Source organism: Muscardinus avellanarius (assembly GCF_963383645.1).
Source record: "Muscardinus avellanarius genome assembly, chromosome: 8".
Lineage (NCBI taxonomy): Eukaryota > Metazoa > Chordata > Mammalia > Rodentia > Gliridae > Muscardinus > Muscardinus avellanarius.
In genome coordinates this window covers 7,883,493-7,955,581 of record NC_137794.1, presented here as the reverse complement: position 1 = coordinate 7,955,581, position 72,089 = coordinate 7,883,493, and the positions used below count along the sequence as shown (strand labels likewise).

At 37.9% G+C, this 72,089-nt stretch overlaps 3 protein-coding genes across 3 annotated transcripts; 1 reads left to right on the top strand and 2 right to left on the bottom strand.

The window, feature by feature from the left end:
* Positions 1–215: 215 nt before the first annotated feature.
* GLYATL3 (glycine-N-acyltransferase like 3) lies at positions 216–9,893 on the bottom strand (the record flags this gene model as incomplete). Its single annotated transcript, XM_080700057.1, has 5 exons — positions 9,796–9,893; positions 6,034–6,141; positions 4,547–4,673; positions 3,300–3,426; positions 216–627 (listed from the first exon to the last, which is right to left on the bottom strand). The coding sequence occupies exons 1-5, from the start codon at positions 9,871–9,873 to the stop codon at positions 216–218; spliced, it is 852 nt and encodes a 283-aa protein (XP_080556183.1). The 5' UTR covers positions 9,874–9,893.
* An 8,501-nt stretch (positions 9,894–18,394) lies between these two features.
* On the bottom strand, positions 18,395–29,534 carry CENPQ (centromere protein Q; the record flags this gene model as incomplete). The annotated part of the gene is made up of 8 exons (XM_080700056.1): positions 18,395–18,526; positions 19,435–19,512; positions 19,875–19,994; positions 23,724–23,853; positions 26,685–26,750; positions 27,553–27,673; positions 28,869–28,923; positions 29,433–29,534. 8 exons carry the CDS (start codon positions 29,532–29,534, stop codon positions 18,395–18,397), a joined length of 804 nt encoding a protein of 267 aa, XP_080556182.1.
* A 9,035-nt stretch (positions 29,535–38,569) lies between these two features.
* On the top strand, positions 38,570–65,502 carry MMUT (methylmalonyl-CoA mutase; the record flags this gene model as incomplete). The annotated part of the gene is made up of 12 exons (XM_080699723.1): positions 38,570–38,954; positions 40,149–40,516; positions 43,050–43,207; positions 43,998–44,169; positions 46,399–46,647; positions 48,835–48,946; positions 50,377–50,492; positions 55,238–55,353; positions 57,241–57,372; positions 59,473–59,620; positions 61,561–61,728; positions 65,374–65,502. The coding sequence occupies 12 exons, from the start codon at positions 38,570–38,572 to the stop codon at positions 65,500–65,502; spliced, it is 2,253 nt and encodes a 750-aa protein (XP_080555849.1).
* Between the last annotated feature and the right edge of the window lie 6,587 nt (positions 65,503–72,089).

Genomic DNA, 72,089 nt, shown 5'->3' with positions numbered 1-72,089 from the left:
CCTATAATCCCAGTACTTGGAGGCGGAGATAGGAGAATCACAGGTTTAAGACCAGCCTCGGCAGCTTAGTGAGGCCCTCAGCAACACAGCAAGACTTCGTTTCAAAATAAAAATAAAATAGGGCTGGGGATGTAGCTCAGAGGTACAATGCCCCTGGGTTCTAGCTCCAGTATCACAAAAAAAGAACAAAAGAGAAATCCTGGCATTTGACCAGGCTAAAGGAGAGCTGTAGGGGTTAGAATAAGCCTATGAAAACGACAAGGCAGGAACTCAGCCTGGATGCTCTTCAGGAGGCTGATGGATGCCGTGTTGTCATCCAGAACATTTCCCTGGGCCGGGAATCCGCGGCTCTGCAGCTTCCTGGCCAGCGTGAGGGCCACCAGCCGGCTGTAACCTTTCCTGCGGTGATCCGGCAGGGTGTAGCCATGGCACATGGTGGCGAACTGGTCAGTGATGCTCCAGGAAACGGGGTTTCCCTCCTCATCGCGGACACACACGCTGGGGAAGGAGGAGATGAGCTTGGCGATGTAACGCAAGCACCTGTCATTGCCACCCCTGGACCAGGTGCGGTTGAGGAGGTCGGCTTCGGCTACACTCAGGTAGGTAAGTCGCGGGGATGGCCCCGTGCTACAGGAAAATGAGACGGAAAAATCAACTCCAGATGGTGACTATAAATAACCACTCTTTTCATATTAACCCAAATGGAGAACCTGGCGCTCCCTGAGGCATGCCTCGCATGCTCAGGGAGTTAGAGCCCACTATCCCCTACTAAAAGGAACTTTTAGGGTTTTGTTTCTGATAAGACAAAATAAATTATACCAAGTTAGTGTACTTCCTGGCCAGGTGTGGTGGTATAAACCCGTAATCCCATTACTTAGGAAGCTGAGACGGGAGGATCATAGGTTTGAGGACAGTTTCAGCAACTTAGTGATACTCTCAGCAACCTAGAGAGACCCTGTTTCAAAACAAAACACTTTTTAAAAAAATGGGCTGGAGGTGTAGCTCAGAGGTAGAATGCCTCTGAATTTAATCCTCAGTCACACACACACACACACACACACACACACACACAGAGAGAGAGAGAGAGAGAGAGAGAGAGAGAGAGAGAGAGAGAGAGAGAGAGAGAGACTAGCTGTGTCTTGGAATTTAATTTTATGCTTGATTTTATCAGTATCATAAGACCATCCCTAGTGAATCCTAAGAGATTAATAATGTGGTTCTTGCTATGATCTTTTTGTGGGGGGGGGCACTGGGGATGGAACCCAGGAGCATTCTAACTCAGAGCTATACTCCAAGCCCTATTTTTATTCTTTATTTTAAAACAGGGTCTTACTGAGTTGCAAAGGGCCTCACTCAGTAGCGGAGGCTGGCTGCGAACCGTGATCCTCCTGTCTCAACCTCCTAAATGCTGGGATTAGAAGTGTGCACCACCACGCCTGGCCTTTCCTATGATCTTTATAAAGGACAATTTCATGCTTTTTTTACTTAGTGGTTGTGTAGTGTTAGCTCACATTTTAGGGGTACTGCTGGCCCTTGTACTGGGGCAATCATCTATTCATTAAGCAGACGGAAAAATGACTTAATAGAATTTCCCATTCCATTTAAAAGTGAAGGCATGCTGGGCCTTCTGGTGCATGCCTATAATCCTAGTATTTGGGAGGTGGAGACAGGAGGATCATAGATATGGGGATAGATAGGTTGTAGCTCAGAGGTTGAATGCCCCTGCATTCAACCACCAGTATCATCAAAATAAAAAAGGGCAAAGAGTCTTCATGCCAAAATATTGCTAAAAACAAAAGCCTCATGGAGCTGGCTGGCGAGGATAGTTATTTTGGGGATTCTGACCTAGTTTTGGGAGGGCAGGTTATTGAAGTGGAGCCCACAAAATTGGATAATGATTTTTGTTTATGGGACAAAACGTCACTATGAGAAGAAAATGCGGGGCATAAGAACCATGATACTGGAATGGGCAGGCCATTTTTGGATAAGGCCCTAAAAGCACAGACAACAAACATACAGGCAGAGTTGCATGAAACTAAAAAGCCTATGTTCAGCAAAGACGACAAGAATAAAAAGACAATCTGCAGCATGGATGAAAATAATGTCTAATACCCAAAATATATAGAACTAAAAAAAAAAAAACTCAATAGCAAACCCCCCAAATAATCCAATTTAAAAATGGGCAATAGCCAGGCGTGGTGGCACACGCTTGTAATGCCGGCATTTGGGAGGCTGAGACAGGAGGATTGCAGTTCGCAGACAAGCCTCAGCTATTTAGTGAGGCCCTCTGAAACTCAGCGAGACCCTGTTTCAAAATAAATAAAAAATGGAGCTGGGGAGTAGCTTGGAGGTCAAATGCTCCTGGGTTCCATCCCCATACTTAAAAAAAAAAAGGGCAATAGACCTAAATAAACCTAAGGTAAGACATGGAGACAGAAGCAATGGCTCATGTCTGTAATCCCAGTATTGGAAGGTCGACATAGGAGGATCGCAGGTTCAAGACTAGCCTCAGCAATTTAGTGAGAACTTGTTTTGAAATATAAAAAGATATAAAAAGATATAAAAATATAAAAAGATAAAATATAAAAAAAAAAGATCATAAGGTTTGGGGTATAGCTTAGTGGTAATATGCTTCTAGGTTCAACCCCTAGCACAAAAGAAAGAGATAAAAATGGTGAACAGGTGTATGAGAAAATAGTCAGCATCTCTAAGTATCAAAAATACAAATTAAAACCATAACAGGCTATCACCTCTCTGTAGTTAGAATGGCTTTTATCTAACAAGTACTGATGAGGGCAAGGAGAAAGCAAACCTTACACATGGTTGATGGGAATGTAAGTTAGTTACAGCCATTTTAGAAAAGAGTACGGAGGTTTATCGAAAAATTTAAGATGGAATTACCATATGGTCTAATACTCTCACTCCAGGGTATGCATCCAAAGGAAGAAAATTATTTTTAATAGACATCTATACTTCTACGTTGATTGCAGCACTATTGGTAAGAGCCAAGACACAGAATCAACCTGTATATTCTGATGAATGGATACAAAAAATGCAGTATGTATGTACAATGAAATACTCAGCAGGTACAGAAGGACAGATTAAGGAAATTCATCTCAAAGATAATGAAAGACAGTGGCTACAGAGGCAACAAGTAGAATGTCTCACACACAATTTTGACTCCCTGTCCCAAGTCCAAAACGCCTCAATATTCCTTAATGATAAAGAACTCCAGTTATTCCTTTCTGGACTTCTAAAGCAGTAAGTCCCACCCCAAAAGCAGAACTTGGTTTACATACAGGAAACTGGAGTCTGGTGAAGATCGAACAGGAGGAAAATAAACAGCCTTGAAGGAAGCTAGTTTTATATCCAACCGCTTTGAGCTGGCAGCAGCTTTAGAAACATCATATAAGTCACTCTGCAGCCCTGTATGAAGAAGACATTAGACTGAGCATTTTATCTGAAAAAGCAAAAGGAAATTTATTACAGTATTTTTATAACAAGTATCATCGATACCACCAGTGAAAACTGTCTTAAAAACTGTCTTTCCCTTTGCTGTCTTAGCTACTATATACTTACATAGGAATTACTATAACTATTCTCTCATTTTAAAATTTCCATGGGATTTTCAAATTCCTAAGACGTTGCTCCAGCATGATATTCCATGGAAATTTCGGTTGGAAATATCCCAGAAAGATTTAAAATTTCTCGTAGAAATTTTTATTTTTTGATTTTTTGATTCTTCAGAATGATCATAAGCTCCTTGTAGTAGGGGAGAACATACGATAGCTATAAGTCTATAAGGTCTATGATCAGCCATTTAGCTACAAGTCTCAGTTCATGTTTGTTTGTCAAGGCAATTTTAAAGTTCTTCCAGCATATTGCAAATATACCCATTACATTATTTTACAGTACTTTTTTTTTTGTACTGAGGGTTAAACCCAAGGACATTCTACCTTGAAGCTACATACCCAGCACTATTTTAGTTTTAAACAGTGTCTTACTAAGTTGCTGAAGGCCTAAGTTTTTCTTTCTTTCTCTCTCTCTTTCTCTCTCTCTCCTTCTCTCTCTCCTTCTCTCTCTCCTTCTCTCTCTCCTTCTCTCTCTCCTTCTCTCTCTCCTTCTCTCTCTCTTTTTCTCTCTCTTTTTCTCTCTCTTTTTCTCTCTCTCTCTCTTTCTTTCTTCCTTCCTTCCTTCCTTCCTTCCTTCCTTTCTTTCTGTGGTAATGGGGATGGAACCCAGGGGCATTTTACCTCTGAGCTATACCAGTAAGTTTCTGAGGCTGTCCTAGAACCTGTGATCCTCCTGTCTGATAGGATATCAGATTCAGTGCTATCATCCTATATAATAGCACTGATTGTATCTAGGCAATTTAAAGGCTTTTCTAGAAAAAAAATAGGTGGTACCAAAGGTGTTCTAACATATGGCAAATACATAAAATGTACATATGTTTGTGCATGTATATGTATATATCTACACATCTCATATACATATAAAGTTATCAATATCTGATACAGATTAATGTATGTCTTGAACTTGACCTCACCTTGTATTTGAAAAACTTGGTCCCAGTTAACAACATCATATTCTTCCAAGAGCCGCTGATACACCCTGACGTCCTTGTAAAACACAGCGTAGGCATTAGTATAGTGGTCCAGCTTATCCGACTCAGCCTAGGACAGAAGACATAGTCATAAAATCAAACAGTCTTAGGACAGCCTCAGTCCTAGGTAGCTTAGATAACATTAGTTGGGCATGGCTAGGACTTTCTACTACTCAAGTTAGCCAATTAAAGGCAATGAAGAGAGAAGGAGCTGAGACGCCATATTGGGAAGAGACATTTCGTGGCTCGTTTCCTCTGGGATTAGGAAGCCTTTGGGACATTTCACATTTTCAAGAATTTTATTTATGAAAGTAAAAAGAGGCTTGTGGCGGTGACATACAATTATAGTACCAAGTGAGGGAGGCTGAGGCAGGAGGATGGCTTGACCCCAGAGTTTGGGAGTAAGCCGGGTAATTAGCAACTATGTCTCAAGAACAAAAACAAAAATGGGGGTGTCGGGGTATAGCCCACTAGTCTAGCATGTGCTAGGCTCTGGGTTGGATCCCTAGCACTGCAAAGGTATTATATTGCATATAAACTAAAAATACGTCTATCTCTAAAAATCAGAACTCTCAATCTTCCTAATGTAGAAGACAGCATGCCTTTGACCATCTGAGCTCCTCTGTAGTCTCAGAGGCAGAATAGGCCAAGTGCGCTCTCTTACTTCCTCCTCTTCTGTATTTATGCACATATTTAAATTTTCAGTTATAAGACATCATATACCCGGTAGAGAAGCTAGTGTTACACAGTCATGTGCTTTAGGCTTCCACAGGCCTGAGACTCCAAAGCCAGTCACATTAAAAATTAATGGTAAAAGGTGATGGTCGTGGTGGCGCACGCTTGCAATCCCAGCATTTGGGAGGCTGAGACAGGAGGATAACAGTTCGTGGACAACCTCAGCTACTTAGTGAGGCCCTTTGCAATTCAGTGAGAACCTGTTTCAAAATAAAGAATAAAAAATAGGGTTGAGGAAGCAGAAAGGCTCTGGGTTCCATCCCCAGTTTCGCAAAATAAATAAATAAATAAATAAATAAATAAATAAATGTAATGGTAAAACATGTAGCTTATCTGTCTCCACCTAGGACTGAATTACTTAGGACTTAGTGTTAATAGGATATATATGACTACTATGGTTACATTGTTCCCTTTGCCCAACCTATCCTTTCCAGTTGATGCCAATTCTTATTTCTACTTTATCTTTTTTTTTTTTTTTTGGTGGTACTGGGGTTCCTAGAAACCCTTCTATCTCCAGGCTACACTCCCAGACCTATTTTTTTTATATTTTTATTTGGAAACAGGGTCTCTTAAACCAGCGCGGCTGGCTTCGAACCTGCGCCATCCTTCTGTCTCCACCTCCCAAGCGCGGGGATGACAAGCGTGCGTCGCCACGTCTGGCCTGTACTTTATCTTTTGGCCTTTCTAAATGATACCTCTCTCTGTCGTCGGGTGATGACAGCTTTGAAGTCTGGCCACGCGTCCAGTACCACTTCTTTTTGAAAGGGATTTCCACGATTTATGTTCATCACTGCTCCAAACACCTGAGCCAGAGAATCCAGAGAGATAAGTCAATTAAAACTACCTCTTTTAGTTGCGTATTTCCCCTTTTTGTTCTCCTATATAATCATGACCACGAAAGAAATTATATTCACACACATACATACAATAAATGCATATACAAATGTCTTAAAGACACTAATTTGGCTATTTTATGAGAACTGGCACAAACCTTATTGAAGCCTATGAAAGCACTCCCTAAGCCTAGTTTTTTTTTTTTTTTTTTTTTTTTTTTTTTTTTTTTTTTTTTTTTTTTTACTTATAGCATAACAGTGAGAAGTAGTAGATGAACAGGTTTATTGGGTGATTGCTTGACACACAGGTCAGTAGTTAATACTTCCTAAATGAATCACAATATAATGTATGGGCTCATACATATCTTACAAGTGGTACAGACAATCAATGCTCAGCTGCTTTTAAAGTTCATTTTTCAGCCAGTGTGGTGATATAAACCTGTAATACCATTGCTTGGGAGGCAGTGACAGGAGGATGGCAGGTTTGAGGACAGCCTCAGCAAGTAGTGAGATTCATAAATTTAGCGAGACCCTGTTTCAAAGTAAGATAAAATAAGGCTAGGAATGTAGCTTGGAGGAAGAAATGTCCCCAGGTTCAATCCCCAGTACCAAACACACACAGATTGAATAAAAAATTAAGTTCACTATTCTATAGAAAATGGCTTGTAGACCATAACTACTTCAACTACAGATATATATTTGAGGGGAAAGCAAACAAAATTACTTTTTCTTTTCGGGTCTGGTGATAGAACCCAGGGGCATTCAACCTCTGAGCTACACTCCCAGCCCCATTTTTTTATTCTTTATTTTGAAACCGGGTCTCACTAAGTTGCAGAGGGCCTCACTAAGTAGCTGAGGCTGTCTTTGAAATGTGATCCTCCAGGTCTCAGCCTTGGGATTACAAGCGTGCGCCACCACGCCTGGCTCGAAAGCAAAGCAAACGAAATTAAAATTAAATATTTAGCCGGGGGTGGTGGCACATGCTTGTGATCTCAGTACTTGGGAAGCTGAGACAGGAGGATCTTAGGTTTGCAGCCAGCCTCAGCTACTTATCGGGGTTCTATTTAAAAATAAAGAATAAAGAAGAAGGCTGAAAGTGTACCTCAGAGGTAGAAGAGTGCTGGGTTCCATCTCTAGTACTAAAAGTGTGTGTGTGTGTGTGTGTGTGTGTGTGTGTGTGTGTGTGTATGAGAGAGAGAGAGAGAGAGAGAGAGAGAGAGAGAGAGAGAGAGAGAGAGAGAGAGAGGTTTCACAGATTTGGTGGAGCAAGGCCTGGTAAGCATTCCCTGAGGTTCATCCCTGTTAAGCTCATTATCATATTAAAAGAACCCAAAAGATGATGAAATCCTTGGTGACAAAAAACAAAAAACAAAAACCACTGTTGTGTGATTCACTTTACATTAAAAAGTAGGCAAAAAATAGGCAGAATCAACCCGGGCAATATTGGCACATGCTTGTTAACTTGTAATCACAGTATTGAAGAGACCAAGATTGGAAGGCTGAGACAGGAGGATAGAGGATCCTGTTCATTGCCAGCCTCAACTACGACTTAGTGAGGCCCTTTGCAACTCAGTGAGAACCTGTTTCAAAATAAAGAATAAAAAATAGGGCTGGGAGTGTAGCTAAGAGGTAGAATGCCTCGGGTTTTATTTATCCCCCCAGTACCTCAGAGAGAGAGAGGAGGGGGGGGGGAGAGGAGGGAGAGAGGGAGAGAGGGAGGGAGGGAGAGAGACAGAGAGAGAGAGAGAGAGAGAGAGAGAGAGAGAGAGAGAGAGAGAGAGAGAGAGAAAGCCTAAGATCACAGGTCTGAGGTCAGGCTCAGCTCCTTAGTGAAACTTCGTTTCAAAATAAAAACATAAAAAGGGCCAGAGCTGTAGTTAAGAGGCAAAATGCCCCAAATGGTGGTTCTGACGTCAGGAGAGCGTCTGACGTCAGGAGAGCGGTCACTTTGGGACCACACAGAGTTGCTGATAACGGAGCCCTGGGGGTGAGGAGAAGCATCTACTGTAGTGCTCTTTCTCTACCAGAGACAACGATACACCGGTATTTGCTTTCTAAAACCTCACCGAGCTGCATATTTTCTGCATGTTATAGGATGTATTAGATGACAATGAAAAATATTAAAATAAGGGTACTGGAACCTACAATTCACCTCCATTATCACTATGTCAACCCAAATCACTCATCTTTTCTCTCTCTAGAATATTATACTAATTCCCTCCATTCCATCCAGTCAGGAATCCCATTATTAGTGTGAAATGTGTCTTTACAAACTGAGCTTGGCTTATATTCATGTAGAACACGAACTGCCCTTGGTGCAAATCTAAGAACAAAAGTAACTTGGGTCAAGCTTGCCATCAACCACTAAGTTCCATATGCAGTCATGCTTATTAAAACAGTCTCGCTGGGTGTGGTGGCGCGTGCCTATAATCCCAGTACTTAGGGGGTTGAGACAGGAAAATCACTCAAATAAAGCCAGTCTTAGCCATTTTGTGAGACCCTTCAGTAACTTACAAAGAGGGCTGGAGGTGTAACGTTGAGGCAGACTCTCCCTGGGTTCAATCCCCAGCACCAAAAAAAAAAAAAAAGAAAAAGAAAAAAATATTTTCACTTGGAGAGACTGTCATTCTTATTCAGCAATATAGCCTAAATATGATTGGAATTTTTAGAAGTTTTAGAGGGGGAAAATTCTGAAAAAAATTTCAGACTCTAGAAAAAAAAACTTGCTTGAATAAAGTTTGGAACCAACTGAAAGAGCTGGCGATGGTAAGAAGTCTTCCAAGAGCTGCTTATTTAAAGGGTCTGTTCAGTGCTCTTTTTCAGCCATCTCATCCCACCATGTCACGTAGATCTTCCCTATCATGTCTAGCCCACCCACTGTCAACAAGGTAAGACAACCATATCATCAACACAGTGCTGAGGACTCCATTTAGATCACTTTTGCTCCAATTTTAATGTCAAGAAAGATTATCAGAGTATTAACAGGACCTTGGTCTCTATTTCCAAAAGTTCTGATTCATTGTTTTGCCTTTGTGTGATCTGTACTCCACGCACATTTGGAAAATCAGTTGTAGGGCTGTCTCTTTGCTCAAGTGACTCAGTCCTCAGAGTTTTATTATAACTTTTCTGCTGCTTATAGCAGTTCTAGTCTTACATTTTTTTAATCATCTTTGATTAACGACATCTTCCACAGTAGCACCAAGTTATCCAAATGGCCCTCCTGGAGTTTCGAGGAGAATGATGACCATAACTTCTAATAACACCTTGACTCCAGTTCTATTGCTTACCTAGGTTATGTTACCTTCAATGCCACCCAAATCATACCCTTTTACTATTAAAAAAATTTTGTTAATTGAATTTGCCTTGGAAATAATGTTGCTTGGCACTACCTAAATTTCCCTGAGTCTTGTAGAGTGACTGTCAACAGTAATCCCCTGGCCTTTCCACAATTCATTGGATCAGTTTCAAGCAGAAGAAGGCTGGGAAATTATGTTTAACAAATGTTCCCAGAGTCTTCTCAGGAAAAACAAACAAACAACAACAAAACCCACCAGCCACAAGTCTGACATTATTTTTAAAATGAACACAGAAGGAAATCAAATAAGATTCTTAAGCTTATAGTACCTTGAGTGATTCAGGAAAGTAATTCGTCAGTAATTTCTCCAGTATCAGTAATTCAGAAGAACATTTTAGCACCAGCATCTTCTTCGGAGCTAGGCAATTCCACACCTAGTTAGAAACTTAAAGGTATATATTTAGTTTTTACTGGCTAACATGTAAACCTTTTTAGGAATATGCTGGTAGTCCCGTTTTTGTTGGGTGTAAATATGCCTGCACTTCTCCTCCTGAAAAAGGGAGGAGGAGGAAGAGGGAGACATTGGGATGGGTAAGCCAGAAAATATACAGAAACAGAGATTGTTACTAACAGATGAGGCTAAGGATCCTAGGTTACATCTGTCATACACATTCAATATATGCTACACTCTTCATTCAGGACACAAAACAGTATTCATTTTATATTTGTGTTTTGACATTTACATTTGAGTTCCTTCCATGCCTGCTTCCAAAAAACATATTCTGACTAGTAATTCCTGGCACTGCAAAGTCATTTCTTTAACGCCCCCAAAGACAATAGGAAGAACTATGTTTCAATACCTCAAAATAATCACCTTAATAATAAGTGTTAAAACATCCCTACTTTACCAGAAGTCTTGAATTTGTAATTCTGATTGAAAAGGAGAAGAAATGGAAGCTATGTGAGACATAAAAAAGAGAAAATTTTGTGGATGTAAAATCCTCCATTTTGGTATCTCTCACGATTACTGAAATACCAACTGAAAACTATCTTTTCTGGCCCCTTTGCACAAATGCATCAATTCCTTAGATTTAAGACTTAGCCCCCAAACTATCAGCTACATTTTAGCTACAGCAATTCCAAAATCTTTAGGGGCTTCTCTTTTGGAGGCTGGGGGGATTATTAAGTACCACTATAGAGACCGCCATGTTATGAACACCTTGGGTAAGAGGGGCACCTCGTGTTCAGTAATAGATCGTATATTCTTAGGATGAGGAGAGCCCCCAAATTCTTAATAGTCATGATCCTCCTCAATCAGGTGCCAATCTACCTTTCTACACTAAGTTCTTGTAACTTGCAAACAAATTACTCAGGGTGACAAATTAAAAATGGAGAGACATTTCTCCCAGGGGCTCACACAGAGAAGACACTATAATTAACACACCATTTCAAAAATACCTGTTCAGTAAACAATGATGAATTTCATGGGGATAGTTCATTAAATACAAAGATTTGTTTTCTAGATAACAGAATGCAAAAATTTTCATAAATAAACGAACCTAATATACATTTTAGAATGCTATTCAAAAGCCACAATGATAACTAGTAACTCCAAAAGCTACAATATCAGAATATCCTGTCATTCTCAGTCAAGTACAGGTTTCCAGTTGTCCTTATGCATTCTAGAATTGTAAGGTAAAGTTTTATAACTTTATCCAAATTGCTATCGACAATAGGATCCAAAACTGAAAATTCTTGTCACGGAAAATAATTATATGAGTTTTAGGATCTGAAGTTTCTTTGGAGCATTTGAGTATTCATCTACTCCAGGCAAATATTTAAAATATTTTCTTGATTAATACTAATTATATAGTAAAACAGTCTCCTTCAAGCATCTTTTAATTCTTATAAGCAAAACATAGATCTTTTTGGTATAATATGCCCTTTAAAATACAATGGTGGACATTTTTTAACAAAAAAATTTTCTTTCTTAAGCCGCTGCAATCAAGTGTTACTAGTTATTTTCCATGTTATGGAGTTTTTGCTTAGAGAAATTACTCTGTTTTTCTAGTTGTACCAATATTGCAAGCAGAATTTTATAATTGGTACTACTGCTTATTTTCCTCGTATTTAGAATTTTAAGAAGGGAACTACAGTTACAAAACAAAAATATATTCTTTCTATTTAAGGTGAATTCCATCTCTATACCACTCTTTCCTGCAATAATAAACTAATAATTCAGAATTTATTTTAACGAAGAAACGACTTACCTGTTGTTGAAAGTTCAGCATGAACAAGATCTCCTAGGTCTGTCTGTATTCCTGGAGTAGCTCCTTCTGTGAAAATGGTAAATTTATATTTGAAGGCTACTTCCCTAATTAGAGCTTAGTGGAAGGAGGGAGGGGAAACTGCTCACACCTGTAGAGAGGAGGAGCTTATGATGAAAAGTATCTCAGTAAGCACAGGTATTTTCATTCTACGTCTTTTTTTCCACCCCAGTTAACTGTATGGCTTAAAAGCCAATGACTTAATATTTTTTAATTGTACATGAACATTTTAAATACATAAATCCTATATATTCATCAGGATCATAAGGAAGAGAATAAAAAATGAGGTCCAGGCAAATAGAATACAATAAACAATGATATAAAGGTACTAAATCTCTTAGGGTTTTTTTTTTCTTTATTTTTGGTACTCGTAATTGAACCCAGAAGCATTCATTCTACCTATAAACTTACACCCTCAGCTGATTTTTATTATTTATTAGGAAACAAGGTCTCTCTGGGTTGCTGGGGGGGGGGTCCTTGCTAAGCTGTGCCTGGCTTTGAACCCGTGGCCCTCCCAAGTACTGGGGATCACGTGCATGGGCCACCATGGCTGGATCCCCATGGATATTTTTACCTATTCTGATTAAAATAATTGTGCTGTCCTAAATTTCTCAGCTTTGAAAGAAGATAATCTCTAGAAATGATACTTATAGAACTGAAGATTTTAATTCCTTTACCCTGTTCTCTTGAACGAAAAGCAATTCAATTTGTTTCCTCAAATGGCTGCAAATCCAATCACCCTGTAAGTATTAACTTGAACATCTCAGGACTCAACTTCAAATCTTGAGTCCTGGACTAGTAAACGGTAATAACGATTCTATGGCATACAGAGAGGGCTTCAGTTTGAATGTGGGCACACGGGAGATGGCTGTTACCACCTTTATGTTTCATATAACTGGTAAGGCTTTCTTTACTAGAAGACATTGGATGATAATACAATGGGCGGTTAGTAGTTAAAAGGGACTAGAGAAATTGTTTTGGGTATCAAGTACTGTGTGTCAAAATAAGAGTATTTTTGGTTCTGGTGTGTTGATAAAATATTTTTAAAGATGTAATCGAGGGCAAATGTATTCCTGCTTGTGACATTACTAATCCTAATGACTATAGTCTTTGCTAAGTATCAAATGACTAAAATAGACTTAGAAATGAACATAAACTTTTTTTTTTTTTTTGCAGAACAGAAACTCGTTTAGCTATTAGGTAAAATATCGTAGGAAAAACTAAAAACTTAGGAGACAGGTTACTTATGGACTCTGAGAAACATATAAAGGTCTCCTCAAATTTAGATTACATTCTATTTTCAAGTGCACATAAAACAAACTTCTACCCTTCTTCCAAAGGTTTCTGCTCTCTGTAAAACATAACTAAATAGAACAGTTGATTTTGCTTAAAGGAAAAAATAAGCACAGTGGAGAATCATACTTTCCCATGATAACTGCACTGGTTGAAGGTAAAGTTTAAATATAATGATCAAGCTAATATAACCTTTCAACTCTGAGATTAAAAGAAAAATGAAAAAGGTGGTGGTGGGGGGAGGAGGTTGCCAATGGAAAATAAGTTTGAAGGGATTCTCTTCTGTAAACCCAAGAGAACAAATCCGTAATACATATTATCATAATATCCAGAAATATACATGGATATGTACTTTGTTGAAAGAAGATTTACTCAAGAGATTCAACAGATTCTTCTATTTGCAGCTAAGGAAATAACTGCTAAAGAGTTAGTGTCAATTATTTTATTTCACTTCCTAGTTCTATTACTAACTCTTCACCTGCTGGAGATGGCAGCGGTTAGTACGAGGTTACTCATACTCGGCTCTGGGAATTAAGAACTGTTATTAATATTAAAACATTGATGAAAACATGAATACATGTAATGGATTCAGACTAAAGCAGGCACTCAATAAACATACCGTTTTTTATCATTGCTATTGTTGACATATAGCTTTCTTGTCTTATTTGAAAACTTGTGTCAATTTTGAGAACCTCCTTGGAAGTAGAAACATGGGAAATCAGCTAAGGCACATTTGCTTTTCTATTAGTTTTAAAAATGAACAATTTCATTTTTACAGGTACTCTATAGTGGTGTTATTGAGTGTAGAAAACACCCTTCCTTCAACTTCCTCATCCAGTTTTCACAACGATAACCAATCAAATCTTCAAATTCAAATCTTCATTTTGAATGCTATGGGGAAATCACAGTGGTCACAGCAGAGGCCACTTCAGTGGGGAAAGGAGATACCCTAGCCAGGAGAAAATGGTTCTATAGTATTTTGGTAGCAAAGAAATCCATCCACTAACATAACTCTTAATATGAAAAGCTGTTTAGAACACAAAAATGGCTCATTTTAGACATGCCAAAACCCAACCGAGAAATGCGGATTTCTGCTTTTGTTTTCTTTTTTTCTCTATCTCAAAGCTGAATTATTTCCTGACAATGAATCTAATACACGAGGACTTAGGCTTATGTTTAGAAACTGAGCCAATGTGAACAAATACTAATTTTGACAGGTGCAACTGCATATTTTTGGTAAACAGCGCACCAAGAAATTCTATCCAACCAAAGAAAGTAAATCCTTTAATTTTAGGTTCTGGCACAGATGTCTCCTATTAAACAAAGCCTATTTGTTAAAGACACGCCCAGCTGAGAGATGGGGAAATGGACAGGCTCATATAATGGATTTTAAATGACTGACATCACACAGAGGTCAGTGACATTTCTGTACTGTCTGTTCTCAAAGAAGTTAAATCAAGTTACCTTCCTTACCAGACCTACTGGGGGCTTCCTTTCTATTGTTTACTAATGTTCTTTTTGAGCTTTTTCAATCTTCGTCGATGTAACAGATAAAAACATTTTACTTTTTAAAAATTCATGGTTAAGTGATTATAAAGGTTGAAATATCTTTCTAATATTTATTGACCATTCACATATCTTTCTTTGAAAATTATTTTCCTATTGGTGTTTATGTTACTGTTATTTTATTTATTTATTTTTTGTGGTACTGGGGGTTAAACCCAGAGGCTTTCTACCTCCGGGCTATACTCCCAGACCCATTTTATATTTTATTTGGAAACAGGGTCTCACTAAGTTGCTGAGAGCCTCACTAAGTAGCTGAGGCTGGCTTCGAACCTGCGCGATCCTCCTGTCTCAGCCTCCAAAGCCCAAAGATTACAAGCGTGCGCCATCACGCCCAGCTATGTTACTGTTATTTTAGAGCACTTTATTAATATTTTATGTATGTTGTAGATATTTTCAGGTCCGAGTTCTGTATTTAACTTATTTATTTTGGGGTGCTGGAATTAAGTCCGGGGATATTCTACCTTCAAGATATGTCCCCAGTCCCCCTCTTTTGTTTTAAAACAGGGTCTTGCTAGGTTGCTGAAGAGTCTTATATCTTAAGGTTTTCCTCTAATCTGCAACCCTCCTGCCTCAGCCTCCCAAGTACTGTAATTACAGGTATATTCTACTTCACCTGCCTTGTGATTTTGTTTTTGCTTATATGGATATTTATGCTTCTATGGCTTTTGCTATACTGACATCTCCAATTTATATATTTTTTTCTTTGTTACTGAGGATTAAATCCAGGTATATTCTACCTCCAAGATACACCCCCAGCCCTATTTTATTTTTATTTTTGAAACAGGTTCTTGTTAAGTTGATGAGAATCTCATTAATTTCTAAGGCTGTGCTCGAACTTGTGATCCTCCTGTATCAGTCTCCCAAGTAGTTGTATTACAAACCTGTGCCACCACACCGGGCTTATCTGGATCTTTAACTCTTAAATTCTTCACAAAAAAGTACAAATGACTCCTTTAAGGAATGTATTGTGTATGTTTTAAATTGTCTACCTATTGGAAAATATTATAGGACATTTTCTTCTTTTTCTTTTCATGGAACTAGAGATAAAACCCAGGGGTATCCTACCCCTGAGTTCATCCCCATACCTATGTTTTAAACAGGGTCTAAGTTGCTGAGGCTGGCCTTGAACCCTTGATCCTCATGTCTCAGCCTCCCAAGAACTAAGATTACAGATATGTGCCGCCGTGCTTTCCTGAGCAGATACTTCTCAAAAGTACAAGAGGGCACCATGGCGATTTCATGCATGGTGGACTACTTTTAGTCAGCAACCATAAATTAGAATTACAATTGATTTTCAATAATCCACTAGTACTTTTCATTTAACTCCTCCCTCCCCAGCAAAAGCTAGTATAAATGTCATGAATACTGTCAAAAGTCAGTGACTGAGGGCTCTTAGTCACTCTACAAGCATGAAGAGTTTTTAAGTAATCTTACAGCATCATACTTTGAATGGCTTTGCCGGGCTTTCTTTCCTAAAGACTTTTCTCTTTAAAATCCACCAGATGGTTCTTACCATTATTTCCCAGGAGGGTATTATTTCTGATCTTTTTACTGAGTGGATTCAGGATCCCCAAGATGTGTGGTCCCCCTCACTGCAATAAGCACTGCCCTCAACTTTTTTTTTTTTTGGTGGTACTGGGGTTCCTGGAAGCCCTTCTACCTCTGGGCTACACTCCCAGACCTACTTTTTATTTTTATTTTTGGAGACAGGGTGTCTTAAGCCAGCGTGGCTGGCTTTGAACCTGCACGATCCTCCTGTCTCCGCCTCTCAAGCGTGGGGATTACAAGTGTGCGCCACCACACCTGGCCTGCCCTCAACTTTTATAACTACGGGTGTGCTCCTGTGGTCTTTGCCTGGAAGATACTAACAACTATGGCTTCTTCTAAATTCACAGAGAAAAGTATTCTACGTTAGACAGAAAAATAAACTGTGGCCATTTTATTTTACAATAGATCTAAGAAAACAAGACAATATTCTTTAGTTGCTTTGAAATGATTTGATATTTTAATAATTTATTTACATATATAAGCTTATTATTTCAATGAGGAAAAGATGAGAAAAAATAGATTTGTAGCAATCCAGCTTTATTTGACAACATCCATTTTGGGTAATATATATATATATATATATATATATATATATTTTTTTTTTTTTTTTTTTTTTTTTTTTTTTTTTTTTTTCCCCTAGTACTGGGATTGAACCCAGGGGCATTCTACCCTTTGAGCTACCCCCACAGCCCTGTTTTATTTTTTAATTTTTGAAAGTGTCTCACTAGGTTGCTGAGGAACTTGCTAAGTAGCTGAGGCTGGCTTTGAAACTGTAATCCTCCTGTTTCAGGCTACTAAGTATGAGGATAACAGGCATGTGCTACCACACCATCTTGTTGTCAGCTGATCCTGGCCCGCATTCCAAACCCCGCAGGATAAACGAAGCCATTAAGATAGTTAGCTGAGCACTGAGATCTCAACTGTCTCTTTTTAAAAAAAAATTTTTTTTGTTGGTGTCTTATATTCATACATCATATTGGGGTAAAAAAACCTTGCGTGTACATACATGTACACATCACCCATTTAGCCCCTACCCAATTCCCACCCCATTCCCTCCCCATCCCTCCTTCCCTTGCTTGGCTTAGTGGCTGACTTCGATATGTTTAAGTACATTGTGTATTGACACTTGACAGGGTAACAGTTTTTGAGAAAGTCCAGCTGCACCCTGGTTGGGTGTGAGCTACCTTTGCCAGCTTAGCAAACAGACCCCTTCCTCCCTGTCCAGAGTGCGGTGATCTCCCTGCCCCATTGCCATCCAAGACACACTTCTGCCCACGGGTCTCTAAAAAGCTGCATTGCACCTAATCCTGCGCTTGTCGACCACCTTTGGAATCGGTACCCTTTGCCTTTGGTGGCTGCTTTACATAATTCTGAATTTTCTCAAAACATTTTTTGGTTAGTTTTTGTTTTAAAAAATAAATGTGCTTAAGTTCTTCTTTTTTAGGTGGTGGTACTGGGGACTGAACTCTACCTCTGGCCTACAGCCCCATCCCTATTTTATTTTTGAAAGAAGGTCTCACTAAGTTGCTGAGGTTGGCTTCAAACCTGTGCTCCTCCTATCTCAGCCTCCTAAGGACGAGGATTACAGGCATATGCCACCATGTATGGCTCTTAAACTTCTTTTTGAAAATTGCATAAAAGTATGTTTTTATGATGTGAAAAATATTCAACACTAATCACAAACCAAAGAAATAAAACGTTGATGCCACTTTCAAAGTTAAAGATACTTTGCAAATCTTAATTACTCTATGAAAGACTAGGGAGTTAGGTAAAAATGAAGGCATTTGGAGGTTTCTCAAGTTCCACATGGCTAGACAGAAAATGCAATCTATCAGCTAAAGAATGAGTTAAAACATTTATGTTTTTATTCATTAGACACTGTGCAAAAACATGTTACAGACAAAAAGTTTCTACATCACAATTTTTCTCTAACCAATAAATGACCTTTGTTCATCCATTATAAACTATTAGATCATGGCTATTCTTATTTTACAGTTTTAGGCAAATAACTTCAAGACACAGCAATATAAGTACTGATTTTCTAGATTTCTCAACTGCTATAACCAGTTTCAAAACTGCATTAGATGCTAACTTTAAAGTGCATATAAAGCTTCAGCCTCTTTAATAACATGGGCTAACGGTTTTATAAATTCATTAACACTAAATTAATATGAGACAATCTAAAAGAAACTGCTTAAGAGGTATCTAGTTTCTTATAAGCTTCTTCAATGAACATAGACAAGTTCTGCATATGGGGTGAATTATGAAGAATATTCAAGTCCTTTAGAAGAGCGCTCTGGTTTGGAATCAGTGTCAAAATTTCTTCCTGTGGGAAAGAGAATAAAAATTTTTTTAAACATTTTGTTATGATAAACATCAAATGTTGATTATTTAGAGAACCAGAAAATAATGTCAAGTCCCCAACTTCACTTGCTGTCCACTCATGGCTATTTCTTCAAGTCTATCTTTCCCCAGTCCTGGTTCTCTCCCTGTTTGTGGACTATAGACAAAATATTTTCACCTTCTGAGAAAACATGAAGATTTCCCACTGCTAAAAACATCTGTACCATATCTATTGAGCTTCTCTGAAAATAAATTACAAGTGTGCAGTTTACTATGAATGTAATAATGCTATTTTATCAAAAAGTATATGCTATAGTTGGAAGCACAAACAAAAACCCAAACTTTACTTCCAGAAATGTATCCTACAGTTATGGCTCTATAAGTATATAAAGATATATGTATGAAGATATATCAAGCCGGGCGTGGTGGCGCACGCTTGTAATCCCCACGCTTGGGAGGCGGAGACACGAGGATTGCGCAGGTTTGAATTCAGGCTTGCTGGCTTAAGAGACCCTGTTTCCAAATAAAAATATAAAAAATAGGTCAGGGAGTATAGCCCAGAGGTAGAAGGGTTTCCAGGAACCCCAGTACTGCCAAAACAAAAGATATATCAAGGATTATCTGTAATACAAAAATTGTTTCCATGAGTAATTTGCAAGTTATACCATGCAAATTACATCCATGCAATGGGATGTTATAACAACTACTGTCAAAAATGAGAGATCAAGATGAACTGACAAGAAAATTCATTCACACTTTCCAGTCAAATGAGAAAAGCAATTTGGTAGCTTATGTAGGAACTAGATTTATTCAAAGAAACAAATAGGATCTGATTTTCTACCTGTGTAATATATACCTGGTGGTATAGTCACTATGGAAATGGGTACTTACCTGAAGTACGGGTGCTCTGAGACTGTCCTGAGAAAGTTCTGGAAGAGATAGTATGCTGTTGCTGTCCACTTGAGCTATCTAAAGGAGAAACAGAAGCTAGAGATTATTTCAAAAGGCTGATTTTGTTCATGTGATTATCCTCAAAAGTTGTTGTGGTCATTTTTTTTTTTTTTATTTTGGCGGTACAGGGTATTGGACCCACAGGCATTCTACCTCTGAGACACCCCCAACCCTATTTTTTATTCTTTATTTTGAAAAAGGGTCTCATTATGTTGTGGAGGGTCCAAGTAGCTGAGGTTGGCCATGAATCTGTGATTCTCCTGTGTCAGCCTCACAAGTGCTCTGGGATTACGAGCATGCGCTGCCATGCCCAGCTTGTTATGGTCAATTTTAAGCATTTAAAATTATATAAACTTAAGCAATACGTTTTAAACAATTACCTGTTTTAATTTCTCTTCCTCTTCTTCCACTTCATTTGCCAGAATCTGAATACTCTTCTCTAGTGTCTGAATCTTTGTAGTCATTGATTCTGTGGTCTCTACCATCTTATCTATTTCTTCCTGAGCCAGAAGAAAAAATTTAGTATTTTAAATTAAACCCTAACACTTGTGGATGAAAATACTGAATTTTTGTTTTTCTTCCCGAAAAAGAGTTCCTAGAAACTTGCTTTGTTACTGTAATAATGAGCTGGAAACTTAATTTACTGGAATAGAGAGATACACTTTATCCATAAATGATTCCTCGAAGTCTTACTGAGGCTGCTAGAATCAGAGATCCTACAAGACCCAAGTCGTCCAGGATCTCTACAAGAGCCCCAATGATTGATGACAGCATACAGAGCTCTCCTAAAGTAGCCTTCTTAACGTAGCAGTGAAATTCTAATTCGAAAGAAGTTTCATTTGGTTAGTAACATTTGCGTGTTTATTATTTCAATCTGCCAAAGAAGGCGATCCTGGACACCGGGGGTTGGGATAGTAAAAACAATGAGTGAGTTTCCCACATTGAAGGAATATATAATTTATAGTGGAAGACCAAAAAAGAAAATAAGGTGTGAATGAAATGAGCACGAAAACATCAGTAATGTGCTGGCTACGGGCCAAGCGTAGACCCAGACGGCTTCCAGGATGCTCCAGGGCTTCAAGTACAGCTCTGCCCTCAAATCTAGTCCTAGCAAGAGTTAATGGCAGCAGGGCCTCTGCGAATTAGACAATACTCTGTCCTAGAGAAAACATATAGATGTATTAACCCATAACCCTGCTCGGCAACATGGCCAGTGCTACAAATATGTCATTTTCTAGATACTGGAAGCAAAACTGTTCTAATTCTAGTAGTATTCCTTAAGAAATACAGTATGGCTTCTAAATGACCATTCTAAATAAAGGGGTACCTGCCACTGGGATGCTTTTTAATGGCTTTTACATTTTGAAATGATGGGTAAGATCCAAACCAAAAGCGTGTATGCAAACCCTTTTTCCACGTTAAGGTCACATTCATAGGTTCCCAAGTTTAGACCAATGTCTGTATGCCTTCTTAAGGGTCATGATTCAGCTGCTACAAAAGGCATGATCATCAGCAGCAAATGAACAAGGGTTATATATAACAAGGATTAAAAGCTTTCATTAAGATTTTTAAAATATTCTTTGTGCCAGTGCATTGGTTATTTTTGGGGGGGGTATTACTTTCATATCCATTCTGTATCTTCTTTGCCAAAATATGTCACTATTTCACAGTTTCTTTAAAAAAATCTCTCAATGATTCTAAAATTTTTCTCCTTATTTTATCTTTTTAAAATCACATACATTGCCGAGCGTGGTGGCGCACGCTTGTAATCCCCGGGCTTTGGAGGCTGAGACAGGAGGATCGCACAGGTTCGAAGCCAGCCTGAGCTACTTAGTGAGGCTCTCAGCAACTTAGTGAGACCCTGTTTCCAAATAAAATATAAAATGGGTCTGGGAGTATAGTCTGGAGGTAGAAAGCCTCTGGGTTCCACCCCCAGTACCACCAAAAAAAAAAAAAAAAAAAAAAAAATCACATACATTATCTGCTACCTATTGCTTCAGTGTTTCTTCTAATTTAGTCTGCATATCTGAAAGATTTGCATTGATGTCTAATTCTTTCCTGCATTCGGGAGTGTCATTTACTAATATCTCTAACACAGATTTATAATTTTTTCCCATACTTTCTTGTCACGTTTTGAAATTTCTTTGATCAGTGCTCATCTGTTTTGCACTCCTGTCTTTTTGACATGCCTCTGCTGTACAGAGATGTGAGTTTTGGTCCTCATTCTCTTGGTCTTAGGGTAACATCCAGAGATATTAAGAAACGTCTCGGCCGGTTCTAATGCCATCTACCCAGAATCTCTCAGAGACCGTCCACCATTCCTTTTCCCTGGCACCTTAGTCGTCATTGCCATCCAGAGGTGTGGTTGCAGGAGTAAAAGTTCTGTTTCTGTTACAGGTTTTGGAAAATCAGTATCAATAGTAACTATAGGTTACAGTAAGAAGAAGCAATGTTGCTATGTAAGGCATTTAAGGGAAAACTAGTGGATAAAGACAACTATAAACTACTAGTTCAAAGATCATCTAATGGTCATGAAGAGCTCTTTGGTCCCAAATCCAACGGTGCCTCCACTGACTACTAAGCAAACCACAGACTATACTTATGTTTCTGCCCCGTGGAAATCTTATTTTACCTGAAAACCTGAAATGTTTCTTAGTATCACAAAAGTTACACTTTTGTTTACTACTTCTGAACAATATTGATTTGTAGAAATATTAAATGCTAAAATAACACTCACCATCATTATACCTAAAATCTTTTAGGATAACCTATATCAATATCAACTAATTATCTATTTAGTGGTGGATCTAGTGCCAATACTGACAAGGCACCCTGAAAAAGAGTAACACTGGAATGAACATTAAATGCAGTATTACACTATGAGAAAACAGGGGCACTTACCAAGAATGAAAAGCCTATTTATTTACAATGTGTGCAGATTTGTTGCTCCTATCTTTTTAGCTATTTCTTAATAATATAAAAAACTGTATAAATTATTTGTGAAATGTGAATTAGTAGAGATTCTTGGGGATATATTCCTTGCATAAACGACTAATACCTTGCACTTACTGAGTTGCTAGGAAGACCTAAGCATCTTATCTACAACTACTTTAAAATGTTTAAAGCAACCAGTGGCACTTGTCTAGAATCCTACTCTCTGGGAGGCTGAGATAGGAGGATTAAAAGTTCAGGGCCAGCCTGGTAAATTAGGAAGACCTTGTTTCAAAATAAAAAAGGACTAGGAATGTAGTTCAGAGGTAGAATGCCCATGGGTTCAATCCTCAGCACCACATGCGTGCATACGCACGTCTAAGAGAAATATGGTTCAATTTATTGTAGTTTTTATAATTAATTTATAAGATCCCTAAGGTTGTTGGGCTAAGTTGTTCAGATATATACTAATTAAAAACTTATAGTTAATCATGACAGCTAATGTTATATCTTATTAAGATACAATACAGCATAATGGTTAAGAATCGTGCTCTGGAGTCAGATGAATGAGTTCAGAAGCTCAACTCTAAGCAGTGGGTCTAAGGCTTGTTTAGAAATAGCAACATGCATCTCTTTCACACTTGTAAAATGAGGATAATGACGGCTAGACGTGTGTGTGTGTGTGTGTGTGTGTGTGTGTGTGTGTGTGGTGACTGAACCCAGGGTTATTCTACTTCTGAGCTATACCCCGAGTCTTTTTGATTTGAATTAGGGTCTTACTAAGTTGTTGAGGCTGGCTGCAAACCTGTGGTCCTTCTCTCTCAGCCTTCCAGGTCGATTCCTTAACTCACCGTGAGGATTAAGGGATATAACAAAAGTGCTTAGATAGAAAGCTCTCAATACATATTAGCTATAACGATAACAAAAATGACAATGATTATATATTCTTGTCATATACAGGATGCAACTAGTAGGTTTTGAAATCCTATAGAATTTAGTGATAAGTTCCTATAACATGATAATCACAAATATTAAGACACTATAACATGATAATCACAAATATTAAGACAGTCTGATAAAATATGACTGCTAATTCACCATATATATTAGAAACACTTAAACTTTAGAGACTTAAAGTTCAGGCAAAGTTTTTGTTTTGTAACAAAATAACAATTTAATGAAAAACCTGGCCCAATATCAAGTATTTATTACTGGAAGAATACCAGAATCAAAACACTAGTTTTGTCTCTTCCTCTCTCCCCTACCTCCCTAACTGCGATTCCCCGTTTGTTTCTTACCTGCAGTAGCGCCAGGCTTTCCTCATTAGCTCTGTCCTGTCCCCTCTCCATTTTCAGCAGCTCTGACACATTAGTCAAAGACTTCAGCTTTTTGGGAGGGACTTTCAGAGTTTCACACAGTTGTAGCAATCTTAAAAATAAAATAAAAACATGGTTGTTTACTTTTGTTTTGAAACAGTCCTCATTTTTCCCCTGTCCCCATATTTTAAGGGCTGAATATTTTTTTTTAAACAAACAGTGGCTACCTATGGCAATTGTCCCCCACTCCCCCCAAAAAGCGCTGGAAAAATCATCATTTAACTATTCAATTTATTATAATTTATCTCATCCTCTGGGCCTTGAAGCTGTTAACTAAGGAACATTTTCTGTCTTACACATGTAATGCTTTATTTATATGTATTTATTTAAAATTTTTCTTTCTACCACCTAAATGTTTCCTACCCTATTATAGCACATAAGTCTATTATTACTTATTGTGGATTTTGTTAAGAGATAGACCACTACTTAGTTCATATTAATCATGGCATGGGGGCTGTTGCCAGTTAGTCCAAAGATCTCCATATACCTAAGCTGGGCCAATCAGAGCCCATCTCTCCCAGAATTTTTTCTTTCTTTCTTTTTTTTTTTTGTGGGTCTGGGATGGAACCCAGGGGCATTCAACATCCAAGCTACACCCCCTACCCTATTTTTTAATTCTTTATTTTGAAACCGGGTCTCACTGAGTTGCAGAGCGCCTCACTAAGTAGCTGAGGCTGTCCGCGAACCATGATCCTCCGGTCTCAACCTCCCGAATGCTGGGATTACAAGCATGCGCCCCCACGCCCGGCTTCTCCCAGAATTTTCTAACTGAAGCTAAGGAATGGTTTCTTTTCCTTTTTCTTTACAAGGCTGGAAAGATAGGTATTTACAGGGAGCTGATGATGCCTATGATTCTTACCTAATGAGAACAACCAAAAACTAAAAAAAAAAAAAAAAAAAAAACCTAAAAAAAAATGGAGCCAACTTGCAGAGAAAAGCAGTCAAAACTAATACATGAGAATGTGTTCCCATGGCAAATACCCATTTGAGAGAAGCTGGGTTAAACAAAATGAAATAGACTGATCTACTAAGGGTTTATGAGATGCTAACGTCCAGAAACATAATTTATCTTTTTTATGAATATCTTAAAGAAATAAGTGTTTCAGATAAACAAGCAGGCTTGAAATATATCTACCTCTGTAGCTGTTTAGGATGAAGAGACTACTGGTTGAAAATCAGTTAATCTGACAGTGACTATTATATGCTATAACACTCTAATTCACATTTGTCCTATATTAAAAGGAGTCTATATTGCGACAGTTTTATTGTATTTGTGTTGGTTTATTTTTTATTCTTTGGCACCCCTCTATCCTTTAATAGTAGGCTACCATCCCATTAAGCTGTTTGCGAGCCCTCTTCTAGCCGTCCTTCTTCAGTCGTGACCCACCTCTTTCCATAGACTCCCACCTTGCCGAGTCTGTACCACTCCATCCCATCCCACTTCACTGCACCACCCAATCCCGCCCCATCACACCCCACTCTATTTTACTACTATGGGTTGAGAATTATACTTAAAAGTAAATAGAACTCGTAGTCAAAGGAATCCTCAGAGATAGAGTATTAGATCACACACATTTCTACGTAAATCTGAAACTGAGATGTAAAACCTTCTTTTATGAAAAGAATCAGTTGTGTAAATACTAGAGAAAAGTAATCGCTGAAAATCATGAACAGTGGCGTGGCCCTAGCAACACTGCAGAAGAAGTCTTCATCAGTAACTTGTCACAAGATGAAGAGTGTGAGCACTGAGATGCAGGCCCCTGCTTGAAGGGTTGACGAGGCAACTCTGGCTCCTGGGAAGCGGCTTGGAATGCCAGGCTGGGAGGCGAGCACGCTTCCTCTAATCAGTGAGCACCGAGTTTTGCCAAGTTCCCTTGAAGTTCAGGAAGCGGCTCCAGGCCTCTTTGCATGCCCTTCCCAATCTAGACATCTCAGAAAACTTACTGGTATGATATACTGCTTGAGATGTTACAAGCGATCACAGGTGTTCCTTGCTTCTATTTGTAAAACAAAGAGGTGCTTTAAGTTTGAGATTAGTCCTTTGGCTTTACTTACACACATCCATTGTTGCTTTAAGATAACCCTGTAATGTCTGAAATAGCTAATTTGTCTATGAAACTCATAGAAGCCTTTTCTATAAAAGTCTGACTGCTCTCTCAATAAAACATGCAGTTGTACATGAAACCTGCATCCCCTGTGGCCTGATGAAGCGGCTTTACCCTCAGGTCTCCAGTGCACTAGACACTGACAGGAGAGCAATAACATCATGGGAAAGTATAACTGCTGCTTATGCCAATAATATAGTACAACACAACATGAAGGAAAAACAGAAATATATACTAGATAAAAGTAGAGAACTTCAAATAATGAAAAATGAAGTTGAAGGGAGTTAAAGTTGAAAAAGTATTTTTCAAATACTGACACAAGGCAGTGAAATATGACAATAAGAGATTTGTGATATTCAGTTTCTTTTGTATAAATTCTCTGAAACTTATTTCAACAATTTATATACCAACTGTTTAGGAAAGAATACGTATTTCCAACTTAAGTTTAAAAAAAAAATCCCAGCATAGTCTACAAATGTTAATTTGGCAACATAGGATCAAATTAAATTTTTCTTTAAAAATTAGGTTTTAGCTGGGCTGGTGCACATCTTTATCCCAAGTCCTTGGGAGGCTGAGCCAGGAGGATCGCAGGGTCGAGGGAAGCCTTAACAATTTAGTGAGAATCTCAGCAACCTAGTGAGACCCTGTTTCAAAACTAAATATAAACAGGCCTAGGGGGGTAGCTCAGGGGCAGAATGACTCTGAGTTCAATCCCCAGTACCACACACATAGCAAAAAAGTGAGGTTTTAGGCACTTTCAGTTTTATAACCAAATTACCTTTTCTTCAGATAGTTGAGATGATACTGAATTTTTTCTTTTTCTTTGCTATTACTCAAGATTGCTCTAGGAAAAAAAGAGATTGAATAAGTGTTAGTTTGAAATATATATACATAATATAATCTGTGTACTTTTCTCTCTGAATTCTCTTAAGTGTTCCTCTTCCCGAGCCAGGCAAAATCAATCACTGTGTGTGTGTGTGACTGGGGACTGAATTCAGGGGCATTCTATTTCTGAGCTACACCACCAGCCCTATTTTATTTTTACTTTGAAACAGGGTCTCTCTAGGTTGAGGAGAGTCTCACTACTCGCTGAGGTTGTTTTCAAACCTATGATCCTTTTGTCTCAGCCTCCCAAGTACTGGGATTACAGGCAGGCTCCACCACATCCGACTTGCTTTTCCTTTTATATTAAGTACATTTTAAAGAGAAGTATAATGCAATTTTTAAACAAGATTGTATTGTACTATTTATATGCCTCATTCTTTTGAAGAAGTTCAGCACGAAGACAGCGGAATCGTGTGTTATTTTCTTTATATCCCCTGTGGCATAGTAGCTTTCATAGACAATGTTACACTGAATTCATCTTCTTCATAAACAATCCTTACTGACAGAATAAGTTAAAATTGTTATAGACAGCAGATCAGGCCACAAAGACTTGATTTTTATTCTGATGGAGAATCCTAAGTTTCTAAAATTGATGAAAACTTTCTTTTCCTGAAGGCTAGTCATCGTAAGACAGTAAATATACACTGATCTGGAACAAAAACATACCTATCATCTTAAAAAATACAGTAATACTTAGAAAAGTTTATAGGGAACTCATAAATAGGAACCAAAAGAGTGAAAAGAAAAAATCTCCTACTCACATTATTATTGACTCAATCATAGATTGCAAAAGTTCTTTTGTACTTTCTGAAAGAGGCTGCCAGGTGCTTCTCTTGTTGGATGCAATCTTCATCTGCTTCAGATTAATATGTTTTGTTTGTTCTGTGAATGATGACAGAAGAGATTTTGATCAAGTCCTAAATTTACATATGTTTACATAAAAAGTAACTTTTAGAAAAAGTACAAGTTAACAAAAATTATAAAAAAATCCATTTCATTACATAGCTATAATATGCTAAATTTTGAACATGAATTTGCTGCCTATTATTATGTTAAATGAAATAATACAAATTGCTATTATAATATAAACCCTAAGTAAATAACTTTAAATGAACCAAGCTATAATTATTAAAAATTTAGTATTCAGAAATGGCTTGAATTCCTTAAGAATTTCACTGATAAAAGGAAGAAACTATTAGCTGGGCATGGTGGGGCACACTTGTAATCCCAGTATTTGGAAGACTAAGGTAGGATGATGGTCAGTTGGAGGCCAGCCTCAGCAACTTAGTGAGACTCTGTTTCAAAATTTAAAAAATAAGGACAAGAGCCGGACATGGTGTAATCCCAGCATTTGGGAGGCAAAGACTGGAAAAATCACAGTTCGCTGACAGTCTCAGCTACTTAGCGAGGTCCTTTGCAACTCAGTGAGACCATTTCATAAATAAAAAGACTAAAAGATAGAGCTGGGGTGTAGCTCAGAGGTAGAATGCCCCTGGGTTCCATCCCCAGTACCACCAAAAAAAAAAAAAAAAAAAAAAATAGGGCTGGGGGTATGTACAACAGCTCTATTTCTAACAAATACTGGATGGCTACTTGAACCAAAGTAGCTGAGACTGGCCGCAAACTGCAATCCTTCTGTCAGCCTTCAGGATACTGGGATTACAAGCACGCACCACCATGCCCAGCTCCCCAGCCTTTTAAAATTTATTTTGAAAAAGGTCTCCCTAAGTTGTAAAGAGTCTTGTTAAGTTGTTGGAGCTGGCCTCAAATCTGTGCTCCTCCTGTCTCAGCCTCCCAAGTACTGGGATTACAGGTGTGTGCTGCTGTGCCTGGCTACCATGGGATACTTTGATTTTCTCTGGTTCCTATCAACCTTGTAATAGAGAAGCCTGGACAGTATTTTGATACAAGGTTAAGTAAACTTTCAGTTGATGGAAATAATAATTTCTTACAAACACGTGCATGCGGCTGTTTCTTACTCTCTCTTGCTTTTGCAGAGGTCACGAAGGAGGTGCTGAAAATGTGATCCTGAATACAGCTCGAGAAATATACTAAGTAAGATATAGAAAAGAAATACCTTCAACAGACAAAGCGTTTGGATGATTTTTCTTTCTTTTTGCTCTGTCTCTGACCTAAAGGGAAATATACACAAAGAATGAACATCAGAGAAGAGATAGCACTTTTGCAATAGGATTGTTATAGATATTAAGAGTATTCATATACCTTCCAGAAGATAGAAGAAAAAAAAAAACACAATCACAGTGGAAAGAAGTTACTTTCCTCCTGAACTAATTTTTTCCCCATCATAATAAAAATCCACCATTGGTAGATTCTCATCTTTTAACATATGAATTGATAAGAATTTGTAACTTTATTCCTATTCTTTGAACTTAAACACCTTAGCAATGCTCCATTACCCTTTCCTCCTCAAATAATTCTATAGTCAATGCTTATTCATGAGAATTGAGGTAAGTAACAATTTTTATCTGAGAATCTTAGAAATATTACAAAAGCTCCTGGACTATACTGTGAATTACAGTATTTTGTCCTCAGACTGGCCTTAGTCTTCACATACTTGTCTGTAATAAAATGAATGATGTTTCTAATTAAAGAGCTTTAAGTGACTTGATATTTTCATTACCTCTTTCTCTGACAACTCCAGATTCTCATCACCAGCTCTTCTTTTTGAATTGCTTTTTAACTGTTGAGACGACTTCTTGGAAGCAGTTGCTTTACGGGGCATCTTGATCTAAATGTATAATTAGAATGATGACTACAGAAACCTGTAGAGATGGTAACCCAAAAATATAACGACTTGCACAGTGTTTTGTTAAAAATATTACCTAAATTACTTAATATTTTCTTTTTAAAACAAAGCATAATAGCCAGGCATGGTGGCGCATGCTTGTCATCCCAGAATTCGGGAGGCTGAGACCAGAGGATCGTGGTTCGCAGGCAGCCTGAGCCACTTAGTGAAGCCCTTTGCAACTCAGTGAGAACTTGTTTCAAAATAAAGAATAAAAAATAAGGCTGGGGTGTAGCTCAGAGGTAGAATGCCCCTTGTTTCCATCCCCAGTAAAACACACACACACACACACACGCACACACACTAAAATTTGGGGGATAGTATAATGCTTTTTAAAACAGACCAATTTTAAAATAAATAACTGTGGCTCTCATCACCATACATTCATATATAAGCAGGGCATTCTCTGGTCTGTTCCCTTCCTCATGTCTCCTTTTTCTCCTTCCCCCTCCCTCCCCCAACTCCCTCCCTTATCTGAATGGCCTCTCTCTCCTTGTTTGCATGGAGTTCTGTCTCTTTCTTATTTTCCCTGCAGCTTCCACACATGAGCTTCCACACACGGCCCTTCATCTCCTGAGGCGGGCTGATCTCCCTGACCATGATGTTGTCTCGTTCCATCTGTTTTCCTGAAGACGATAAAATTTTGTTTCTCTTTATAGTTGAGTGGGTACCTAGGCTGGTTTCATAACTTGGCTATTGTGAATTGTGCTGCTATGATCATATGCATTTGTTTCTATAATATTATAACTTTAAGTTTTTTGGAAGAACCAACAATCAAAAAAAGTGATGCTATCAAATGAAAAAGATTCTGCACAGCAAAAGAAATAGTCAGGAGTGTGACCAGAACCTACAGAATTGTCAGCTACTCCTGATCAAGGAGTACTATCTAGAATACATAAAGAACTCAAAAAACACCAAAAACCAGAAGATCCAATTTAAAAAATGGGCAACTAAACTCAATACACATTCCTCAAGAGAACAAAGAGAATGGCCAACAAATACATAAAAAAAGTTCAACAACATTAGCAATTAGATAAATACGGGTCAAAACCACCATGAAATTTCAACTAACTCCAATTAGAATGGCAGTTATCAAGAATACAAAAAAGCCAAGCATGGTGGCTCATGTCTGTAATTCTAGGACTTGGGGGCCTGAGACAGGAGGATGACAGGTTGCTGGCCAGCCTCAGCAACTTGGTGGGATCGTGTTTCCAAATTAAAAAAAAAAAAATAGGGATGAGGGTACAACGTGGAGGTAGAATGTCCCTGGATTCAATCCCCAGCAAAACACACGCGTGCACACACACACACACACACACACACACACACACGTAGAGTGACAGATAATATTAGCACAAAGAGTACTATCTTAAGCAGTGGATTTTCCATTATTTAATTAATGGCAAAGATACAAACATAGTTTTGTGGCTATTAATGTAACAACCTGCCATTCATAGGGTTTATGACTCACTTCCATTCACTAGATGCGTTTTAACAGAGTATACTGATTACTCTCACATATTACAAAATAGGCACGGAAATGAGGATGGCAATGACAAAATTTACAATAATTCCTTTCCCCTAAGAGTTCTTTATCACCAGTTTCACTTCTGATTAAAGGAATAGGCTATACATTCTCACTTCAGACCATAAGGAATAGATAAGTTACAAGTTAGGTACAGTACACAAGGAACTATGTGTAGACTTGTATTTATAGACACACATATACATGTGCGCTATTGTTTCTAGGTTTATATGCTTAGATATATAGATAAATTAGTTGCCATTCCTTTTGTAAACATTTAGAATTTGTTATTTTAAAAGCTTCAGGCCTCCAACCCCCAGTAATACTAAAACATATATATAAAAATTAATCAAGAGGTCACAAACTATATTTAGGGACTATACAGCAGATCAGATACAAAAAAAATTAGTGGAGGCCAAAATATCCCCTTATACTGCTCTTGAACAATGTGATACTTTCCTTGACACCTAGTTTCTACTTTATGCTCCATTTCTACAATGCTTAATTCCTTCAACTTGACTTCCTATACTTAAAAACCCACCATATGAGAACGTTTCATTTGAGGGTCTCTCCTGAAAGGGCCGACAGGGTCAGCAGTTCCCACTGTTCACTTAAGAAGAACATGTGGAGCCGGGCGTGGTGGCGCACGCTTGTCATCCCCACATTTGGGAGGCTGAGACAGGAGGATCGTGCAGGCTCGAAGCCAGCCTCAGCTGGCTTAAGAGACCCTGTCTCCAAATAAAAAATAGGTCTGAGAGTGTAGCCCAGAGGTAGAGGGCCCCTGGGTTCCATCCCCAGTACCACCAAAAAAAAAAAAAAAAAAAAAAAAAAAAAAAAAAGAACATGCAGGCATGCAGGTTAAGGGGCAAGTAAGAACTGAGATTTTAGATTAAAAAATGAAGCAAGTTCTTTCTTATGACTATTAGTAAGAAGTAGGTTCTATGTCTTAAATCTTGGCAGACTCTGCGGCTGTTTGACCAGTAGAATATAGTAGAAATGGTTCTGTTCTAATTTACTGGCCTAAACATGAAGACTAGCAACTTCAACCTCTTGCCTACTAGAAACACTTGCTCTTGGAATACAGCCACCACCGAATGGGAAAGGAATGAAACGCCAGGCAAAAGCCTCCTCTCAGCACCCAGCCAACAGCCAGCACCAACTTGCTGGTCCAGGGCATGTACTGAGCCAATGCGCTACAGTTGACAATTCATGGAAAAGAGACTAGACAGCCGGACCAAGTCCTTCCCAAACCCAAATGCTGGACCACAATACATCTCCAATGTATCCTCAATGCCCATCACATAACACCCAAACTCTACCATGTCATACACTGTTTTTCAAAATCTAGCCCCGCCTCGCTCTCCATACTTCTACTACTCCTTCACTGAATTTAGATTTGATTTCTTGAACACATTTTGAGTAATTCTGCCCCTCATGCACATTATCTCCTGCCCGAGTTGCTCTTCCCGTCTCCCCCATTCTTCCCAAAGCCTTCGTAACCTCTCCCATTTCACATTATGGTTTGGTTCTATTATTCACTTTCTTTCTTTCTTTCTTTTTTTTTTTGTGGGTTTGGGGATGGAAGCCAGAAGCATTCTCCCCCTGAACTACACCCCCTGCACTATTTTTTATTCTTTATTTTGAAACAGGGTCTCACTGAGTTGCAAAGGGCCTCACTAAGTAGCTGAGGCTGTCCATGAACCGCGATCCTCAGGTCTCAGGCTCCCGAATGCTGGGATTACAAGCGTGTGCCACCATGCCCAGCTCACTTTCTCTTTATTCTATAATATGTAATTCAGTGAGATCTCAAATCTGATTCACAAATTAGTACGATCCTTTTACATATAGAACGTGGGTATAAAGTTTTCTATAGCAATTTGACAAAGTAATTTTATGTGTGTTAAATCTAATCATAAAGTATTGGCCTTATCTTTCGAACCTTATTTTTCTGGTAACTACTGTTTTAAAAAGACTGTATTTCTCAGACCAATCACAGGCTTACGTAAAACTAAGCAGAAAGTATTGGGAGTTCCCATAAGCCCTTGGCCACCCCACCCATTCCAACTTCCTCCATCATCAACATTGAAACACTAAAATGGTAAAACTGCTAGTGGTATAATTGTACTTATACTTACACTTCATATCACCCCAGATCTATAGTTTATATTAGGGTTCACTGTTTTTGGTACTGAACAGCCTATGGATTTTACTAATAATTTAAATCTTATTTTTACGAAAGCACTGGTTGTGACTGATTAGAAATATTAAAAAACCCTAAAAAGCAAAGTTGGTCCTTTGTCACAGATTTAAGAAGTATGATTTTCACTGACGCCTACTTGAGAGGAAATATATCACGGTGCCAAAAGTTTCTCAACCTCAGCACGATTAACATTTTGGATGGGGTAATTTTTTTGTTGTGGGAGGCTGTGGTGTGCACTAGAGAAATTTACCAGCATTCTCGTCTCCACCTGCCAGATCCCAGATACTCATCACAAAATTGCCCCAGATTGAGAACCATTGCCATGGTGGTTAAAAGCAAACCAGGGATGAAGAGATAATATATAAATTGTTGAAGCTCCAAATACTAGCTCTGTCACTTAACTAGTTACATAGCTCTGAAGTAAATTAACTTAGTTTCTCCACTGGTACAATTGGTAAATAAAAATACTAACATCAAAGGCTTTTGAAGGCTGGAATGATTTGGCACAGAATATATAAAGGGCCTAGAACAATACCTGGGACATAGTAAAAAGTCAGTAAACAAAAAAGCCATCATTTCTATCACTATAGGGTTAGTTGTAAAATACACACACACACACACACACACACACACACACACACACACACACACACGTTTTTTTCTAGTTCCTAGATCCAGAGGAAACCATAGCCTATTAATAGTGGGGTAGAGCCAGGCGTGGTGGTACATGCTTGTAATCCCAGCACCTGGGAGGCTGAGACAGGAGGATCTCGGGTCTGTGGACAGCCTCAGCTACTTAGTGAGAACCCTCTGCAACTTAGTGAGACCTTGTTTCAAAATAAAGAATAAATATAGGGCTAAAGGTGTAGCTCAGAGGTAGAATGCCCTTGGGTTAAATCCCTAGTACAGGGGGAAGAAACAGTGGGTAGAATCAGATAAAAAAAAAAAAAAAAAAAAAAAACCAATTACTATATACAATAAGTGCTATTAGTTTTACATTCTATATAGTAATAGTCAGTGTATTTATAACACTACTAAACCATAGCACTAGTAGGCTATGGTTTCCTGTGAGAATACAGAGTATTCAGAGAAGAAAAACTTCGATTTGAATTACCTTTTAAAATACTTATCAGAAGGAAGGGAAATAAAGTATTTAAGAGAAATCATCCAAAGTCGATGACTGACGTGTTCAGGGCCAGGAAACATTCAGCGAGGCTTCTATGTTTCTGGGAGGAATGGAGAGTGGCTGCCGTGATGGCGCACGCCTGTCATCCCAGCATCTGGGAGGCTGAGACAGGATGATGGCGGTTCGCGGACAGCCTCGGCCACTTAGTGAGGCCCTGCCTCAAAATAAGGAATATAAAATAGGGTTGGGGGTGTAGCTCGGAGGTAGAATGCCCCTGGGTTCCATCCCCAGCACTGCAAAAAATAAAACCCCCCAAAACCTTACTTTTCTCAAACACAGACTACGGAGTGTGCTACAAAAGCGTCATCCTTTAACCTGGACCTGCCCAGCGGGTTAGACGCTTTCCCGACTCACCGCCGAGTGATTCTCCTAGAATCTGTCTGGGAATTGAGAATATTTCGCGCCCAAATGTCTGAAAACCAGAAACACCGGAAGCAGCTAGAAAAAAAGCGGAAGCGTTCGTAGCATAGGAGGCGGGCCTTTGGCCGTGCCTCTGACGCCATCAGAGCCGCGCCCGCCAACGTGCCGTTGATTGGCTAGAAAGAGGGCGGTGTCCGCCCGCGCTCCCGGATTGGTCTGGCTGGTGTTTGCGGGGCCGCCGCGGTCTGGACCTTTGACAGGCCGGGCGCGGGGTGTGGGAGCCCAGCCGACCTCTCCCATAGCGCGGGCTGCACCGGGCGGGCCAGTGAGTAGCACCTGCGCTTTGCAGCACGCCGGGCGCTTAAATCCTTCTATTTTCCTGGCTCTTCTCGCTGCCCTCCCTTTCTGTCCTTCCTCTCCCTTTCAGCCCTTTCCTTCTTTCTTCTTAACCTTCCCGCTGTGACAGGTCCCACTTCCCTCCGCCTCCTCTTTGGGGGTTTAGATGCTGGTTTTGATCGACTTCTTTTTTTCGGCAGAGTCCTGGAAGTCGGAGCTATTGCTGCAGAGGTGCTTTTAATTCTTCAAGGGCTGTGTCGCTATCTTCTCTATCCACCCAAGCACCTGTAGGCCTAGGTCATCTTTCTGTCTGTCTGTCTGTACTAGGAGTTGAACCCAGGGGCCAAGATAGACACCCCCCCCCCAGCTCTGTTTTATTTTTTATTTTGAAGCAGGATCTCGATAAGTTGTAGAGGGACCCTAAATTGCTGAGACTGGTCTCCAACCTTTGATCCAGCCTCCCAAATACTAAAATCATAGGCGTGCGCCACCACGCCTGCCTCTCGATCATTTCTTCCACGGTTCGGATGGGTGTGCTAGCTCCACAGCTGCCTTGCTTCTAGCCTGCGGCCCAAGTTGTTACTAGGGTTTGTGCAATAGGCAGTTGGACAAAAGTAGGTAGGATAGGAGTGAGATTAAATATGAAAGACAGGTCTAAATTAACATGGAAGTGTAATTATTAACTAACTTGTTCATAGCTTTGTCTAGTAAACAAATTACTTTGTTCATAGCTCTTTGTCTAGAAAGAGAGCTGTCTTTCGGAAGCTTTAAGTAACTTGTTGATTTTCTTCCAATATATTTTTGTATTTAATGATTTATTTATGCTAGTATATATTTATATGTCTCGAGTTGCTATTTCCAATCCATACTGGCTCAGGGAGGAAGGTGGCTGCCCTTTCTTTATGCATGTAAACAGTCAGACTTGAAAGTTATTTGGGTCAGCATTTGCTTTCTTTTATGGCTTTTTTTGAAGTGTAGAGATGAGCATCACTTTAACATATTCTGAGAAGCATATTCCTCTAACATATTCTAATAAGCAATAACCTATATTTGCATATTGCTTCTTGAATGCTTGAAGTCTCTTTTGATGAAGCTCTGAAGAAAATTCAGAAGTCCTATTGACATCAGTAATATTTGTGTTCTTCTTTTAAAGTGCTCTCTCCAGTCCTCACCAATTGGCCATTTAATTTTCAAAAGGCCTTCTTATACAGGGCTCTCACCTGTCATTTGTCCAGGTTGAGGACAGCTTCAGTGTATGTGCTTGAAATGCACACGACACTTATTGTCTTTAATCTAGTCTGGAGTCAAATGGCCTTTCATATTGTTATTGTAGGTTCAGTTGTATCTTCATTATTTTTTCTTGCTCACTTTTTAGACTAGTACATGTAGGGATAACTTGAAAAGAGATGGCTAAGAAGGACCCCCTAGATTTAATAGAATAAAATCATAATAACTTTAAAGATAATGAGACTGTTTTCGATTTGTGTATAATATACTTACAGAAAGTACATACACCATAGTTGCAGTTCGGTGAATTTTCACAAGCATAATAAATCTATGTAGTTAGCATTCAGATTATAACCGACATCCTAAAAACTTCCCTCTTGCTGCCTTTCTGCACTAGATACCATATGTAAACACTCTGGTCTGCTGACATAAAAAACTAATTTTTCCTGTTTCCTAAATATTTTAGTATCTACATAAAATTTTATCATTTGCATATGCTGTTTCTCACTTATTCTTATGTTGTTAGACATTTATGTTGTTTTTATTTTCTCTAATACAAATAAAACTGCAAGAACATCTATTTGATGTACTATAATAGTATCTTTCCTGGGAGCATTGTTTCTTAGTGGAATAACATAAACTTTTCTGGAGCTTTTTACATATCTTGACAACTTCCATTTCAACCTAGTTAAAACCGTTAATATTCCACCATTGGTTTATGTTTCTTGTTTAAAGAAGTATTGGATAGTCTTTTTTGACTCTACTGGTTAAGCAGTTTATAAATTAGAAGAGCAGTGAATTACTGGAGAGATTATTTAAGCCAGTTCCTGGGTTCAGGGAGAGGTTGTGAACATATTAATTAACCTGAAGGACTTTGAAATTGGGCTTTCTGGATTCAAATCTGTAAAATAAGGATATTATTAGTACCTGACTCTTGATGATAGTTCAAGTATTCAAATCCTCTTGCTGAGCATGGTGGCACATGCTGATAATCCCACTACTACTTGGGAGGCTGAGACTGGAGTATTGCAGGTTCAAGGACAGCTTCAGCAATGCCGTGGGACTCTCAGAAACCTCGTGAGACATGCATGGGAGACAGGGTGGGCACTGCAGGTAAACACACAAGGAATGGTGCATGCACATATGTGTTTGTCACGCTGAACCTCACTATAATTATGATGCACCAATAAAAAATAAATTAAAAAGGGCTGGGGGTGTAGCTCAGGGGTAGAATGTTCCTGGAATTCCATCTCAGTGTCACAAAGAAACAACAAAAAGTTGCTACTCTCTGTGAAATCCTTAGAGCTTTCCTTATTCCTAGAAGGTAGAAAATGTGTATTGAAGATAATGCCTTAGCTCAATTAAATAGATAAAACCCCAGAATATCCTAGGCAGAAGGAAGACAAGAGCAAGTTTATAAATCTTTGGCATATGGGATGAATTGTAGCCAATCCAGGACTTCCAAGAATGCAGAATGTGTGGTGGGCAAAGAGAAATGTGTGTTTGACAGATAATCAGAGACAGGTTATGGAGGGCTTGGATGCCTGTTGGTCTTGTTCACCATTTTTTTTCTACCACTGAAAATAAAGCCTGTCATAAACTAAATATTAACTAAAACCATTCTGAGTGAAAAAAAATAATTAGGAGGTTCTACTATTTTCTCCACAGGATGGAGGAACCTTTGAGAAATTGTGGGAAGTATGACATTGTCAGATTTGCCTTGGTGTCAGGCCGTACATAGATGAGAAGAGGCCAAGACTAAATAGATCAAGAGGCGATAGGGGAAGAAGATGGCGTTAGAGTGATAGCAATTGTGGAGAAGAGGGGTCAATGTTATCAAATATCAGGTGCAGGAAGCAGAAAAGATGACATCAGATAATACACTCTTTTTTCTTTCCATCTTTCTTTTTCCTTTTATAAGAAGTATCTCTTAGGCTGGTTGTGAACTCCTGGACTCCAGTATCTCTTGCCCTGACTTCCAGAGTGCAGGGACTAGAGGTGCTAGCTACCACACCTACTTTCTCTTCTTTTTCCTTCTCACCAATAACTCTGGTTTTTCTTTTCTTCTAAATAGGAACACACCGTGCTTATTTTTCTAGGTCAGTTCTTATACCTGTTGGATATTTCCATGCTCCACCATGTGGAGGGCTAAGAATCAGCTTTTTTTACTTTCACCCCATTACTTGAAGCAGCTAAAAGAATCATCAGGCCCCAGGCGCATATTGCTACGGCTTCTACACCAGCAGCAACCCCTTCACCCAGAATGGGCTATCCTGGCCAAAAAGCAGCTGAAAGGCAAAAACCCAGAAGACTTAATATGGCGCACACCAGAGGGAATCTCTATAAAGCCCTTATATTCCAAGGCAGACACCAAGGACTTAGCTGAAGAACTTCCAGGAGTGAAGCCATTCACACGTGGCCCATATCCCACCATGTATACCTATAGACCCTGGACCATCCGCCAGTATGCAGGCTTCAGTACTGTAGAAGAGAGCAATAAATTCTATAAGGACAACATTAAGGGTAAGATTTTAATGGGAGATAATATTTATGATAAGACATAACTCCTAATCTTGGCATTTTTTGAGGGGAGACTGGTAAATCCCTGTAAAGATGATATTCATCTCTTAATTTTGTGGTTAAAGACTACTATTAAAATGGATGTTTACCAACTTCTGTGATCAGAAAGATAAGAGTCAGATATATAAAACAGGCCAGAATGCAGTGCTAAATTAGAATATAGCTTATATTTATAGAATATAAATTAGAATAAATATAGTGCTGAATCAGAAAGTGCATCTTCACGTTCATTCTATAAGAGGAATTTTAGGTGAGGTGAAATTGTAAAAAAAGAGAGAGACTGGCTTTGCCTTTAAAAAGCTTTAAGTATTGTTGAGATAGGGATTGGAGGGGAGATAGTGTTAATGATGCCCAAATCAAGCAATATAAAATTATAATGCGGTACTGATATATTCAGTGCAATCTGGCATTTATTCTTTGAAAAACTTTATTTACTCCTTCTTTTTTATGATCTAAAACAAAGTTATATTGTTCAAATGCAGAACTTGAGGATTTCTAAGCTTTTATAGACCATGGGGGAACTTTTGTTTGGTGGAGAGTATCTTTGTTATTTAAGAATTTTCGAAGGTGGTCTCCAGATGTAGCTCAGTGCTGGAGCACTTGCCTAGCATGTACAGGGTCCTGGATTCAGTCCTCTGAACCCCAAAAAGAAAAATGGAGCTTTCATAATTCTGTCCCCCAGAATATTCGAATAACCAAAATGTCCTGTTCTGGCCATGTTAGATAAAGACCGAAAGAGTGAGTATACCAATGCTAAATTACATTAACCATATATGAACAAACCTTTTCATGAATTTTAGCAATATTTCAATCAAAAACTTAAGGTAAAAAATGATTTGGTGCTTGATTTTAAGCAACCAATCCTCAGAGAGAAAAATGAGGTAAGTGAGATATTGTGTTTTTTTTCTCTATTCTTTCTCATTGTGAGATTTGAAACTCAATTTGTATATTTTTAGCATATTGGAAACAACCCATGATCTTAGAAAGTGAAATGTCATATAAATTCATTTTTATATATTGGAACGTAAAAATGTTATAAAAATATACAGTGAAGGACGAATCGATTCAGTAGTTTTAAGTCAGTTTACGTAGCTGCCAGACTTCTTGATCTTACATAACTTTTCTTTGCGTATTTAGCTGGTCAGCAGGGGTTATCGGTCGCCTTTGATCTGGCAACGCATCGTGGTTATGATTCAGACAACCCTCGAGTTCGCGGCGATGTCGGAATGGCTGGAGTTGCTATTGACACTGTGGAAGATACCAAAATTCTCTTTGATGGAATTCCTTTAGAAAAAATGTCAGTTTCCATGACCATGAACGGAGCGGTTATTCCAGTTCTTGCAACTTTTATAGTAACCGGAGAAGAACAAGGTGTACCTCAAGAAAAACTGACTGGGACAATTCAAAATGATATTCTAAAGGAGTTTATGGTCAGAAATACTTATATTTTCCCACCAGAACCGTCCATGAAAATTATCGCTGACATCTTTCAGTATACAGCCAAGGTACATTCTGCCATTATAGATTTTGTGGGAGTTGTTTGAATGTAGGGATTTTTACAAAACATTATAACTTAATTTGAATTTAGTAGCTAATTCTGAGTAATAGAGTATTAAGTCAGGGTGTTTTATTGTTAGTTTTTTGCTTTTTTTTTTTTTTTTTTTTGCGGGTCTGGGGATGGAGCCCAGGGGCACTTGACCTCCGAGCTACACCCTCTGCCCTATTTTTTATTCTTTATTTTGAGACAGGGTCTCACTGAGTTGCAGAGGGCCTCACTAAGTAGCTGAGGCTGTCCGCGAACCGCGATCCTCCGGTCTCAGCCTCCCGAATACTGGGATTACAAGCATGCGCCACCACGCCCGGCCAGTTTTTTGCTTTTAATATGCCAGTTTTATAGTCTGTTATAACCAGGACCATGAACAGATACTATGTTTTATTGTTTGAATTTAATTATCTGATAATTGTCAGAATCAGGGAAGTCTCATAATTTATATTTTTATATTTCCCTATAGAATCCAGATATAGTTAAACTAGACACTGATGTCAAGACACTGACGTCAGGATATCAGTTTTATTTTGTTAAAAACTATATTAGAAATGCCAATTACATCTGCAACCTCTGTGAGGTTCCTAATTTTCAATCGTGAATTAGATTCATCTTCCCCAATCAGAGAAGTGGGAAAAGAAAGTTCCTACAGTGTCTCTATAAAGCAGCAATCCCTCCACTTTTATAACAATCCTCATATAAGTGAAAAAATGACAACTTTAGGTCTGATTAAATAATGTTACTTTGAAGTACTTTATGACCTGTGAGCTTTACTGTTTAGAAAAAAAAATTATAATTTGACAAAATGCACGTCATAAAATTACCATCTTAACCATTCTTAAGTATACGGTTTAGTTGTATTAGTACATCCACATTGTTGTGTAACCTTAATTACCAGCCGTCTCTGTAACTCTTTCCTCTAGCAAAACTGAAATTCTGTGTCTATCATACAATAAATCAACCAGGAGTGCTGACACATGCCTACAAAATCCCAGTATTTGGAAGGCTGAGACAGGAGGATTGTAGGTTTGAGGCCAGCCTCAACAATTTAGTGAGACTTTGCTTTTAAAAGGGAGGTAATCTAGGGCATAGCTCTGAGATAGAATCCCTCTGAGTTCAAGCTCCAGGACTCCCTTTCCTCCAAATAATCTTCAATAAATTGCCAATCTCTTCTCCTTCCAGCTCTTCGAAACCACTATTTTATTTTCTATAACCGTGAATTTGACTACGCTAGGTACTTTATTTAAGTAGAGACATACAATATGTCTTTTTGTGACTAACTTATTTCATTTAGCGTAATATCCTCAAGGTTTATCCATGTTATAGCACATGTCAGAATTTTCCTTCTAACATCTGATATTTTTATGTTTTTTGAAATTCTGTCAATAAACCTCTCTGCATAAGGATAATATACTTCCTTCTTCTTCTAGGTAAATTCCAGGTATGCACAGTTTTATCTTTCAATTCCATATGATTCTCTCCCCTTGCTGATTTTGTAATGAACAGTTAAGAGTTTAGTTATGAATAAAATGTTTGAAAATGTAAGATCTAGAACTGTATTTTAGTTATATGGAATATTTAAATCATATGTTAACAATAACAACTTATTTTGAATTTTTGCTATAGACTGAAATAATAGTAAGCGGTTGAGATAAATCATTTCATGTCATTCCAAAACAGTCCCACGAGGGCAATATAGCTATCTATCTCTTTTTGTAGTTCAGGAAGCCAAAGAAGAGTGAAGTTGAGAAGGTGTCTACTGTGCCAGCTAGATTTGAGCTTTCTCCCTCCAGAACCCATGCTCTTAACTGCTTTACTGAATTTCTCTGCTTTTGTTTTTACTATTTTATGCTTAGTTAAAGACAGATCGTTTTTTTGGCTCTGCAGGATATAGGTGGTTGTGTACTTTACCTAACCTGAAATTATAGGGATATGGTGGACATGCAGCTTTCTTAGTGATTGTGGTAGAAAGAACACATCTGGAATATGCTTAGCATTAACCATCCCGGCCAATCAAACTGAAATCTCTGATTTTTTAAGTCATGCAATCTATCTTATTTTTTTCAAAATGTAGTACTAACGATCAAATCATTTATTTTTCCCCACTGCATAATATTGATGTTCGATGACTTCATAAAAGTAAAAACACATCTTCAGCAGATTAAAACAAATTTATCAGGTCTTATGAACATTTACGAGGTCAGAATATCGGTTTGGAATTGAAGATGTGCTCTTTAAGTGACCCCCTAAAGGGTGGTTAGAATACATTCTTTCCCACTAGAAAAATAAACAGGTACCGTCTTGATAACGGTTCTTAGATCAGTTGTTTAAGTTGGAGTTAATTAAGCATTAGAAGCATTAAACAAATTCAGTAAATTTGATAAACTATCAAGTATATCTGAGTCGAACATAATTTTAAATATTTGCTTTTAGAAAATGGGCTTCATCGAACCTTATGTTTTCATTCACTGTTGTATTTTTCTTTTATATAGCACATGCCAAAATTTAATTCGATTTCAATAAGTGGCTACCATATGCAGGAAGCAGGGGCCGATGCCATCCTAGAACTGGCCTACACCATAGCAGATGGATTGGAGTACTGTAGAACCGGACTCCAAGCTGGCCTAACAATCGATGAGTTTGCACCGAGGTGAGTCAGCTTTGATGTTGTCTCCCATTAAGAAAATGCACTTAGAGCCGGGCGGGGTGGCACACGGCACACGCTTGTAATGCCAGCATTTGGGAGGCTGAGGCCAGTTTGCGGACAGCCTCAGCTACTTAGTGAGGCCCTCCTCAACTTAGTGAGACCCTGTTTCGAAATAAAGAGTAAAAAAATTCGGACGGGGGTGTGTAGCTCAGAGGTCGAATGTCTCTGGATTCCACCTCAGACCTGAAACAAAAAAAAGAAAGAAAATGCATTAGATCATGTTTGTGACTGTACAGCAAAATATGTCGGCAAACTGAGCTTTTAAGTATAAGTATCACCATAGATTTAGATTTCTTATGTTTTATCATTGTGGCAATGAGAGAATAAATTCAGCAAGGAAGAAGTGAGGTTGGGAACAAATTGGAGAAAAATGGGCCAGTATGAAATATAATTTTTTTTTTTTTTGCTACCCAAGCAGAACTGTCAGTTTGTTCCTTTCATAGGCAACTCTTGCCTTACAGACTGGATATTCCTCAAATATTTTTGTTAGAAAAGGAATTTTTATTTACTTAAAAAATAAAAGCAATTGCAAAGTGAATATTTTTTTTTTACCAAAAGCAAATGATTATTATGCTTTTATGTGTTAGGATTACTAATACTTAAATATATGTGCAGTGCGTAAGTTCATTTACTTATATTAAAATATGGACCTTGATTTTCTAGGGTGTGATGCAAGTAATTTTGTTTTATGTGGTTACATTTAAGCAAAGTGTGGATATAATTACCGTTGTAGGTTGTCTTTCTTCTGGGGAATCGGGATGAACTTCTATATGGAAATAGCAAAGATGAGAGCTGGGAGAAGACTCTGGGCTCACTTAGTAGAGAAAATGTTTCAGCCTAAAAACTCTAAGTCTCTTCTTCTAAGAGCACATTGCCAGACATCAGGATGGTCACTTACTGAGCAGGTATGTGTATCATTTAAAATGGAGAGTTTTAATAAATAAAATAAATCTTTTCTCCTAATCAACAAGGCACAATCAGGAACTAGCTTTTAACCTATTTGTCAGCTGGGCAATAAGTGTGATGGCAGCACCGCCATAATCCCAGTGCATGGGAGGCTGAGGCAGGAAGATAGCAGGTTGAAACTAGCATCCCAGGTACCATAGAAAAAGAAAGGAAGGAAGGAAGGGAGGGAGGGAGGGAGGAAGGGAAGGAGGAAGGAAGGAAGGGAGGAAGGAAGGAAGGGAAGGAGAAAGGAAGGGAGGGAGGAAGGAAGGAAGGAAGGGAAGAAGGAAGGAAACAAGACTAGCTTCAGCTTTCCCCAAAACAGAACCTATCTGCTAATATTTGAAACTCATAAATATTCCAAAGCATAATACACATTTATATATATTGAAGAAATAAAACTGGCTCCATCTAGTGGTTAGCAATATAAAACAATTTTAATCTTAGCTTACATGTAGTGCTATTTTACTTTTCTAAAAGTAAAAAAAAAAAATTTGATAGTTGAAAAATAGTCACAATTAATTATTAGTTAATTAATTTTGTGGTATTCGGGGGTTGAACCCAGACACATTCTTCCTCTGAGCTATACCCCCGATTTTTAAAATTTCTGTTTTGAAATAGGGTCTCACTAGGCTGCTGAAAATAGTCAGAATTTAATTAATACTCTTCTATGTGATTTCAAGAGTTAGTATTCTTGGCATAAAGTTGCCTAATTAAAATTTGATAATACATATATAAATTTTATTTAATATAAATCACATGCAAGCCAACAGACTATTCAAAGCCTACTATTATTAATTTTATTCCACTAAAATAATGGGGTTTTAATATTATTTTATACTTGTTTACTTTATATATAAAATTATTTTGATACATTAAACATAACTTTTAAGTTTAACGTTCCATTGATTTTAGAGTTGGGCATGGTGGTGCACACCTGTAATCTTAGTACTTGAGAGGCTGAGGCAGGAGGATCACGTGTATGAAAGGGCCTCAGCTCTTTAGTGAGGCTTCCAGCAACTTGGTGAGATCCTGTTTCTAAATAAGAATCCAACAGTGCTGGGGTTATAGCAGTGGTTTTAATTCCTGGTTTTAATTCCTAATACTCCTGCCACACACACAGAAGTTCCATTACTTTTATAGATTTAAAATTGAATATAACTAATACTCCATATGAAACATAACTTCACATGCCTACAAATGGCGAGAGATTTTTGAGATTGTTGGAAGCAACTAATAACTTTTTTTTTGTTTTACTTTTAAAGCTAAGGAAACTAAATTTGAGAGAGGTTATTGACATCCCAAATGATTATGAATATAATAAACTAGAACCCAGATTTCTTACATCAGGATCCATTGTTCATTGAGTACCTGTTTTGTGCACATCATTGTGGTAGATACTTTATTATTTGAGTACTAGAGATTGAACCCAGGGCCACTCTACCACTGAACTCTACTCCCAGTCCTTTTTATTTTTTATTTTGAGATAGGGTCTCACTAAGTTGCTGAAGTTGAACTCTAACTAGTGATCCTTCTGTCTCAGGCTCCCAAAGTACTGATACTATAGGTGTGTGCCACTCTGCCTGGCCGTGGTAGATACTTTGAAGTATAAAAATGACTTAGGAGCTGGTGAATTAGGCGAAAGCTCATCTATTTAGTGTATAGATGATACACTCTAGTTAATGAACATTATTTAGAAGATATAAAAATAGACACAATAATTATTTGATATTTCAGAGGATTAATAGAGGCAATGTCTTAGTGGCTAAGCACAGACTAGGTACTTGGACTCTTAGTTCTAATTCCAGCTTCATTACTAATTTGTGTAAGTTTGATATTCTGAAGCTAATGTGGACATTGACATAGAAAGTATGCAGCTGAGCCGGGCGTGGTGGCTCACGCTTGTAATCCCAGCATTAGGGAGGCTGAGACCAGAGGATCGCAGTTCGCGGACAGCCTCAGCTACTTAGTGAGGCCCTCTGCAACTTGGTGAGACCCGGTTTCAAAATAAAGAATTAAAAAATAGGGCAGGGGGTGTAGCTCGGAGGTCAAATGCCCCTGGGTTCCATCCTCAGACCCGCAATAAAAAAGTATGGATCAGTTACGGCATAATTATATGTTCTTTCATAGACTACAGTACCTATCAGCTATTTGTTTTTTTTTTTTAAATTTCTTACCAAATGTTTTAGGATCCTTACAATAACATTATCCGGACTGCGGTGGAAGCAATGGCAGCTGTGTTTGGGGGAACTCAGTCTTTGCACACAAATTCTTTTGATGAAGCTTTGGGTTTGCCAACTGTGAAAAGCGCTCGAATCGCCAGGAACACGCAGATCATCATTCAGGAAGAGTCCGGGATCCCCAAAGTGGCCGACCCATGGGGAGGTTCATACATGATGGAGTCTCTCACGAATGACGTCTTCGACGCTGCCTTGAAGGTCACTTTCTCCTCTTTGCAACTTTGCTTTCAAGATCCACAGATTTATGAAGATTCATAGATTAACCAATGAATATTTATTTGTTTTTCATTTATAAAAATGGGAGGAAAAGGAAAATTAGGTTTGATTTTATAGTTTGCAAAACTGAAAATTTAAAAGTACATTTGTATTTCTATTGAAGTATTTTATTCAAGGAGTTAAAAAGTCAAATAATATTAAGAAGCTTATAAAAGAAAGAACAGCAATCCTTAGTCTTTTACCTGTGCGCCCCCCCACCCCCCGCCATTTCCTGGAGTGAGTTACATGCATCTTTCATGTATTTTTAAAATTTTCATCTACTTTAAAATTACATTTGTAAATTGTTTTTGCTAATTTGGTCAACATTAGACATGAAACTTTAGATATGATTGTTAACTGATGTGGTAGCTTAGTGTTTTAGCTGATTCATACATCTTCTTTCCAGCCTTTTTCCCTGCCAATACAATTGTATCTCATTGCTTCGTAAGGGTCCAGCCTTCTCACTGGTTTCAATGCGTTTCTCTCTAGGCCTGCTGGCCATCGCTGCCCTTTGGCTTCTCTTTGCCATTATCCTGGGAATATTTTTGCACTCTTCTTATGCTGGATTCTGAATTCTTAATCTCATATCTTTTTGTTATTTTGAGACATTTTATATAGGAACCTCCTAGAAATGGTGGTCAGGGCATAAGTTTACTTAGAACTTTACCTATCTGTAAATGTCTTCATTCCATCCTTATATTGATTAATAGTTTGACTAGCCTTGGAATTATTTCTATTCAGGAATTTATAAGCCAGATTATAAATAGTGGTGTGTTTTTAATTCTAGCTTTAGAATATTTTTAGCAGAAATTTGATCAGTATTTCTGATCAGAAATTTGATGTATTCTCATTCAGAGCTTTTCTGTCTGAAAGCATCACAGTGTCTTCATTTTGTGTGTATGTGTCGATAATGGTATGTGTATGTTTTTCTGCATTTTACTGTATCTTTGGTGAGTTTTATTTCCATATCTTTTAAAAATATTTTCATAGTGCTAGGAAATTGTCTAGTATTACTTCTTTGATAATTTCTTCCTGACATTTTTTCCTATGGTTTATCTCCCTCTCTGTCCCTTCTTCATTTTTTCCTCCTCCTTTTCCTTTTTTTCTTCTTTTCTCTCTTTCTAGAATTCCTATAAGATTTTGGATGTCTTTAAATAATATTTATAATATGATGGTATTATCGTTTTGTAGTGCATCTCTTTGACCTTTTCGTTTCTTGGATTTATTAACATTGTCTTTCTACTTAAGTATTTTAACATGCCATGTTTTTATTTCTAAGAACACTTTTAAAAAATTTTCTCTTATATATCATACTATTTTGTTTCATCAATTAAAATCTCTTATTGTGAGGATATTAATGATAGTTTTTGGAATTTTCTTATCTAATATATATTTTCTGTTGTTTTCTCTGTAATCTTATTATTCAGAATTCAGGCTTTATTCCAATAAGATATCTTACCCTTAACCTATTCTGTATTTTGTGTGTGGTACTTCACTGTCTCTATAGTTCATTTTGTCAAGAGAACCTTTGTTCCCTTGACAGAATGAGAGGAATAGTTGGAAGTGGTCCCCTATGAGCTTCTTATCTTACCTTTCTTTTCAGTAGACTCCTATATAGATGCTTTCTTCTTGAGTTCTTTAGTGGAAAGCAAGTTTGACTTGTTTCTTTCTACTAAGGAATATATCGTCCTACTGTCCATTTTCTGCCTTCACATATGAGGCTGTAATTGAAGACTTAGGCATTTCCCAGTTTCATTAAAGATAAAATTGCATCACTCCTCTGTTTCACAAATCAAAAGTACAATTGTATTTTGAAATGGATATTTTTAGAATCTAATATTACTCTGAAAATTTACTTATTCAACTAAAAATAAAGGATAGAGAACGTATACTATCCTTAGTTTGCGTTTTCCAGAATATACTTATTAGTTTTGTATTTTAAAAAATTACCTTAAATACACAAATTCTAATTTATTTCTTTGCTATTAATTTCTTTTGTATGAAACATTAACATTTAGGTTTTTAACTTTATTGGTATTATTAGTAATTATATAACAACACTCAGAACATTTTTGTGTACTTTAAAATTTTTATGTTCCCTTTTAATTTTATTAATGTTTTTCTTATTAGCTCATTAATGAAATTGAAGAAATGGGTGGAATGGCCAAAGCTGTGGCCGAGGGATTACCTAAACTTCGAATTGAAGAATGTGCCGCCCGCAGGCAGGCTAGAATAGATTCTGGTAAGAGAAGTAGAAAAGTTTAGATATAAAGTCCAGCACTTAAAGAGAAACATTCATTTCTGTTTGGAGATAACCTATAGTGAGTAAAATAAAAATAATGGGAAATGGAATTTGAGTAAGTTTATTCATTCTATCATCTATATCTGCGTGTGTTGACATTCTTGCATGTGTAGATGTATACAGTAAGCATATATACTTGTGTGTGAATGTGTACCTGTCATATAGATATGTATACATATGGGTGTATGTATTGCCAGAAGTTAGGGGACACCACTGTTGATAGTGTGTCTATGTTGGAATATTTCTTCAGTCAGTGAATACTTTTTATTAAGTTACTGAGGTACTTGCTCTGTCTGGTCATGCATCTGTGATCAGGACAGACATGCTATGTGCCCATAGTGCTTGCATTTTAGTGGAAAAGAAAATTAACAAGTAAAGAGAATAATTCCAGGCTGTGCTTAGTGATATGATGGAAATGAGAGGGCTTATAACCAGGGGGTAGGAATGGTGGTAGGTCTGGTAGTAATAATCTGGTAGCTTGAGGCAAAATACATTCTTTATCACTAAGGGAAATGCATTTGTAATTTCAAATTTTCACTTATTAACTTTAAAAGTGTTTGTCTTTATTTTTTCCTTATAAGGCAATTTGCTTTAAGAAAACACAAGAAAAAGCTGGGCATGGTGCATTCTTGTAATCCTAGTACTTGGGAGGCTGAGACAGGAGGATCGAGGATTCAGAGACAGCCTCAGCTACTTAGTGAGGTCCTCTATAACTTAGAGAGACCCTGTTCCAAAAGTAAAGAATAAAAATTAATAGGACCGGGGGTATAATTTATAGGTAGAATGTCCCTGAGTTCAGTCCCTGGTAATGGCAAAATGAAAACGCAAAAATAGAAAATATTAGACAAGCTAGTGGGTATTAATTCTCTGCCTTCTAAATCTTAAAATAACTGCTCTGGTTATATTTGTTTCATAGTGTTAGAAGGCGGCTTACCAGGAACTTTCAGAAAGCATGTCATTTGGGAGAATAATGCAAGTCCTCACCTACAGAGATTCTAATATTTCTAATATTCTAATATTTCCCCATTATACTGGGATCTGGTGATCCATACTGAAGTTTCATTAAGTATTAAGAATACTACTTAATTTTATTTTTTGTGGTACTGGGGATGGAAATCAGGGGCATTCTATTTTTATTCTTTATTTTGAAACAGGGTCTCACTTGAATTGCAAAGGACCTCACTGAGTAGCTGAGGCTGTCCTTGAACCATGATCCTTCTTTCTCAGCCTCCCAAATACTGGGCTTACAAGCATGTGCTACCAGCTTAAATATTAAGTTTATAAGGAAAATATATGCTAATTCGAGGATTACTTTTAGATAATCATTTTTTAATAGAATCTATGTATATTTTTCTTTGGGAAATTAATAGGTTCTGAAGTAATTGTTGGAGTAAATAAGTACCAGTTGGAAAAAGAAGAATCTGTGGAAGTCCTGGCAATTGATAATACTTCAGTGCGCAAGACACAGATTGAAAAAATTAATAAGGTATTAATAGCTGTTATTATTGTTTTTTAAAACCATTATTTTATAAAGGTATTTTTTGTGTCTGAATATTGGATAAATTCTTACATTATCTTGTTTACTCGTTATAGCAATTACATGAAATGAGTATTAGTTCCCATCATTTTAAAAATAAAGAAACTAAAGATAAATTGAGAAATTTGATTCAGTAAGTAACTGGACAACCAGTACTCAGCCCAGGTCTGTTGACACCGAAGACTCATCTGTTTTAAACCATGCCGTGAACTTATAGGTTAGCATTAAAAGCCACACTCCAATAATAATGCCTCCTAGAATTTACAGATTAAAATAAAGGCAAGTTACTCAAAGTAAAGATAAAATTAAAGTTCAGAGTCAGTATTTGAACCTAGGGGTTCTTACTGTACTTTCTTTCCATTCACCCATGTTTTCTGATACTACTATGAAACAATGATTTACTTTCTGATTTTATTTTTACTTCAACTAATTTCATAGTGCTTTGGTAAGCAACAGTTTACAATGAACTCTATTTTGAATATTATCCATATGTTTATTTTGATTCAGTTTTCTTTTAAGTTTACCACTGAGATGACACAATTATATGAAATACTAAAGTAGATAAAACATTAATTTTCACTGCTACATATTTCTGTTATATGAAGCCATCTTGGTCTTTTTTTTTTTTTTTCGGTACTGGGGATGGAACCCAGGGGCATTCTACCAACGAGCTACACCTCCAGTCTTGGTTTTTATTCTTTATTTTGAAACAGGGTCTCACTGAGTTGCAGAGGGCCTCACTAAGTAGCTGAGGCTGGCCTTGAACCGCGATCCTCCTGTCTCAGCCTCCCGCATGCTGGGATTACAAGCGTGCGCCACCACGCCTGGCTCACTTTGGTTTTTGCCACAGGCTTCTTGCTTCTTTGCTCAGTCCAAATGGGGGGCGAATTCACTTGCGGTCGATCTCAGTAAAGATGGGGAAGGATAGAGTGAAATACTGCAGATTCTTATCTGCAGCGATTCTTTTCCTTTTAGGAGATAATCCTATTAGCGGCGCTCTTGAAAAGAATCTGATATGGATCGATGCTTCTTGTGCAATCGAACACTTTATTCTGGACACAAGATTTTTTATATATTCCCCCCTCCCAGTGAATTTCTAGTAAAAAAGTGCAAAACACCCAAAGTAAAAAGGAGAGATACACATGCAAATCACCAACCCTGGACAAGACAAAAGTAAGGCCTGGGATATCACAGGTCTTTGTGATTGAGATTAGTCCCATTATCTCAGGTGGGTCTTGTGCTTGACCCAGCCCCCTTTGGCCTTGCAGCTGCAGAGGCTTTTATTTGGCTAATTCCAGAGGAACAAAAGTCACACCCAAAATCACTTGAGGAGTCCGGTTTTTAAGAGTTTTCTTTAACCCTTTTGGAACTTTCATTCCTAGGGCTTAGTCCAATGTCCTTCTCTATCTAGCAACCTCCTTTGAGCTGAATGGGGGACGAAGTCCGAGATTCCAGCTTTCATATAGTTGCCGTAGAGAAAATCCGTGTTCCTTTATGATGATCTAGAGAATTTCGATGAATGTCTGCTGGGTTTTGTCTGCAATACAATCTGCTGTCTGAAAACTTAAACTCATGACACAGTTTAGCAGGTAAACACCAAGAAATAACACGAAGTCTTTAGATTTAGTTGTCAGACATATTTCTCTAGCAGCTGAGCATTTTTCCTCAAACGATAGGCTTATTAGAAGCCTATTCCTCTTTTAATAATCCATATTCCTATCACTAACCCTCTGCAACTTCCTTTTCTTTTCTGATTACCCTAATTCTCTTTCCCATTTGGGACAATCTTAGGATAAGCTCTTCTTCATACAAAAATGCTTTCTTATTCTCACCATATTTTCTTTCTTTCCCCTTTACACATCTATTTTATGTCCTTTGTTTTGACATAGCTATTTTTAACCAGGTGGTGTCGCTATAACTCCGGGCATCGCTGTTACCAGGTGCAAAGGCCAAGATTCCAAAGATAAGGGTGGAGTTCTGCATTCGTAATTACTGACTGGAATGCTGCCACTGCATCTAACTGGTTTTTACCATTTTGAACAAAGCTGAAGGTTTACCGGAAAGTTTATTTTTCGCGGACTCAGTTTCTCTCACAGTCCTGATCTTTCACCACCGGAGCAATTTCATGTGGAGAGTTAAAAGAATCATTACTAAAAGAATAATAGTTATGAAAGAATATCTAAGAGTGGAGAATATTTTTGGCCAGCGACCACACCTTCTCTCGGGGCTTATTTCTCACGTTGAGAATCGCCTATGGACTGCATGAATAAGAATGCAGATGCCGAGAGGGCGAAGTCTTGGCAGGTTTTTGAATCTCTGACTTTGTAATTACTGCTATTTTTAAGACAGGAAACAAAATCTCTTAATGATATTTCTCTGTGCACTTTCACTGTGATTAAGATACAACTTTTCCCTCTTAGTTCAAATGTCCTATAAAAATTGAACTTTGGTTAAATTGAATGCAAAGCTGTCATCTTTAATTTTTTTCCATTGAAATTAATGGGAGATATTCAATGATGTTGTTTGCACTTTCACCTCAATCAATCAGGAACAAACATACTGACTCTTCACATCTTAGAGTTTTATCATTTATTCTGTATTTGAAACAGGGTGTCACTAGGTTGCCAACACTGGCTGAGAACCCGGGGTCCTCCTGTGTCAGCCTCCCAGGTACTGGGATTACAAGCACACTCCACCACATCTGGTCTTCAACAATTTCTTTATTTACTCTGCCTTGTTTACCTGTTAAATTGGATATTTATTTGTTTATGCGCTTATGATTTCTTTCTGGATAAAATGTAAAGTCCATCAAAGTATGGACTTTTCCCCTATTGCCACAACTAGAACAATGCTGGCACTATAGGTAATAATACTTGTCATCAATTTTTGCATGTGTATGTGCTACTGGGACTCAAACCCAAAGGCATTCTACCTCTGAGTTAAACACTCCGTCCTATTTTATTTTTCATTTTGAAATAGAATCTAAGTTGTGGAGGCTGGCCTTGAATCTGCAATCCTCCTATCTCAGCCTCCTAGGTACTAGAATTATAGATGTATACCACCATTCTGGCCTATCATCAATTTTAATTAGAAAATTTTATAAATGATTATTATTGGGGTTAAAAAGATTGGAATTCAGGACTAATCCCATGTCTTAAAACATAATTGCTAAAAACACGTTTTAAGGGTTGAATAGTTAAGCCATATAAATGTTATTCTGGCTGTAAATACAGATCATATTTGCAGAAGCTCTTGTTTCCTAAGACCATGACCTCTAAGCTCTTTTTATTCTTATTAATAACTTATAAAATTGAGATTTATTGAGTGCCTGTGCAGTGCCGGCAGTTGCTTTACGAACACACCATTCTCATCGATCCATATAAGAACCAGATTATCTTTTCATCCATCCCGTTTGGCAGAGGGTCGATGTGGGGAGGTGTTAATCACCGTCTGTGTCCTGTCAGCTAGCAGATACCAGGTTCAAGCTTGCACTCAAGCGTGACTCCTGTACTTACGCTCTTCACTCTATAACATGCTGCCATTCCAACTGTTTTGGCCATGACTCTTAGGAAGAAATGCATTTTACGCCTCTGCCCAAATACATGTAATTATAACCGAAATAAAAGTTTCACAAAACAGCGCTTTTGCAAACCACGTGCCATGCACTTACATTTCCTGTTCTGTTTTGATTGCTTTACACTACTGACTACACTACCTCGTTATCATCACCTTCTAATAGATTAGAACCCACAATTCAAGAAATGGCACACTACGCTGCCTCCCCTTAGATTAGAAATTTAGATTACAAAAAAAGAAAAGCTATAGGAAAAGTGTCCCTTTTCATTAGAGAACTTGGAGGTGGGATTTCCCACATCACAGTGTACATTTTCTGCTCCTCTTCTGATTTTAGGTACTATATGATTTGAGTGGCATCTTGAACAGTATCGGATTTTAGATTCTCATAGGTGGCAAAGCTTATAAAATCCTAGCTTTGAGTAGCTTTGTTTTGGCAAGCTGTGGGCAGAACTGAGTAGAGCGAAGAAGACACGGGAGAAGTGTTTTTAACCGTGCTTCTCATCATTTTATTTCTCAATCTCTGTTCCTGTCTCCTCTTGGGAACATTATTTAATATAAAGAACAGCACTGCATGTACCCAGGTATTATTACCAATATGTTGTCAATTACCTGAAGGAACTTGCAATATACCTAAAATATTCTTTAAGTTCTCATCTATTGTCTTTTCCCTTCTTACTATTAATCTTTAGTGTTCCTTTGGAATACTTTTTTTTTTCATCCGCAGACCTGCATCTTTATTTTTTTATTTTTTAACAATCTTTTAACAATTTTTAATTGAACATAAATAATATACTTTTATAAAGACCCGCTCGTTCTCAATGTCTTGCTACTCTAGAAAAGCCTAAGAAGCTTCTGGGCAGAGAAAACAGTAGTACTGGCCGCTTCTTTCTGACTCCCAGGGTTATACGGCAGGGTGTTATTTTAGGAAATCCTGAATGAATGAATGAAGTGACTGGATGTATTTCCAAGATTATCTTTTATTCTCTTCATTTGTTTCTCTCAATTTTGAGGTTCGGTTTATAGAACAAAAGCCATGTAGCGTGCATCAGGGTCTAATCTCTCAATGTCTGTTTTGTTCTCTGCTTACGTCCATTGACCTTCTTTGGCCTTCCCTTAAGATCAAAGCCAGCAGGGATCAAGCCCTGGCGGAGCGCTGCCTCAACGCCCTGACCCAGTGCGCCGCCAGTGGCGACGGGAACATCTTGGGTCTTGCCGTGGACGCAGCCCGAGCAAGGTGAGCAAGTTTGGAGATTTCCAATACGAAAATAAAAGTTGACCAGTTTAGCTTTTCAGAGTACACTTAAGGTTGATCCTATAAGCCTGTGTGCCCCAAAGAAAATAATGGAGCTGGGCATGGTGCTACATACCTTCATTTCCAGTTCTTGGGAGGCTGAGACAAGAGGATCACAAGGCCAGCCTCAGCATCATTGTGAGACCCTCAACAACCTAGGGAGACCTTGTATCAAAATAAAAAGTAAAAAGGGAGAAGAGGGTGGAGCTGAGAGCTCTAATGGCCCTGGGTTCCAGCCCCAGTACTATAATATGTTTAATTCTTGTTTTTCTTAAATATCTGCATTTCCAACATTTCTGTTTTTGAATGGGGTATATTTCACTGTGGCTTAGGATGTTTGAAGCTGTTGTAATAAATCTGTTTTACTGATTTGCAGGTTGAAATTTGATACAACCCCAGGTATATTATCAAAGTTATGTATCCACCTTGATGTTTTACTAGTTAGCCCTTGGTGGAGAAGGAGAAATAGTTACCGGAGAATTGATAGGAAAACCATTTTTGTCATCCCATTAAAAAAAAATTTTTTTTTTTAAATTTGGAAACAGGATCTTGTTAATTATTGAGACCGGCACAAACCTGAAATCCTTCTGTCTCAGCCTCCCAAGTACTGGAATTACAGGCATGCACCACCATACCCAGCTCCAATTATATTTCTTATTTGGAAACAGGATCTCACTAGGTTGCTGAAAGACTCGCTGAGTTGCTGACACTGGCTTTGAACCATTGATCCTTCTCTCTGAGCCTTCCAAGTACTGGGATTGCAAGCATAAGCCAACATACCCAGATGTTTGATTAATTATTTATTTATTAATTATTTTTTGTTGCACTGGGGGTTGAACTCAGGGGGATTCTACCTCTGAGATACACCCCCAGTCCTATTTAGTTTTTATTTTGAAACAGGGTCTCACTAAGTTGTCATGTCATTTTTAAAATTATTCTTAATTATGAAGCAACCAGAACTACCATCTTCCCTGCCCCTGTACCAGTGATTTTCTTCCTGTTTGCCAAAGCCATGTTGAAAGATTTACTTCTTATTAAAAATATCACTGGGAGTCTTGCTTTTTATTAATTTGTATTGTTATCTGGAAAATTATTTAGTAACCTTTAGATACTTGCCTATTTGTAGTTTGTAGGTCATTTAAACTGTTTTTTTTTCTTTTGGTTGACAAATATGAGAAAGAAACAAATTGTGCGTAAAGGCATCCAGAATCTCTTTTTTCATAAGTATTTGTAGGAAAGTTGTTTTCTTAATACCTTAAAAATATTGAGTATTTAGCTGGGTTTGGTGGTGTATACTTATAACCCCAGTACCTAGGAGGCTGAGGTAGGAGGATCACAGGCTAGTACATTAACATAGTGAGACTCTATTTCAACATAAAAAATAAAAAGGTAGACCACCACTGAGTTCAAACCCCTGTATCCCTTTCCCTACACACTCACAAATTAGTTTTTCAACAGTCTATCTTTTGTGTGTGTGTGTGTGTGTGTGTGTGTGTGTGTGTGTGTGTGTGTGTGTTACTGGGGATGGAACCCACAGGCATTCTCCTGCAGGCTACATCCCCGACCTGTTATATTTTTGTTTTAAAGCAGGGTCTCACTAGATTGATGAGAGTCTCACTACTTGCTGAGGCTGTCCGCAAACCTGTGATCCTCCTGTCTTAATCTCCCAAGTACTGGGATTATAGGTGTGTGCCACCATGCCCAGCTTCAACAGCCTATTTTTACTGAGGTAATAAAATGTGTTTAATTATATTGAGTATTGAGGTAAACAAAATATATCTCTTTACTTCAAAATAATGACATTACTGAAACCTCTATTTAATATTTTAGATGTACAGTTGGAGAAATCACAGATGCCATGAAAAAGGTATTTGGTGAGCATAAAGCTAGTGATCGCATGGTGAGTGGAGCGTATCGCCAAGAATTTGGAGAGAGTAAAGAGATAACGTCTGCTATCAAGAGGTAAAATGTGAGATTTCTTAAGCTAGAACTGTATTTTTTTCTGTTAACACAATTCCCTTGAATCTACTGTGAGATTAGTATAGTTTTCACACATATAACTTGGAAAATATTTGAACCGACTTACCTATTCATCTATAACTCTAGAAAAACTAATAAACATTAGATATTTATCACTATTTATGTTATATAGCACATTAATGATATATAATTACTATATAAATTATAATTCATGTAATATATATTAAATATGTATTATGTATGATATGCAATTATAAATATATGATGTATCACATCCCAACATACAAAATATTGATGATGCTTTGGTCAATAATGGACCACTGTACAGTGGTGTGGTCCCATAAGATTATAATGGAGTTAAAGAACTGTCTTTTAGGGATGTCACAGCCATAGCTCTAGTAATATGGCAGCACGATGCGTTGCTCACATGTTTGTTGTGATGCTGGTGTAACCTATGTGCTGCTCATAATATAAAATTATATTGTACAGAATTATGTATAGTACATAATATTCAATGATAATAACTCTGTTACCAGTTTGAGGATTTACCATACTTGTTAATATTATTTTTGAGTGTACTCTTTCTACCTCTAAGAAAAGTGTTTGCTATCAAACAGTCTGACAGACTATGTAGGTAGCATCGTCATACATCTTGTGATTCCAGTATCCCTTGGTCATGTCATTTCCTCTTGTGTTTGATTTAATTTCATGTTTTCTTCACTGTGGCTCTAGGCACAATAAGCTGTACCTTATACATCAAAAAGCCTAGTGTCTTTTATCATTTGCACACAGTGGTGAAATTATCTAATGATACCTTTCCTAGAACACGTCTAGTCATTAAACAATATGCTATTGTTTATAATTATATGTGATCATGTAAAATGTTACTACTAACTAATAAATTGAATATTAGACAAATTATATTAGTTTTGGTAAAGTAATTGTATTTTGAATTTTGACCATAGTCTCCTTTAGGAGTTCTCATTTCAAATGAGTATTTGTGTATCTCACATAATACTGCTTTTTACCCTTCAGGCATTTTAACTGCTTTCTGTGATAGACTTACATTTTCTTTAAGTTTCCTTGACATTGTTCAATTGCTAGAATAATTATAAAATCTTAGTTATTCTACTTGAAATAAACATCTGGTTCGTTACTATGCATGTACTAAAATCCGCCTTCCCTGAACTCACAATAAATAGCAGTGGCGCAGTGTGACCCAGAAATGTTACCATGTTTGTCAAGGGTAAAAACTGGTTTCTTGCAGATTAGTGTCATAAGCCCCTTTTTCTTTTTTTTCTTTTCTTTTTTTTTTTTTTTTTTTTTTTTTTGCGGGTCTGGGGATGGAACCCAGGGGCATTTGACCTGCAAGCTATACTCCGTGTCCTATTTTTTATTCTTTATTTTGAAACAGGGTCTCACCAACTTGCAGAGGGCCTCACTAAGTAGCTGAGGCTGACCACCAACCAAGATTCTCCTGTCTCAATCTCCTGAATACTGGGATTACAAGTGTGCGCCACCACGCCCAGCTGTCATCAGCCCTCTTAACAAGCTTCCCACTAAAAATTTGATGTCAGCCGGGCGTGGTGGCGCATGCTTGTAATCCCTGCGCTTGGGAGGCAGAGGCAGGAGGACCAAGGCCAGCCATGCTGGCTTAAGAGACCCTGTTTCAAAAATACAGAAAATAGGTCTGGGAGTGTAGCCCAGAGGTAGAAGGGCTTCCAGGAACCCCAGTACCACCACCAAAAATAAATAAATAAATAAATAAATAAATAAATAAATAAATATAAAAATTTGATGTCAGTTCCTTTTCGTTGTTGTACTGGAGATTGATCCCAAGGGTTTTTACCTCTGAGCTACACCTCTAGTCCTATTTTTTTATTTTGAGACAGGGTTTCACTCAATTACTAAAAGTTATGTTACGTTGCTGAGGCTGTCTTTGAACCTGAGATTTTCCTGTCTCAGCCTCCCAAGTACTGGGATTACAGGCATGCACCACTGTGCCGGCAAATTAAGAGTTTTTAAAAACTAACTTTGGATAATTAATACTTAACCGTTCTTGTTATTTGAAATGTTCCTTAGAGTTCAGATTTTCATGGAACGGGAAGGTCGCAGACCTCGTCTTCTTGTGGCAAAAATGGGACAAGATGGCCATGACAGAGGAGCAAAAGTGATTGCTACGGGATTTGCTGATCTTGGGTTTGATGTGGACATAGGGCCTCTTTTTCAGGTATGAACAATTGTTGGGGCAATCTCAAAGACTATAACATAAATTAGTTAGAAAGAGGAGAAATATGGTGATCGATCAAGGTAATGAAGGGAGAAAATCCTTACCTGCAGGTCCTCTGATAGAGGACCAATATCTAGATTATACAAAGAACTTCAAAAACTTGACACTAGAACAAAACCAACCCAGTTAAAAAATGGGCAATTTGGCCAGGCGTGGTGGCGCACGCTTGTAATCCCCGCGCTTGGGAGGCGGAGACAGGAGGATCGCGCAGGTTCGAAGCCAGCCGCGCTGGCGTAAGAGACCCTGTTTCAAAAATATAAAATAGGTCTGGGAGTGTAGTCCAGAGGTAGAAGGGCTTCCAGGAACCCCAGTACCACCAAAAATAAATAAATAAATAAATAAATAAATAAATAAATAAATAAATAATAAACAATGGGCAATTGAGGTGAATAGACTTCTCAAAGAAGAAACACAAATGGCCAATAAATATATGAAAAAAATGTTAGCCATCATTATCAATCAGGGAAATGCAAATCAAAACTACACTGTGGTTCTGCCTAACGACAGTTAGAATCACAGTCATTAAGAACACAAGTCATAATATATGATGTTGAGGATATAGGGAAGTAGGAACTGAATCCAGAATGCTATAGGGATACATGCATATCTGTGTGTGTAGCAGCACAACTCACAACCGCAAATTACAGAAGCAGCCTAGGTGTCCATCAACAGGTGAATGGATTACAAAACTGGTGTGTATATACACACACGCACATACGCGCGCGCACACACACACACACACACACACACACACACACACACACACAATGGGATTTTACTCAGCCATAAAAAAAGAACAAAATTATGTTCTTTGCAGGAAAATGGATAGAAGTAGAGAGTATTATGTTAAGTGTGGTTAGCCAGTCACAGAAAGTGAAGGGTCATATGTTTTCTTTCCTATGTGGGAGCTAGAAAGAAATTAGGAAAAAAAAGAATCTTTAGGTAAATGAGGAGGGAGGCCAGTAGAAGAGTAGAAGGGGAGATGGGGAGGGAGGAGGAACGGGGAAAAGATTTAATGAAGGAAACAGTTAAAGATAAAATAATGCTGTGCTCATACATGAAATTAATAATACCAATCTCACTGGTGTGTCAAGGGAGCCAGTTGGGATCTGGAAAGAAACATACCAAGCGCTGTGTCCAAGTGTTTCTTCCACTCTGAACCTTATTATGATGTTTACTTACAATGCACCAATAAAAGTATATTAAAAATGTTACAAAATAGAATGTTAAGCAGATTTTCTAGTTTGTTTTGAATGCATATAATCCAACTAATTATGACAATTAAAATTAAGATAAAATTTATGTTGATTCTGACTTTGTAAATGTTAGAACTAAAATTTTCATCAGGCCCTGGAAACTGAAGACTACTTTCAAAGATCAGCAAGCACTCAATAAATGGTAATGAAGATAATAGCTAATCTTAGAAGAAATTATCATGAGAGATACTGCTTTCCTATTCTACTTCATATCGTAAAGATTCTTGGGGGGAACTATTTTTTTGGTCTAATTTATGACTAATAAGTTCTAGTCCCAGATATAAATATAACATTGATATTTATTTCATCAAATTTGAGTATGTACAGTATGAGAATGGTGAAATACAGAATGATAATCACATCAAGATTTTAAAGTATACTTTTATTGGTGCATTGTAGTTGTTTGTCATAGTGAGGTTCAAAGTCAAACAAACGTGCATGCCCCCTGCTACCTACTCCTCCCTATGTATAGTAGTGAGCTTGGTAGTGATACATTCATCACTTCTTTCTCAAAGAAAATATCTTGGAGTATTGACTTAAATAGTGTAACACTTTGACAACAGATTTCTCCTAGTTGTTGCCTAGGAATAAGCAATGATTTATCTCTACTTTCTGACTGCCTAGACTCCCCGCGAAGTGGCCCAGCAGGCTGTGGACGCCGACGTGCACGCCGTGGGTGTGAGCACCCTGGCTGCTGGTCACAAAACCCTCGTACCCGAGCTCATCAAGGAACTTAATACCCTTGGACGGCCAGATATTCTGGTCATGTGTGGAGGGGTGATACCACCACAGGTATTTTCCTTCGACAGTGCTTTGTTAGTATTGCAATGGGAGCCTTGAGTAATGATAGCCCCCTTATATAGAGTTCAATTGATAAATTTATTGTAAATTTAGAGTCAAAATATTTCCTAGTGATTTTACTAAGTAAATTCTATGGAAACCAAAAGTGGGTGATGTTATGTTCTATTGGAGCTAATTTTAATTCAGTATATATATTAACAGGTCATAAAGATGCTATAACTACTTCCTTGAAAACCAGTAACTTACGATAGATATCTGCTTTTCTCATATTCAATAAGCAGTGATAGAAAGAGAATAGGATAAAAGTAGAAAGCCCTCACCAACGGAATAAGGAAAAATGGTAAATATATCAAATCCTAGCTAGACGTATAGTGAGGACTTCTTTTCCTAGTGGTGGAGTGAATCTTTAGACAGCTTGCTTCTGTTGTAGAGGATTGCCTAATTCATTTCTTCTATGCTGCCATCCTTAAGTGTGGCCGGGCCTCAGAACCATATCAGTTACAAGGTTTTGTAAATCCCCTTTATTACTTAAGCTGAGCATAGTTTTCTGTAATGCAGACACATGTATGCAGCTTGTCCTGAAAGTTACAGGTTGAATGGTGAAGGCTGTAGATAGTTGAACCAAAATGTGGGTCTTCTTAGGAATGGAGAAATGGATGCTAAGTTAAAATAAAAATCAATGACTTCAATCAATTTATTAAAGGGGTGAGGGGACACCATCTCCATTTTACATCCCTGAATGGTAAAATAATTTGCTATGGTATGAAGAGAGCCTATTTCTAATTCATTTTGTAATTCTACCAGGTATTTTCGTTAGGTTTTTTTGTTGCTATCACCAAACATACCTGTCAAGAGTAGCTCAGAGGAGGAGGAAAGGCTTATTTGCCTCATGGTTTCAGTGGTTCAGTCCACAGTTGGCCGGCTCCAAGGCAGAAAGCTTGGCGGCGAGAGCGGAGGCCGTGTGGAGGACAGCTGCTTAACTCAGAACACCCGAGAAGCAGAGAGGAGGGGACCAGGGACAGATATAGTCCCTAGGCCTCCCCTGCAGTGACCTGCTCCCTCCAGCTGTACCCTGCCTACCTACAGGGAGCACTTAGTGAGTGCTTTCAAGTCATCAGCCCATCCGAGACGAGAGCCTCATGCAGCAATTTTACCTCCGATACAGTTGCACTGCCATCACATAAGCTCTTTTCCGTTATCCAAATCATAACACCACATTTTTCTTTTATACTGAGAATGGAAAAAATAATCAGTGTTAAGAACTATATGTAAGGCTGCTGTTTGTAGGTGCTGCAAAGACCCCACCGCTACAGTAGAACTTTGTCAGTGATATGTGTTTGTGTTCTCCACTCTACTATTTTTTCTTCCTCCAATGCAACTCAAAATATAAAATAGTCAATTTCCATACTTCTTATAAAGTGAGAAAATACATGGGTGTGAGGATTTGAAGTAGGTGATGATGTGGGACTAGTGTGCAAGCTACATATTATTTCCTTTTCAACAACAAGTTTCCTAAGGTGATAGTCAATACAAACCTTCTATTATTAACACACTTGCCTGTTATTTTCATTACTTCATTTTATGACTTGGAAAATAAAGTGCTATTATTTTTTCCCCCTTGCATTAAGGTCTCAGTGTGTTGCCTAGGCTCGTGGGCTCAAATGATCCTTGCGTGTCAGCCTCCTTTGTGCTGGGGGTATAGGTGTGCACCATCGCGCCCAGCTGAGCGCTGTTAGTCTTTGTTACTGTCTACCTGGGACTTGAAATTCCTAAGCTCTTAGGCATGATATTAAAATGTAAGATACAAAATAATTAGGCAGCACAAAATACTTCCACTGAAATATGAATTGAGAAAACATGCTGGTTACGCATGTGAGCTGACTTTCAAGAAGTGTCTTTCATGCAAATCATGTTAACTTTCAGTATATTTGGATTAGTTTTGGAGCATCTTTAGCTACTTGTCATATTTTTTCCCACTGGAAGTTTAAATACTAAGGAGTCTTCTATGATACACTGTTAACAGCGGGTGTCTTCTGTTACTAAAGTAGTCAAAGCCCATGTATTTTTCTTACTATTTGCTTATATTGTGTTTATCAGCTTTCCAGTACTGTGACAAATATCTGAGGTAATCAACTTAAAGAGTAAAAGATTTATTTTGGCTCCCAGTTTTAGAGGTTTTAGCAAATGGTCCATTGGCTCTGTTGGTTTTGGGCCCGTGACATTCAGATCTTCTAACCCTCTTAGTCACCTCAAAGTATTTTAGGCAAGTTTAGCAAAAATTTTATGTTCACTTATATCATAAAGCAGAATGTTTCTAGCCCAGCCAAGTGGAGGATATTTTAAAATAAATCTTACTTGAAAATAATTTCAGACTAACAAGTGCAAAACTAAAATAGTTCAAAGAATATCCGCATATCCTTTATTCATTTATTGCTAACATTTTACCTCTCACTAAGATACATTTTATAAGTTTTATACAAGACTTGGTTGAGTAAAAACCTTTTTGCAGTAGTTTATGATTCTCTCCTAGTTGAGAGTCTCCGTTACTCAAATGTCAGGACACATGGCACATAACAGGGTGAGGAAAGGGAGGAGATAAGCTTCTATCATTCAGATCCTCCCCACTTTGGAGATGACTGTTCTTACGTGTTTCATCTCATTTTCTCATGAGCTCTGAAAATCTATAACCTACTCGAGGACAGAGACATGTTTTGAGGACCTTTATATGTCGAGTGCTGGGTATGCAAAGATAACTGGATATGGTTGCAGCTCTCAGAGTTTCACAGACTAGATGGACACAGGTTTAATAAAATGTGTTATGTACCATTGCAGAATTACAGTGTTATAAGACTATTACAAGGCAGTAAAAAGTAGTTGAAGGATAAGTAGCATGGCCATGTAGTTTGTCATGCAGTTATGATCACTTGAGAGTAGACATGGCTGCCTGCTATTGGAAAAGTAATGCTGTGACAGTAAGCACGAACCAGACCATCCCGCGCAGATGAGAAGGCCTAGGCCTTGAAATAGACCCCAGACATGATGGCACACTTATAAATACTATCATGTTAAAACAGCCTAAAGCCTGGGCAGTATTTGTGCCCTGAGAATCTTTACACTCAAAGTTTGACATTAACACAGAGCTGTAATAACAGAATGTAAACACTGAGCTAATCTTCACTTAGAGAAAATCTGATTTTATCATGAAACCAAATCCCGAGGACCACCATTCACTAGCTGCAGACACTACACCCAGGAGGAAATGAATAGCCTTGTCAACTCAAAGCTATAGCATGATAATAAATGGAACACAAATCAAAAACAAGTAGTGAAAATTTGGGTGAGGGGAAATGACGGTTTTAAGCTTAGGAGCTTTTAGTTGTAGCCATACAATTTCCCACCAAAGTCAACACATCGGCATAGTGTGTTTCGATTTTGTTGAGTTGAGGAACGAAGATGACACTACTGGCTATTAGCAGCATTCCTGGTCCCAGAAGAATGTTTTAGCCTCATGTGCTAACCGTATGCTAGTGAAAAAAGTTTTGGGTACTGGGAACAAAGAAGAAAAAAGAAGGTTAATTTTTGTTTCTTGAAATTAGAAATAATGTCTCTGTATTAATTAAACCATTTCTTCAACAGGATTACGAATTTCTGTATGAAGTTGGTGTTTCCAACGTGTTTGGTCCTGGGACGCGTATTCCCAAGGCTGCTGTCCAAGTGCTGGATGATATTGAGAAGTCTCTGGAAAAGAAGCAGCAATCGGCATAAGATCCTGGTTTACTTTTAGTTTTTTTCTAAACTATTCTTTTAGTTATGAGCAAAGACGAGAATATTTAGCCATGTCTTCAATTTAAGCCCAACACCTGACATATACTTTCCTTGAAAGCTCTACATCGAAATACCTGACTTTTAAAAATATCTTCATGCTGGAGGAAAGGGGTCAGGGTAAGATCTGGAGGCATGTACACCAAGGCTATATGCATGTATGTTTATAACTCATGCAACCTCGCTAGGATGTATAATTGCAATGCACCAAAAAATTTACAGAAGAAAAAAATAAATATGTTGTCATGCTATAGATATGTATGTACAGTTTCACTTAAAAATTATCCTTAAATCTATGTCTTTATCCTAGGATGACTTAGAAACATTTCTTGTAAATCTTCTTACTTTTTAAGAATTAAACTTTACCTATGAAAAAAATTTGACTAGTCCTGTTCTTCAGTTTTGCATTACATTGGTATAAACATCAGAAAATAAAGTGTATATACTAATAAAACAATAACATTTATGTTAAAAATAAATATTGGACAGTATTATGCGGGTAAACATTGTGATCAATCTGATCAGACCTTGTAGGTTAGAATAGGGGATATATAGCAAAATATTTGTTCAAGTCTGATTTTACTTTTTTCTTTAATGGGAATGTGTGACCTTGTTATCGCTGGGTTTGGCACAAAACTCAGAATAGTAAGTGTTTGTGAACGTTCCTTTAAACTAAAGTATTTTGGTTGTTAATATGGCTTCCTCAAACAGTAATGTAAGCTGTGAATATAGATCTATAAAATTTAAAAAGTGAGTTTTCTACTGGGTGTGGTGAGACAGGAGGATCGCAGGCCAACCTGAGCAATTTAGGAAGACTCTCAGCAACTTTAGTGAGACTCTGTTTCCAAATAAAAAATAAAATAGGTCTGTGGGTATAGTTCGGAGGTAGAATACCCTTGGGTTCAATGCCCAGAACAACAAAAAAGAAAAAAAAAAGAGTTTATAAACTACATTATAAAACAATTTGTTTTTCATACATGACTATTAGGGATAAATCATGATTATTGCTCACATTTGCAGTGAGCATTCTGACTTCAAGTCCATAGGACATATTCACTATACCATTTCATTTACTCTTCCTTATGAGCAATGTAATATTAATTCAAGTACTTGGCTTCTGTGATGGTTAGTTGCATACTGGATGACATGAAATAAGCTCCAGAGGTATTTACAATTCTTGGCATTCAGTGTCTTTTGAATAGGCCATTTTAGGAAAAATAGTAGCCAAATGCGACCAAATTTCATATCCATTATATTATTTTTTTTTTACCTGAACCCAAAAGTACTAGTTTCAATAACCTCCCTGTTTGAAAATCTATTTTCTGGGATATCCAGAGGAATAACCCATAGAAATTAAATTTGGCCTGATCCTAGGTTCAGTTTCATCAGTATTATTATATCCAGAAAATGTCAAAATTTAAACTGAGGTGTTAGTAAAATGCTATAAGATTCCAAAAGAAATTTTACTTTATCCAAATTTTTTTTACTGTCCTCTATTTGGGATGAAAATTTCTATGCCTAACGATGCACACACTTTGAGAAATGGTCAGGACCATGACCAACCGTAAAACAAAAAGGAATATATAGTTCGTATAGATGAGGTACCCTGCGTCCACCAAATAGTGTAATAAAATAGTGATGAATAAGGAAGGAACTGCTTTCCTTGTATCTTCTCATTAAAACATCTGGAATCAAATAGAATATTCTAGTACAACACAAAAACACTACAGAAAGCAATTTAACTCGTTGAGATACATGTTTTCAGGTCATCTCCTTTATCAGCTTGTTAGAATATTAAAGGCCAACATCTTAGACACAGCTTATTAATCTTTGATCTGATTGGTTTTATGATGCATGAATGCCACTGAGGGCAAGACTCTTTGTATCTAGTGTGACATAGATATCTTTTGTTGCTTTAAGGGCTAATGAGTCAATACTGAGAAAGAGAAACACCACACACACACACACACACACACACACACACACACACACACTGAAGGAACAAGGGACTTGGGCACTATCCGACACAAACCTCTGTATCAATTAGGGTTCAGTGGGAAGAATCATTAGGATAAATTGTGTGTGTGTGTGTGTGTGTGTGTGTGTGTGTGTGTGTGTGTGTTACATGACTTCTGAGCAATTGGCTTAGGCAGTTCTAGAGTCTTACAAAGCACTCTCAAACCCCACAGGACAAACAGGGAAGATGGAGCAGCAGGCTGGAACATCACAGGCACCAGCTGAAACTTCTGCTCCGCGGGTAGGAAGATAACAGTGGAGGCAAAGCCATCATCCAGCTGCTGCTTAAAGACTCTGTGTTCAGAAGAGATTCAAGCTCCCTCTTAAAGGGCTTCCATTTGATTAATTCAATGGCCCAGTTAAGATAAACTCCCTCTTGGTTAAGTCCTGCTTAGTAGGGTGCGTGCGTGCGTGCGTGCGTGCGTTGCACAGTGGACTGCAAGAAGGATGCAACCTTTTCATCCTTCAACTCTGACAAGAGGCTCTCCCTTGTAACCCACTCTTACTTAACTAGAAATACACTAAAATTAGTATATCTGGAGCCTGGATCTTCTGGCTCGAGGCTCAGCATATTTTTGCATTCATAGGTGAAGAAAGGCGCATTAACTCATGCATGCTTACTCATTTTTGCTACCCAACATTCAGTGGAAGAGCTGCACACCTAGAGACAACATGTAGACATGTGGTGGGAAATTTGAAGAATCACTTTTGTATCGGTTCAAGCATTTGTCTCTAAAGTATCTGTGGACCTACTTTATCTAAACCTGTCTTTAACAGTACTGTTTTTTTTTCAGATCTCTTGTTATGTCATTAATGAACCTACATCAGCCAGGATTAGTATGAACATGAGGTTTTCTGAAGATGATCATAAATAGCCATCATTACACAGAGTCGACACAACTTCTCCTTTATTCCAAAAACTGTTCTGATAACCGGGCGTGGTGGCGTAGGCTTGTAATCCCCGCGCTTCGGAGGCTGAGACAGGAGGATCACACGGGTTCAAAGCCAGCCTCGGCTACTTAGTGAGGCTCTCAGCAACTTAGTGAGACCCTGTTTCCGAATAAAATATTAAAAAAGATCTGAGAGTATAGCCCGGAGGTAGAAAGCCTCTGGGTTCCACCCCCAGTACCACCAACAAAACAAAACAAAACAAAAACCTTCTCTGATGCTCTAATGCCATTTAATTGACACTCCTTCCCAAATGGGTCAGAAGTAAAGGAACTTCGATGGAGCTTATGGTTATAAAAGATAAAGTCCTAAAATGATAAGGAGGGTGGACAATGTATTTTTGGCAATGTTCAAGTAGGTAAGTATAACAGATCCCACTCCGTTTGTATAACCTTAAGTTTTATTAAAGAAAAAAAATCTGGAAAGGAGAAGGTCATTTGTTGAACCCTTGACTCTTCCATAGTCCTCTCCAAAGTGTTGTAAAAAATACAGACGAGGCTGAGACAGGAGGAAAACAGGTTTGAGGACAGCCTTAGCAACTTAATGAGACCCTCAGCAATTTAATAAATAAGACTGTTTCAAAATAAAAATTAAAAGGACTAGGAGGAAGGTATAGCATGGAGATAGAATGCCCCTGGATTTTATCCTTGAAAAATAAATATAAAATATTTATATCTTATAAAGAACTCCAGATGAGAAAATCAATAAGCTGTGTTTCCCACTGAGTCTTTAAATTAGTGTTAGCCACGTCATTCAAGTTCTCTAAAGCACATGCTCTTTGACTAAAAACAAGGAGACCGTTTTTATAATAATAGTGTCATATCTCATTCACATACTGTGTTTAATCTTTAGAAGTTCTCTTTGGGTCTATTTTGGATCCTTGCCTTTTCTTATTTTGTTTTATTTTATACTTTTGAAAATATTTATGAGATGTGTATTAAAGTCTTTGCATTGATGATATCTGTACTAAAATCTTTGCAGGAAAATTCTATTTATCTGTCACTCTTAGATATGCATCTGTTAATTGACCTTTCTTTCTGGTTATGGATTATATAACTCCTTTGCAAAACTGATTGGTTTTTACTAAATGATAGACATTGCAAGTTGTATTAAGTGCTGATCGGTATGAGTTTTTAGTTTTGTTTTGCAATGCATCCCTTTCAAAAGTGTTGAACTTTGTCCTGGGACAAACTTAACAGCTTATCAGCAATCAGATTCTTTGTATGCTTGCTTTTAAGTTTCGTTGTGACTTACCAGCATTTATGAGAGGAGATTTAATTGAATCATGAAGGTTCTCATCTTGTCAGTAGACAAATCTATTGCTGGATTAATTGGGTGATCTGTAGGCAGTTAGGGTGTGGCTGGGGGCGATAGTTCATGGGGTTCTGGCCTTGGGGACTAGATGTATCCTTCACTCCCTACCTTTGCTCTCCCTCTCCCACCACCATGTCCTGACCTCTGCAGTTATGCCCAAGTCTAACACAGACTGAAACCTCCACAACTCTGAGCAAATAAGTCTTGCTTCCTTTAAGTAGTTGTCATCAGGTATGTTGGGTCATAGCAGTGGGAATATGAACCCAAAAGGGTAGAGACACACAGTGGAATTTTACTCAGCCATTACAGTTGTGTACTGTGCAGAAAAATAGATGGAATGAAGAAATAGGATGCTAAGTGAGATGAGCCAGTCTCAGAGAGCCAAGGGTTACATGTTCTATCTCATATGCATCAACTAGAAGGAAAAGGAGGAAAGATGAGGGAGTTTAGGTAAATAAGAGAGACCACTAGGATACTGGGAGAAGGTTGAGGAAGGGAGGTGGGGAGAGGAAAAAAGAGACCTGAGGAGGGAAACAGTGTTAATAATGTGATGTTTCTATATAAGGCATCTCTACCAATCTCAGGAACACCTATGAGGAAGGGGAGGTAGGATCAGGGTGGGATGCAGAGAGAAACACACTGAATGATACGTGCAAACATGCTAGCATCACTTTGAATCTCTCTGTGTATAATTACAATGTTGCAATAAAAGTATAAAAAGCAAGAAGAGACCAGAAAAAATGAACACAAATTGGATCAAAGATACAAAAATAAACGCTAAAACTATAAAATTCTTAGAAGGAAACCTAGGGGAGAGCTTTTATGACACCAAATTTGTCAATGATTTCTTGGATATGACATCAAAGGCACAAGCAACAAAAGAAAAAATAGAATTGGCAATGGTGGTGTACATCTGTTGTCCCAGTACTTTGGAGGCTGAGACAGGAGCATTGCAGGTTCAAGGGTATCCTCAGCAATGTAGCAAGATTCTCAGCAATCTAGTGAGATATTGCTTTAAAAACAAAATAAAGGCTGGGGATATAGCTTGTAGGTAGAATGCCCCTGGGTTTAGTCCCTAGGACCAAAATATAAAATAAATAAAAATAATTTTTCATCAATAGACTCCAAAGCTCATCACACACACAGTGGAAGAATATATTTACAAATAGTATATTTGATAATGTATTAAATGTATGAAGAACTACAACTGAACAGAAAATCCAGATAACAAATACCCCAATTCCAATATAAGGCAAAAGACTTGAATAGACATTTCTTCTAATCAGATGTCAGATCATTCAGATGGTCAACAAGCACATGAAAAGATACTAAAAATCACTGGTCACTTGTCCTTAAAAATTCAAATCTAAACCAGACTGAGATTGCACTTCATTCCTATTAAAATGGCTGTTACCAACCCATACACACACACACACACACACACACAGGAACAAATATTAATAAGAATATGGATAAACAAACTTTGTGTATTGCTAGAGGAAGGAAAGAAAAAAGGAAGGAAAGGAGAGAGGGAGGGAAGGAGGGAAGGAAGGAAGGAATGAATGAACGAAGGAAGGAAGGAACGAACGAACCAACCAAAAGGTGGAAGTAAGCCAAGTGTCCCCTGACAGATGAATGGATAAACAGAGTGTGCTGTATACTTCGAATGCAGTATTATTCCACCTTAGTAAGAAAGGAAATTTCAACACAGGCTACAACATGGATGTGCCTGCAGGTGTCACCCTAAGTTCAGGATTATTTCATCTCATTTGCAATGATGCCCATTTTAGAAACCCATAGGTGCTATCAACACTCTCAGAAAAAGCATGATTGTTTAATAATCTAGCTAGATGCTCCTAATGGTGTCCCTTGTGACTGTGTTCTGTGGTCAATAAAATGAAACATTGATAATCGTTGGTGAAATGTGCTGTGTTGCTTCCCAGATGGTTAGTTCATTAGCAGTGAAACTAGAATACAAGTTGATATTGAATTCTGTTCTGTTAATCCATCCCCAACTCGCACTGACTCATTTTAAGTTGCTAATTCTTTAAGGCCTATTTCTGCCCTTTTTATTTAAACCTCCTTTTGTTGTTCTGATTTCTTCTTAGCACTTATCCTGAGATCAGGACATGATGTTTAGAGTACTTACACACAGAAAACACATACACAATTCCCTGGCAGTCCTTAGGAAAAGAAAATTCAGAATTTAACTATGTCTTTTGGGACTACTCAAATCCCCTGTTGATTCTAAG